The sequence below is a fragment of the Neopsephotus bourkii genome, unplaced genomic scaffold (assembly GCF_033783945.1).
Source record: "Neopsephotus bourkii isolate Nb327-2 ecotype Australia unplaced genomic scaffold, CSIRO-AGI_Nbou_v1 NB_1263, whole genome shotgun sequence".
NCBI lineage: Eukaryota > Metazoa > Chordata > Aves > Psittaciformes > Psittacidae > Neopsephotus > Neopsephotus bourkii.
Window position 1 is genome coordinate 34,440 of NW_026901748.1, and position 72,089 is coordinate 106,528.

At 37.1% G+C, this 72,089-nt stretch overlaps 1 protein-coding gene and 1 long non-coding RNA gene across 2 annotated transcripts; both read right to left on the minus strand.

Moving 5' to 3' along the window:
- Positions 1–1,570: 1,570 nt before the first annotated feature.
- On the minus strand, positions 1,571–48,683 carry NDUFS4 (NADH:ubiquinone oxidoreductase subunit S4). The gene is made up of 5 exons (XM_061364985.1): positions 48,527–48,683; positions 28,007–28,085; positions 10,108–10,280; positions 6,115–6,188; positions 1,571–1,779 (listed from the first exon to the last, which is right to left on the minus strand). The coding sequence occupies exons 1-5, from the start codon at positions 48,610–48,612 to the stop codon at positions 1,676–1,678; spliced, it is 516 nt and encodes a 171-aa protein (XP_061220969.1). The 5' UTR covers positions 48,613–48,683; the 3' UTR covers positions 1,571–1,675.
- On the minus strand, positions 13,585–15,508 carry LOC133218506 (uncharacterized). Its single transcript, XR_009727183.1, has 2 exons — positions 14,227–15,508; positions 13,585–14,193 (listed from the first exon to the last, which is right to left on the minus strand). It is a non-coding gene; the product is annotated as an uncharacterized LOC133218506 (long non-coding RNA).
- Positions 48,684–72,089: the final 23,406 nt, after the last annotated feature.

The window sequence follows — 72,089 nt, forward strand, 5'->3', positions numbered from 1 at the left end:
TAGATTAACATACAGCAATTTCATAATTAGGTGTCCAATGATAATGATAAGCATCAGTTTCCCTGGACTATATAATTTCAAAAACCAAGCTGTGCATCTGTTGCATTAGATATCCAAGCACTTTCAAATTTTAATGCTGACAATCTTATAAAGCTTGAAGACCCTTAATTTAAGTTCTTGTACTTGCAAAGGGAGAAAAAACCCAAACCAATGAATGGCTTTTCTTATTACTGTCTCCTTTGTAAGATCAGAATATTAAGCTTAGCTGGAATACAAAGACGCAGCAGATTCTGGATTGTTACAATTCCAGTTTGGTCACTTTGGCATTCTTGGAGGACTTTAGGCTTCACTGCACAATGCAGCATTCAAAACCCAATAGGAAGATGAAGTGGAGTAACAGTTTTTGTCTGTGATACAAAAATAGTGTCATCAACCAACTGGCTGATTACACTGAAAATGGGTCAAACCCGATGATTTCAACAAATGTTAGCCAGCATATAGGGCAGCTATATATATGTATGAAACAAGAGTATAATAAAATCTGAGCAACACAGGTAGTTTTATGCTTTCTTTCAGCTAGAATTAGTGCACAGCACTTACACTATTCTTTAGATCTATGTAGAGAGAGCTACTTTGGTAGCTGCTTCTTTTGTGACCGTTGAGATAAAACTCTTGGTTGCATACAGAAAAGGTGTATCCCCCCTCAGTTTGTAATAGATTTTACTGATCATGTGTCGGTATCTCTGTATGTTAAGTCAAAGCGAAAAATGAATAAATTAAAAGCCATAGATAGGTGACCAAGAATTCCAAACATGGTATTTTGCACAATTTGACAATCATTAATTGAGTTTAGGCTACTAACAGAGTTTAGGCTATATATTTGAGGTAAAGGCTGAGATGCTATCATCACACCTCGTTAGGCAACAGGAAACCTCAGTGCAGATAAACGTGTAACTAGCATTAAAAAACCAGAACTACAATTATATAATTAGTATATGCTGATGCTATGTGAGGCACTCGACACTTCTGACTTAGTCTGTGAATATTTAACTGTGTTGAGTTTCACTTCTGAAGAACATCACAGAGAAAACCTTACAATCTAAATATTTTGGACTAAATCTCACCCATATCCAACACAAACCCCAGTGTTATCTACTCCAGCCATGAATGCTTCCGGAATATTAATCTGGGCAGAGAGGAGGTTATAAAATACACACTTTTACGTAACAGTCCAAGTTATACTCAAATGTTAAGTTTTATAAATCATACCTTGTTCTTCAACTGACAAACACTTCTTGTATTGAAAAAAAAACCAACCAGGCTCTATTGAAAGAATTCATATATGCAAGGCTGGTAAGTTTAAAAAGACAGTGAATATAAAATTATCATCAAAGATCAACTATGATCTTTAAAGTTGCAGCTGATTTTAAACATTTCTTTTGCTAGATTCCTCATACAGCAATTTTTTGGAAGCATGAACACTCCAAATCTCCTCTATTTATAGGGAAGTTTGTAACAGGTTCAATTGGAGACATCAAAAACATTTTAAATAGACATCACAAGATGCATCTGTAGTTTAAAGGTCAAATTTATTAGGAGATTAAGAGATGTGTTATACATGGACTATAAATATAGCACAGCTGACTTCATTCACAGTCAGACAGCCAATGCCAACCTATTTTGTAGACACCCTTGTTCTTTTGTTCCAAGAAAAGTTTGCACCATAAGACTTGGATTTAGGTTTTGGAATCTTCTTCTCTTCAACGTCATAGCTCCAGCCTGGAGGTTACAAGGGAAATGGTGGGGGGAAACAAGAAACAAAGAGAATTCTGAATACTTTTAGCATACGATATATAGAAAATACAATGTAAACCTTCAAACTTCAATCTATTTCTCCATGTTGGCATTCACTAGTTTATTCCTTTCTATCTGGCAGCAGAGAATACTGAAATGCCATAGGTGTGACATATGCCCGTTCTCTCAGTTGATAAAGAGTTCAGCATACTACATAGCTCCATGTTCTTTACTCCTGCAAAAAACTTGAGTCATCAGTGAAAATCTCAAGAGGGAACACTGACTGTCCTGCCAGTTCATGGTTCCACAAGTCCATAGCATCATGGAAGCACTAAGGCTTGGTATATGCTTGGACAGGAAATGAAAATAAAGATAAGGAAACATAGAAAAAACACAGAATCACAGAATGGTTGGACTGGAAAGAACCTTAAGATCATCTAGTTTCAACCTCCCGCCATTGGCAGGGATGCCTCATACTAGACAATACTGCCTAAGGCTCTGTCCAACCTGGCCTTGAACACCGACAGGGATGAAGCATTTATCACTTCTTTGGGCAACCTGTGCCAGCACTGTACCACCCTCACCATAAGGCTGGGAGAGAATGGCCACCTTGGAAAGCTAGAGAAAATATAAGGGTGGGAGGACCAACGAAAGGAAAAGCAAAGAAAAAACTTCAGCATTAGAAAGGAGTTTAATACTTAACATTTTTAAAAGAACATGAAAGATTAGGAGTAAAAGGAAAGAGAATGAAGTGATAGAAGACAAGTAAATTATGTGATAGTTAAGCAAGAGAAATGCTAAAAAATGTCAGAAAAGAGGAGGTGGAGACATTAGTGTTTATGTAAATCAAAATGCAAATTGGTTGCAGCCTCCAGGTGCCTGGAAAGGTGCCAGGGCAGCACTCAGTATTCCAAAGTTTGGTCTCTTTAGCTGCAACATTTCACTCAAAGTTGAGATACTTGAGTTGAAGTTAGAAGTGGTTAAGTACGCAGTTTTAACTGGTACTGATAAAATGGTACTTTTCCTCCTCAGTTTTAAAACAAAAGCTTAAAAAGTCCTAAAAGGTTTAACTATATCTAAATTTTGACATTTAAAATGTTCACAGAAAATACTCAAGATACAGCTACACTTCAAAACATGTTTCGCAAGATACACAATTTTGTGTACTCACATGTCACACAAAAATTACCTTCATGTTTATTAGGCTGAACCAACATTAATTTACAAGTTAACTATTGTCCATAAAAAATAACTGGAACGGAGGTTTTACAAACATATTCTTTCCATCTGTGAGAGTACTGGCTTTTGCATCCTGTCCTGATTAAAAAATGTAAGCTTGAGTAAACAGCCAGAACTAGATCCAGTGACAGACTTTGGTTTTGCAACATTCAGTATTATAACACCTAACATTGAGGCATTTGGCTGCTGGAATGTAATCCACAGCATCAGGTTATTGCTTCATCTTTTTATATACTAGATCAAGAGGAGCTGAGTGCCTCCAAAAGAGATTTGCAACTGCCAGCACAATGACTTGGGCTGCAATACCTATCCAAAATACACAGTGTTAGTTACATCTAACTTTGGATTGCAAGAGGTCACCATATGTGATAGGTTTCAAACTCTGGAACAATTTACTTCTGTGAGGCACCTTAGCTTGTTCATGACAGACAGCAGAGGTCACTTTGATAAAAATATGACAATGGTGAGGGAGGTTACTGTTTCCAGAACCCTGCCATACAAACCAATTACAGAGAAAGCAAATTTCATCGTCTCTGGAAGAATACCCTCAACACCAGACTGAATGGCAAGTATTAAACCTCTCTATCCTTGCATGTTTTTAAAAACTGCCTTAGTGATACCAGACAGCACAGAAAAGAATTTAGGTTGACAGGCTAAACTCTTTATTTCACCCACTTACAGGGGTTTCCTCCTTGCCTCGACTTCAGGCCATCCTCAGTTGTTACATTCTGGACAGAGATCTCTTTCTTTACTGTATTCAGTGCTGTTAATCCAACATTTGAAAACACATGGGACAGGCAGAAAGACAGCTTGCTTAAGGTTCCTGAAATACTTAGGTAAGAAAGAATCTTGGGTTTCCCAATCATAGCAGAACCCCTGCAATACCTAGGATTTGCAGAAATTAAATTTTAGGTTCTCAAGGAACTCTGTAATGGAAAACTTGGTTCACATGGGAAGGACATCTCTGTGTTCCTAGACTTAAGACATTTCAGTAACACTTCAGTTTAGAAGTTCCATTGTAAATGTGTAGCTATGTTTCTCATTCCTTCTTGAAAGCAGAGCTAAATATTGAGAAACTGTATTTTCAGCTACATCTGATACTGAAGCTTTTACTACAGAAAATACTAGGCATATATCATACACATAAAACCAAGCCACCTTAAATAAAATAGAGTAACAAGCCTTAAGTTCAGTTGGCAGAACTCCTTTCTAGTTTTCCTGCTCAATGGAGATTCATACTAACTCAGTGAAGGCCTAGACTTTCTACACTGAACAAACCAAGTTATTTTACTTGAATCTTCATTTCAAAGGACAAAATATAACATGTCCACAGATATGACATGACTAGCTCATTCATATAGTGCTATATAGGCCAGGATTCAGTCTTTTTCCCCTTTTAGGCTGAATTTCTGAAGAAAAGTAAGGCAACACCAGATTCTTCCAAATGTCATATCTGTTCATAAAACATTATAAAACACTAGTAAAATGGCACATAATTGGTGCAATTTTGATATTATCATTTTATATTTATATTTATATCTATATCAATGCATATATGAAGATCCTATTAATTTCTAAAACTGAATACAATTTATTTTTCAATAAAATTAAGACTATAAAGTTAAAGATCCACTCAAGGAGGAATAGAGGAATTCAATTCTAGCCTTTATCAATAAAAAGTGTAAATACATTACACCTTAAATGGCTTAGCTTCTTGTTTGTATAAGTTAATGGACTTCCCCTGTTTTTCTGATGTACAACATAAGCCATCTAAGAACTTTAAGCAATTTGATCTGACCAGGAATCTACTGTCTAGCAGTTGCAAGCTGCAGACCACAGGGAAGACTTCTGAAGAAGCTTACATTCCATCTGCATTATTTCTGGCTTTAACTCAGTGAAATTAATCTTCCTCACATCCACAAGCATTAAACGTCAGTCCTAGGCCTTTAAGGAAAATTTAATTGATTAAAAAAAACCACCCCAAACAAAACCCCAAAAATGAAGAGAAAAATTCATACCATTACATAAAAGGACTGATGAATATGCAGAAGGCTGAAATTATGGATACTGCTTGTGGTACTATAATTCTGTGAGAAAATACAAGCCTAAATAACCAAATATGTTTACAGATAGAGTTCTTCTGATACATCATTAGCATTAAAGATATTAAGTAATTATACTGATTTTTCTACCACCTTTTTCTCAAATATGAACAACCATCAAGTGTTAAGTGTTTAGACTTTAGTAATGTACATGGGGAAAGTTACATATAATTTCTTCAATGTACAACTTCTGCAAGGGGGCATTGGAAGGGGAGGTTCTGATCTTCTCTTTCAGTTGAGACTGGACATTAGGAAAAGGTTCTTCACTGAGAGGGCGGTCAGTCCCTGAAACAGGCTCCCCAGGGAAGTGGTCGCAGCACCAACACTATTAGAGGTCAATAATTGTCTGGATGATGTTCCTAGTCATATGACTTAGTTTTAGGTAATCCAGCAAAGAGCAGTGAGAGTTGGACTTGATGGTCCTTACGGGTTCCTTCCAACCTGAGATATTCTATGATTCTATGATACAAGCAACATGGCCAAAAGTGAAGTCCAACATGCTTACTTGGTAGTCACCTAATTTTAATTTTTTCTAATTATTGCTCATTATTATTCACAAGGGTTCTGACAGTCTTTCCTTACCCAGAATTCAGATGTTCATATTAAGCTTTCAGACAGAAATCCCACTCCCATGTAGCAGGAATCCCTAGCATAGGATACTCTTAAAGTATTAATATTACTTTTTCGCCAAGAGCCGAGCAGGCTCAGTTCTCATTCAAATCACAGATACTGGCAAAAGCATTACAACAGTAATGCCAAGAAACTGGATCATTTTTCCAGAAAGTAGAAAGCCTAGGCTCAATGCCTTTAGCACCACAGGAAATATCCACCTCACCCTTTAGTTTTCCTCCTCCTCAAGTGGAGCACTGATGGTCTGCCAATATTGTGAAATAGAGGGAAGGTGCTTTATTCTTGACTCTTGCTTTTGTTAGACCAAGACTGTCTACAGAAAGATGAAACTGTCATACCCAATACGTACCATTTTTTTCAGCAAAAGCAATGGCATCTGCTTTAGTAGAGAAAGTAAGAACCATGTTGGATAAAGGATCAGCTCTGTAAGAAATCAAGATGAGAAATTTTAAGCACATCTGAAATACAAAATAATTATATCTGTATCTCAAAAGCTAGTCAAACACTCTATTACACTACTTTTTGTAATATACCACCTCACCAGCCATTCAGAATTTTTACTTGTTTCCAAGATTAACACACTCTGCAGAGTATTGTTTCAGTCTTTCAATCTGTTACTCTTCTCCCAGTTCCTTGCAGAAATTATTAGTGTATTATATTATTATATTAGTATTTTTAGTTTTTTATTAGACAAACATGTCTAACCACCTGCTAAGGCTATAGTAAGTGATCTGCAATAATCTTTTCATTTTAAAGCTGTCTCCTTTTGGACGACCAGGAGGCTTAAGTTAATGTTGAAGATTTCAAGGAGACCTGGAGACTGTAGAGCAGCTAAGGGAAGAACAGTCTTAAACAGAAAAGACCAGAATATCAAAGTGATCAGAGTAGGAATTAATCAGAGACTGAAAAGTACATAAAAAGCTTCAAGAGTTCAGCTTTGTCTGAGGTCACACAACCTCCACAGATCATTGCAGTACAGCAAGCACATCGAAGGCCACCACTGAAAATGAAGCTCAGAAATGAAAACTGCTAGCTAACTAAATACACAGTGGTCAGTTTTAGATGATTAGTTATTCCTCCACTGCATTACTGAAAGGAATCAAACAGCTTTGTGTGAAAAAAAGGAGAAAATCTCAGTTAAAAAACTAAACTGCCGTTTTGTTGCTATAAAGGCTCACTTTAAGAACAGTAACAAAGGATGAAAAAAAGGGGTTTCTAAAAATGAATTTACAAAATTTCAGACAAATAAAGATACTGGCTGTAGCAGCACAATGACTAGATAATGCTTCCTTGAGACGACACTGCATAGGAGTCTGAGGAACAACCGGGACAAGAAGACCAAATTGCAACAAACTATTGAGGGAGCTGCCTCTCCACTGTTCTCTCTTTGAAGCTAGAAGGGTAAATGAAAAGAAAAAGCAACCAAAGATACAATGAACTCTCTACAATAAAGGACAAAGCCTGTGACTGGCGAAGGGGGAGTGGAAGGGGGAATCTAGCTTCCAGCAAAGACAACAATGTAATTTTATCTGATGTACACATGGAAAAATGGAGTTTGCTGTATATCCAATATATTTCCCAATAAAAAAGAAAAAACAAAAAAGGATAAAGGCAGAAATTACACCTTCACAACCTACTAAGATGTCTCTCTTACAGACATTTACAGATCCTTCTTATAAATGTAGTGAGAACAATCAGAAACAAAGAATTACTCCATGATGCAATCACTGGAGAACCAAGTGAACCAAATATATTGCAATACTGTGACATCTTTTGCTTATCATTCTTCTCTTCCACGACTGGGGTTGGAAATACCTTCTCAATACCACTAAGACAACCATAGAATCATAGAATAGTTAGGGCTGGAAAGGACCTTAAGATCATCTGGTTCCAACCCCATTGCCACGGGCAGTGACACCTCAAATTAAACCATGTCACGCAAGGATCTGTCCAACCTGGCCTTGAACACCACCAGGGATGGAGCATTCACAACTTCCCTGGGCAACCTATTCCAGTGCCTCACCACCCTTACAGTAAAGAACTTCTTCCTTATATCAAATCTAAACGTCTCCTGTTTAAGTTTTCATCCGCTACAAAGAACAAAGTTTAAGTCTGAAGTGTACTGAGAGATGAATGCCTCTGCAGTACTGCAAGAGTGGCAAAAACTTTCCAGAACAGAGGCAGTTTGGAAATGAGTAATGTGCAGAAATTATTTGCTCTGTTTTCATGTGGGATCATCTCTCATCCAATCTAAATGCAGCTTTTTTTTTTTTTTTATTTCTTCCCATAAATGGGCTATCCATGTGTTTAAACTTGTGATAACCTGTGAGTGAACTGGAGCTCAGGATGGCCAGCATGATGTCCCAACAGTGTCAGCCATAGCAGTGCTGCAGGATTTCTTATGCATGCCCTAACTTTCTCAGTCACTACAAACTCAGATTCCCCATTTTGTTCTCTTATGAGATCTTTTACAATGAAAACCATGCATTTCCCCTGTTTCTTTGTTCACAGCTTTATAGTAAAAGGCGTGCTCAAGAACTGTCCATAGGCATTCCTGTACTGAAACTTCGACATTACAAAAAAAACACCCAACAAGCCAAACCAAAACCAAACTAACCACAGGTCCATTTTATTTAGATCTTCAACTGAATAATTTTCACTGGGAAAAAAATACATACAAGAAACAGCAAACTCAACAACAACAACAACAACAAAAAGCCAACAAGACTCTAAAATGACAGAAATACAGCAAAGACCTACAGGTAAATAAGTATATTGAGTTCAGAGGAAAAGAACTCTAATCCCTAGATTCTAAAGGGCTCTAATCCACTAATCCCATTACATTATTCAAAAGTAAATGGGAAAACTTCTAAATTAGAACTCTTCTTTGCAGAAATTAATTCTGAAAAGAAGAAACTCTTCTTAGGTGTTTCTGGATGTTGAATGAGAATTTGAAATTACCAGAATGTGCAGCACTAATAGCTTTTGTGAGAATTCCTTAAAAAAAAACTGAGCAAACTAGTTTACAAAACCCTTAACCTAGCAGTGTCAATTTTTAACACAGCACTTGCTTTTGGCCTACCTGGAGCTTGCTTACACAGGAAATATCCTTTTTCCACCCCAAAATAAAAACACATGCAGAGACAGAGTCATTCAAAACAGCTATTCATTTTTAAATTCCCGCAGTAAACTCACTCCAGGACAATTTAACATACAGGTAAGCCCTTAATACCATGGTTTATTTTCCTGGATGGTTTATTTAGCACAAATGGTTTTAACTGTTAGAAAGGTTAAAAGCCATTGTTTTGACTGAGATCATGCAAAATCCCACCCAGAAAGTAATTTGTCTGGGGAGGTTAAAGTCAGTTAAAAAGCAAAGCGGGATTAGAAGAAATGTTAAATTCAACCTGGACTAAAGCAGGTGTTACTGGCACCTGCTTCACTCTGATAATTTGTGCATGTGACTAGACACTTGGGGGGCACACAAGACAGGAGGCAAAGGTGCATTGCTGGTCAACAGTCTATCCCTTAATTAATCTAGGCCCTGTGAAACAACCTGGTCGTTATTTGCTAAATAGAGTAGTTGCCTGCAGTAATTGAGTCATCCAAGGCATACACGTATTAAATCACTGACATCCTCAAAAGAAGAATTTAAATATGCTTAAGACGAAATGGTGAAAAACTGCAGGACGTGCTTAAGATGAGGTCATTGTTATACACAGATTTTAAAATAGCCATTTTAACAGATTATTTTAGTAGAATTAGTATTTTAATTCATATTCAGTACTTTTTCTCATCTAATGATAGTTGAGCTTGGCTCCCCTAGTCCTTTGCAATACCAATACAATTGAGATGTTACAGGTGGTGAGCCTCCTCAACTTTACAGGAAACCAAGATAACAGGAAGACATGATTACATGATTTCAGAGTTAGTCTGAATTAGTATTTCTGGATACATTTATTTTATAAATAGATATTTAAAAAAAAAAAAGGTCTAGAAGCTTAACCAAATTTAGAAGATGCCAACTTTAAGCTGAGTAGCATTTACTGCTTAAGGTAACTAATAACTTCCTTTCCCTGATGCTGCCATACAGTAGCATCACCACGAATGTAATCCTTGAAATTATTAACATATTTTTCAAACTCTTCCAGATGATGTTATGAACTAAAATCTACATTCAAATGAAACACATCATTAATCATATGACTAACAAACCCAGTGACTTACACTGTTAAAACACAGTAGGTATATGGTAGAAAGGATATTTGAAACTTAAAATCTGCATGACTAGTTAAGAGCCAAATGCAGAAAAAAAGTATTTCCAAATTCAGTAACTACTCACGTAGATGCCCAGCCCATTAAAGGGTTCTCCCAGCGCTCCCTGTTATCAAATTCCATCTTCCACTTCTTCGTATTGTTAACACCTGCCTGCATTGCATTACGTGCCGGAACAAAAATGTGAACTTTCCTGGTTTTGATGTGCTCATCTGGAACACCAGTTAAAGCAGTGATATCCTGTGAAAAACACAGTGGAACTTGTTAAAAAAGGGTTCACATAAAAGGTTTGTAAAATAATATTGCTTATGTATTTTTACATAATTTCATGCTTTATTAAGCTACCAAAAAAAAAAAAAAAAAAAAGAAGCGAAAAAAAAGGCTGACAATATCGTACAAGTTCAGCTACATAAAAGTGAAGTTAATACACGCTGGGGCTTCTGTCATCCTGCTTTCCCTGGCTAAAGCAGGTTTTGCTTAGATTATTCACCTGAACCTGTTCATCTCCAGGCTACACAACTTGCTAGAGTCAAAGGACAGACAGGACATTCCCTCCCACCCTCTGACTCCAGCTGCAAAGTCAAGACTGCTCCAACCTGCACTAGCTAAAGAAAATCTGGCAATATATAAACTCTTCCTTCTCCCTTAAAGAAAACATTAAGTGCATGAAATATCAACAAATCCCAAATTTTTTACTTTACCATTAACAATCTAAACTTCATATAAACAGGTCTATTCACCAAACTCTTAGCGGGCCAACTATGTGCTGCACTGTAAGGGCTTTCACTTGGGCTTAAGTCTGTAGATAATTAAGAGGCACCAACATCCACACTGACATAAAAAACTATGCTTAGCATGAAGGAAGAGGCAACAGGTTATCTTTCACACAATATCCCCATAAAAGTGAAGAGCAGGTGCTAGAAATCAGTTTATCTCTCTGTTAGTGATTACATAAAATTAACCCCCCTCGTCATTTTTCAAGCTATGCATATCAGCTTTTGAGAGTCAATTCTTCTGATGTTCAAGAGAGGAACATCTGGTAGTGGCAACATTCTTCAGTATTTCTGTGAAGGACAATAGGATTCAGGAGATCTGAAACTTCAAAGAAAAAAAACACCAACCAACCCCAAACCAAAACGAAAACCACAGGCATTGTAACATTGTATACAGTCAGTAGTAGGATGCTCTACCAAGGTTTGGCTTGTGAGTCCTCAACAAATAAACCTAACAAAGATAAAAACTGAAGGATCGCAAAACCAGCTAAAAAATATTAACTCAGTTTAACAAAGAATAAGATAGGAAAAAAACCTCACAAGAATTACTGTGAAAAATTACCCTCAGCAGCATCTGATATAATCAAAGTGAACTTTCTCGCTAAAAACTAAACAGTAATTACATAAAATTAACCTGTCAGTTCACCCTAGGAAAGAGTGAAATCAAACATCAAATCCATCTCTAAGGATGCTAAACTACTCCTGTTCTTTTCACACTTAAAAGGCCAGTGGGAGCTCCTTGGTCTCCCTCCTTGCCTCCCCTCCCCTTCAGTCCTCTCTCCAGGAACAAATAGTAAACTGGTAGAAGTCCAAAAAAGTGCAGCAAAACTTTGGGCACACTGAACTCATCTCACCAGTACTGCCATGGCTTGAATTAGAAGGCAAACAAGTTTAAATAAAACTGTGGCTTTACATGTCTGTAGCTACTAACTTTATGGGATTTTGTTTTGTGGCAATCTTAAAAGCTCTTGGTGCTGTCACCAGATCATCTTTTGAAATTAGGCAAGTCTCATTTTTCATTTTACTTCAAAAAATAAGTTTTAGGAGGTCAGTCCCTCAAAACTACACAAGGGAGCAAGTTTAAAGCATTTGACTTGTATTTGCAATTAGAACAGCAGGGGAAACAAACAAGCACGCAAGCTAATTTTCCAACTTCTGACACTTCTACACAGACGACCAAAAGAAACTGTCAAAATATCTCAACAGTTCCATTATAAATGCTTTCATCAGGACCAAGTAATGTTTATTTTTAATATGAGTCTAGCAGTGATATGAAAAAGAACCACGACCAGTCACTGGAATGTTGCAACATGTATGTAAAACACCACCTGCCAGACTGGCATTTCTGAACTGAAGCTCAAATCACAGTGTTAGAAGGCAATAGCTTTAAGTTTTCTTACTTGAATTGTCAAAGTGCTTTGTTTAATGAAAAGATTTTTACCTGCAGTAGCTTGGTGGGGCTTCAATGTTTCAGCTTGCCTGTTACTAGGAATAGGCTACTGTATTAGCCTTTATTTCTGTATTTAACAAACATGCTTATTTAGAAAATGCAAGCACATTCACAAAATATTATTTTTCCCCTCTGAAATAATCTGCTACATGCAAAAATTCTAGGCTTGTTATCATCAAATGCCTCCAAATATGCAAGCTTCAAAATAGCTGAAAACTATTATTTTTTTTTTAGTATTATTATTCTCAGTAACTCGTATGTCCATTACGAATTTTATGCCTCATATTTAGAGGGGTTTTAACTGCTCCAGAATTAGCCAGAATTATTAAAAAAAGATATCATGTTAAATACCATTATGGACATACAGAGTTTCCTCTTTTGAAGTCTCCACATCAGAGAATCATAAAAATACTACACACCAGTAGATACAGAACACAATCTAAAGCCCAGTAAATACTGTACTTGTGAAGTAACTGTAGTAAAAAGAATGCTTAGAGTTGTTCATCTGGATGAAAATAAAAACAGAACTGCAGACAAACGGTAAGTCCCTTCAAACCATGTTTTTTCGGGCACTCAGTTGGCTCCAAATCAAAGTTATTTCACTAATAATATAGGATTCACCCCATAAAAATCTTTTCAATGTGAAAATTAAAACCTGCCTACTTTCCAAAACTAAAATATCTACATGGTATTGCTAGCTCTTCATACGTTGATTCATCATAGCTAAAGTTTCCGTGCCTTCTGGGAATATAGCAATCATTTATTGATATCTTCCCCATTTTGAGGCTGGCAATTGAACAGACAGTTTTTAGGACAATGAGTTTCTGGTTTCTGAAGCCCAAGTTGTCCTGACAAAATCACTGTTTTTGCCTGCTGTAGACATGTAAGATACTGTAGCATAGCTGAGCTGTTGCCAAAGATATGGAATAAAAAGGCTTGGCATCTATCACATACTTGACACCTAAAGAGCACAGAAGCTCTAAAATTCCTATTCCCTGTAGGCGCGCTCTTAGTCTAGACAAACTGATTTCTCACACTTTTAAAATGCATTACAACACTCTATTGTGATCATTTCATCCACACAGCTCCAGCTAGTGACAGAAGAACCTGTCCTTTAAGCGACATTTCAATGGGCTAAAGCTCCCGCTCTAAGATGCCATTAAAACAACATAATACTTGAAAAGAACTATGCTGCACTGGGTTGAACTCTTTACTGGGTCTTCAGTTCTTTGTTCTGAGTTCAAGTTCTCATTGAAAATACCTGTGAACCAACTTTCCAAAACAAAGATGTTTTTGACAGCTAGTTTCACATTACTATCTCTTTTAAGTGTTCCATACTGAATTTTGCAATATTAGCATATTAAAGTATTAGTGAGGTGTTCAGCATTCACAAGTCTAAATAATAAGGTGACATTATAAAAGGCTTGAGATTTGAACTGTATAGGTTTGCTTTACTAAAAATTAACAACCTGCTTCACATTTTTAACACAGCCTATCATCTAAAAGGTGCATTTTAACATTCCATTTTTCTTAATATACAGAGGGGAAGATTTAATAGCAGCCTATTGTTCTTATTTTTATTTTTAATTAAAATACCCTTTTGAAGCACTTTGGCTTTTCTTAGAATAAGCTGAGAGGGTCAAACCACTTTTTTTTTTTTTTTAATAGCAGAAATCACATTAAATTGCTTACAAAAGAAGAGGAGGTTTTGTCTTTACTATAACTTACACTATCTGAGAACACCTGTCATACTGGAAAGCCTTGTAAAACTGTTCTGGAAAGAGTAATATGATGCATGTGCTATCCAGCAGGGAAAAAACTGGTTCACAGAGGCCGTGTCAATGAAAGCATGACTTTTAAAGGAACCAAGAACTTCCTTCTTTAAGGACTCCACTAACAGCCCAAATTCCGAATGGGACAAGAAATGGAACTCAGGGGAAAGGACAAAGTAATGAACAGTAACTCTGTTAACTCAGGGGAAAGGACAAAGTAATGAAAGCATCTCTGAAAACTAGTGTTTTTCAATAGATTGGTCAGGTGTGCATAAAGGAGTCATGTTTCTCCTATGACATTTCTTTCCATGCATAGACTAAAACTGTATATAACCACTATCAACTATCTACTGTTAAGCACACACCCCCCCCTTTTTTTTAATAAAGGAAACAGGGAACAAGTAATGGGAAGTTGATGTCAAAACACAGAAAAACCTCCCAGCAAGCTTCCAGCAACCACCCAGGATTTAGAGTCTTGCTAGCCGCTCTCTTTTCAATACCAGAATTTCACACATTTCAATGACCATTATGACTTCAAAGAATCAAATTTTCATCATTGTCCGTCATCTGCCGGTTGATTTGTATAAAGGAGTTCTTCTGCATGCACTCCAGACAAAGGACTCCTTACTTTCGTGGCTATATATCAAGTTTAAAAGTTCTGTTTGTGACAGTTGTGTCTGTGGTAAATTAGGGTAACACTGAAGGAGTGCAGCTGCTCTGCAGGAACCTCCTTTTTGGCATCATTTCACTTAAATAAAAACTGAATAATTAGCCTCTGCCTTTATTAAACCGCAAAAATGCCACTGGCCTTAGTAATTACTTCCGGTTGCCCCACCTACTTAACCTCAATAGTTTACACTTGTTAGAAAGGAGGGAAAGCAGAAGTTTTCTGTACTTTATAGGAGTTTACAACAGCTTGCTCTCTTCCCCACCCCCAGCATGTTTTACCAGACTAAGTGCATAAAGTTTTGGTATAAATTCATGTTGCAATACACTTTCTTTAGGAGCTGTTATATCAAAGCACAGAACATCTTGCATAATACCCACAAAATAGCTGCTGTGAAAGTTGTTTTTTTACTTAGTGTGCTCAGCTGCTTAAGCTGTAACTCAGGATGAGAACATTTACACTTCTACACTTCAATACAGTATTTCTGAAACAAATCTAAGAGAACAGAACCTACTATGCAAATTTTGAGTGGAAAAATGGAGCAGAATGAACTAAACATGGTCAGGCAACATTTACCTAACAGCTACAGACATAACAAGGGGGAAAAACGCATATTTGCCCTTAGGAAAGTCTGTATCACACAGAATACCGTTTTCTTTTAGGCTTATAATAACTTTGCATTATCACAGTAATCTGTGAACAACATGGTGTTACCCATAATATGTTCCTCTTACCTAACCATCCTGCAGATCAATTAATGAAGTTGAGAAAAGGAGTAAAAGAACCATACTTTAAAGAGGAAGCAAACATTGTAAACAGGTTTCAGTAATAATAATGGCTGCATGAATGCATCTATTAAAAAAAAAATAAAAATCTTTCTTCATAGGCAGTTTTGTGGAAAACACTAAAGGAAAACCAGTCATGAATAAAAATATATAAAGTGGGTCTAACTGAAGCAGAAATGGAATCAACACAAGTCCATTATAATACTTTTTATACTAACTGGCATTATGCAAAGTAAGGCTCAGCATCCAAAACAGCACAACATTTGCAAATGTTGCTAGCCTCAGCAAACTTTATTCACCAGTTTGCATTTCACTGCTGAGGAGATATTACTTGTAACAGCCACGATGGCTAAGCATTCACTGCTCTCAGAAAACCTTGAGAACTTCCATGTCATCATGTCTTTTCCTTCCACACACACAAGTGGCTGGGTTTTTCTAATTACCTGTGAGGCACTTAAAAATACAATTTTCTACAGCATACAACTATCAAGCCTTCTTCAAGAACTTCACAATCCTCAGGTAAAAAAAAGTGCAAAAAAAACCAATTAGCTAAGACTACAGTAAAGTCTTTAAACCATAAACTTTTAAATAAAACGGAAGACAGTCTTAGTTTACCTGTATTTAGAAAAAGAATGATAACTGAACAATTGAAATAACCTGATTCCTCTCAGAATAGCTTACAGTTATGGCAATACTACTTCAATGCCATAAGGAACCATTTCTTAATTGAAAAAAAAACAACACCACACAAACCCCAAACAAACAAAACCAAACAAACAAACAAAAAACCAAACAAAAAAACAGGCAGAAAGTTTCAAAGGTTAAAGTAATAGCAGCTAGGGCTCACCTAGAATAGAAAGTTTTGTACTGAATCCTCTGATTAGTTCAATTTTGTATGTACTGTTAAATAAATATCATACTGTAGTTCACTTGTAGTTCAGTGACTGTATATTCTTTTAAACAAAATGGATTCACTCTGCAGTTCTATTTATGCTAAAATTCCTAGTGTAAGTCACAATAAGCAGATTGACTTGTAAAACTAAACATAATACTTAAAGAGTATCTTGGTGATTTATTCACTAAAGATAACTCTTTAACTTGCAGTCTATAAAATGTAGCTTTGATCACGGACATTCAACTAGCAGCTCAGGATGTTGTCTTCCATATCTTAAGTAAGAGCCAAAATCAAGGCTACTTTTTCACATTGGAAATAATTTGGGTGCTTTTTGTGTGTTTCCAATGCCACTTTAAGTCCTTACCTTTAACATTCATTAAACTTACCTGTATTTACAAAATAAATCATAAGCATATGAGTTAAATGAATTTTGTGCAGTTGCTGTTTTTTCAGGAATTCTGCCAGGAAGAAGAAAATTAACAGTTCTGACTATCCTTATGCTCATTTGTAAAGCTTACAAAGCTTCATTTAAATTAACCATTAGGAAATTTTCCAAACGAAGGGCACGCAGACTTCCCAAATACAAACACCACTTATTCATCATTTTCAGCCTTTGGGGGAGAAGGAGCCCAACCTGTCTTAAAAGTGTGTCTGGGCTGTTTTGTAGAAAGGTCTCTTACCAGTTCAGGCTGCAAAAGATCCAATGGAAGCAGGATGTTCAGAGCCTAGCAGTGAACTGAGACACTACTTACACATAAAGTAGTACAATTGCTGCTGTGAAGCAGGAATACCCTGGCCAATTCACACTTCAATCGGTGGACAGCCAGGTCTGAGTTGCTGAGTTCAAATTTAAATGTTAGCAAAGTCTAAAGACTTGATAACTCTGGTGAGATTTCCTAGGATTAATTCATAAGAGAGATTAGCACTACACTATATGAAACATTCATTGTGAATTCACTTTTAACTAGCTAACGATATCCCTGGCCAGCAGCTAGAGTAAGGAATACTATTTTTTTTCCTTTTTTTTTTTTCATTTCATTATTGTGCATTCTGGTGTTGTCTTCCTTTCACCTCCCAACTCCCTATTTCATAGTAGCTGTGAAACACCATTTAAGGGTTAAGATTTAAGAAATTATTTAGTCTTTATTTAAAAAAAAACATCAAAGGTGGGGTCAAAAAAAAAAGGCAAAAAGTACTGTTTTGAATACTAATTTCACAATACTAGCGTATGGTCTTCTACTAAGAACAATATTGAGAAATCCTGAGTTCATGTAAATCAATGCCTGCCTTCACTGTGATGCATGTATCTATTCTTTACAGGTCTTTTGTAAAGAAAGTGATTTCTTATAAAGAAAGATCTTTGCCACATAGTAACATGTGGTGTGAGGCATACGGGAGAAAACCAGAAGTAAATCCCCAATCAAGAAATGCAAATTTAGAGCAAAATCCCTGTTGGTACATGCTTTTTAGAAGACAAGTTGCATTTAAGAAACTACAAAGAAGCCAGACCTGTTAAAAGCTGTTCCTTACCCTAATGCAAGATGTAATGCTTCTATGTAATATGCATGGACTTTAAAAGTGGAAAGCAAGTGCTAAATAGTGTACATAATTTCCATACACAGCAGGTAGTGATGCAAGAAAAGAAGTGACACAGTTACCCTTGCTAAAAAGATGAACAATAGAGAACTGTTATGCAGTGTTAGCATACTGAAGGTCTATGCATCAGGGATGTTGCGGCTATTAACAGCTTAAATGTTAACTGTATTTTCTTAATTAGTGCATACAACTTTTAAGCCTTAAAAGTGTTTTAGAAGATTCTTTTCTGAAAGTAACACAGTCATTATTCCCTGGTGGGGATGCAAAGAGTTGATGAGGCTTCAACTGTTTCAACATCATCAATAAAATACACAGTATTAAGATACTGAACAAAACCAATTTCTTTTACATTTTTCTTTACTGTTAAAACGAAGCTTTCTATAATCTCTCTCTAAAAAACTGAACCATAACTAGAATATATTAGTGTTACTTCACAAAATGTTTTTAGCTTGTTCTATCTAGAAGTCTGTCCCTGTAATATGTGCTTTGGCCTTCATATGCTTGGCCTTTAAGGTTACTTACAGGACAGAAATCATGATCTTACACTAATGCAACAGAGAAGAACCCATCACCAAAAACTACAAACCAGAAGAGCAATAATAAACCACTAGTGCAAACTACAGTTTTACTCTTAAAAAAAAAAAAAAGCTTCTTCCTGGTTAAGATGCTACTCATCAGTGAAAACTTTAAAAGATGTAATCCATGATGATAATGCTGGCCTATACAGAAAAATACTGCTATGTATGTTAATGAATATATGTGCACACCTACAAAATGAATCCGTAAGAGAAAACTCTCCAATTATTCAGATGTTTGTAATCAGAAATACATACACCATAGTCTCAATTTTTTAAAATATTTGCCACAGAATTATAACAGCCTCAAAAAAAAAAAAAAAAACCAACTGTATTTGGTATGTCTTCACCATTTCGTAGAAATTATAAGCTTATAGCTCAGCTTCTATCATTTGTTAACTCAGCTTTCACACTAACAGGTAATAGGATAAAATTTATCTTCCGATCAAGTAAAGATTCTCTTCTCCACTAAACATAAGCCATTCCACAAGCTTTATGGAATGAACATAACAGCATACATTAAAAAGTTACATAAGAGTTTGAACAATTTTCCTAGAGTGGATGCTTCACAACCCAAGAACTAAACTGCTTATTAGAACTCTGGGTCTGCATATCAGATGCTCTCTCCATGGTTCATGTCCCAGATTAATATACAGGTTGATGTTTGCAATTTGAGAAAGTAGCCATGAAAGTAGTTCAAAGATGCCTCGTAAGGAAGACACCAAGGCCTAGAAATGCATCTGGTTTCATTTCATCATCGATCTTCTAAGTGGAAAGACATAGGACTGAAGAAGCACCAAGCTCTCTTGCATCATGACCAAGATGTTCAAGTAATTCCACAGCATTACTGGGCTTTCCAGACAAGGAATTTTTTTTTTTTCTGACTTGATAAAATAATTCAGCTAGAACTTCTTGACTAGAAACAGCTTTCCAGTCTGGATGTAGAACTTGGTTAGCTATGCTAAGATTTGTGTCTTAAATCTGTAACTTAGATATACTACAAAAATGCAGAAAGACACATTTGGCTGAACAGAAAAGCAAGCACTCTACAATGGATTTTTTTATTCATTATTCCAGACAGGACACGAAGAATTCATATCACCTATAAATATATTTCATAACAAGGGATACTAACTTAGGTGTCCCAGGAAAGGTTCAGATAATGTATTGTTTTATGAGAACATGAGAATACTTACTTTCCAGTCTTTAAAAAGCACAACTACTGAATAAACAGCTCCAAAAATAGTTACCTCTTACTCCTGTTGATTGCTACACTGTATTTTTTACTCCTTCTACCTGATTAGAAACATTGCTCACATATTTACACTTACAAAACCAAACAAGTATTTGCATGTTGAATAACCCTTTGGAAGCCAGACAAACTAAACATGGCACAATGATGCTGCTTTAATTTGTTCTGAGCAGCCATTGTAGCAAGCTCTTCGAAACAGTATTCTCTGATAGAAAATTAAATACTATGTGATTGGGGGGGGCCCCCCCCCCGACGGGACGACGGACACTGCCTGCATACGCTTCAAAGAAACATATTCTTTGACCCAGTGCTCCAGACTAAAGCCTTGAAATTTTTGCACAAGAATGCTGCACGAAGGAAGCCCAGACAAAAGAGACACTTGAGATGTTAGAAGGTTGTGTAACCCCAATCTCAGACACTCATTCCAATACCCAGCAAGATAGAACTACCATGCACCAAAAGAAAAGGCTCTCAGACAAAGAAATCCAAATCCTTTACCCGTTCCTAAAACCAAAATAAACTTACATGGGGATGAGACTGCAATTGCTCTCACTGATAAAACTGTGTATCATTTTATATGAGGTTCTGAGCTATTTGTAAAATGTGTAGTTTTCTAAACAAAACCAAAATTCACTCAAGCTAAAGCTTAGTAATAAAGCAATATTTATTGCTCTTAAAAGACAGCTGAAGGTGATGGCAACATCTTTTACTTGCACCATGAGAGCTGTAGAAAACTTCTTTATCATGAGGAGAAACTTGTCGCCTGCAGACACTCTTAAAGAAAGCTCGCTATCAGTACCCAGCCAACCCGGTTTTCTGAACAACTGCAAGCTTCATGAAACTACAACTGCTCACAAAAACAAGTTGTAGCAAGCAGCTACCTGACAAAATTATCCAAGACAGCTTTTCCATCCCCAGAGGAGTATTTCTTAGTCTTCACTGGGGAGTGCAGGGGGAAACCAAACCAAACCCCCCCCTCAAAATTCCCAACCTTTTAAACAGATTGTTTACAAATCAAATATCAGTGACCACAAAAAGTAAAGGCCTTTCTAATGCAACTGTACTCCTAGACATTTTTAATGAAGTAGATATTCATGTATTGTTACTTGTAAACAGACTTCTCTTTTGAATATTTCTCCTTGATTGACAGAATGCCTTTAATTTTGAAGCAATTTGAGAATGTCGTTTTAAACTTTAAACACCCTCTACACTCAACTGTCAAACATCACAAATGCAAACGACCAAATGCAAACCAAACAGTAAGTACTTCATATGAGGTTAAATGACAGGATAAGACATACAGTATTAAATAGTTTATAAACCACCAGCAAACAACTTTTATTTCAGCTTGAACTCCACGTACAACACAGTTCAAACAAGCTGGTCATCTGCTTACTTGACACAACTGTGATGGAGGAAAGCACCTCTCCAACACACAGACTTCATATACAAGGCCATTTTGGCCAAAGCTGAAAAGTGTTTCTTAAAACGTATCTGCAAAGTAAAGGGTTGAAAAAACACTTAACCTTATTTTACATTAATATGTTTTTTAATTGTTATTTAGTTTTCATTATTTTGAAGGAAAATACAAACTGCTGACCTAACTGGGGGAGGGAAGGAAGAAGAAATACAACCTTATATGTAAACCCCCTATATTTGAGGCTGTAGGGTAGAATGGGTAGAACTGTCTGAAGTGCCACACAGATTTCCATTCTGGCACGTTGTACCCTCTGAATATGACGACTCCCTGTCACAGAGCCATACATACAAAGCACAAAAAGATTTGTAAGTTACATTCCTTATCTGAAGAGGAATGCTGTCCTGAATTCTTTATCATAAGCACTTGAATAAATACTGCAGCTAGAGTAGCTTAAATGAAGAAAAGATTATTCTAAATTCTTTTATCCCATTTAGTTACTTAAGGAACAGCTTGAACTCACCCTCAAGGAATAACCCACAATGGGTTAACAGCATTCTGACAAACCAAAACACAGAACATCCACTATATCCTTATTATCTAACACAGTGGTAATGCTTGGAGAATTCTCGGCTGTACAGTAGTTTCAAGAAAAGGAAATCTAGTAAGCCTGCCTTTAATAAATGCATACTTTGCCAAGTGTTTCTCTTCACCAAGCTACAAAACCAGCTCCTATACAGTCTTCAAATGCGATGTCACACAGTCTCACATGTCATTTGTGTTTTGGTTTTCAGGGTAAAAGTGTATTATATAGTCTCAGTTTTTGGGAAAGGCTGCTAGCAATGATGACATTTAAAAAACCACGTTAAAACTTTATTTGTGATGTCCTTTGTTTCAGAGCACTGTAGACTATCAGAGAAAGACCTGAGGAAGTTTCATCATTCCAGGCTATTTTTCACTTGTTTGTGTATTTTATTTTGAGCTGCAGTATTATCACTGTTTATTATAGTAGAGTCCATGCTTCTCTAATCAAACAAAGATTATACAATTTCACTAATTTCTAAGCCTAGCCAAAGTTGGGATTTGGATAGTGAACAAATTATGACTCAATCCTGAAAACACCGTGTGATGTTTGCTAATAATGCAGTCATCTAGAAAAAATGGACTGGAATATTTCTGCAACCTTTTTGCTGGAGGTTCACATTCTGAGAATACAGATATACAGATATACACACTGAGAATACAAATATACAGAATACACACTGATACTCCTGAATTATCTAGTAGTAAATACAACAGACATTAATTGCCACTTTTGGACAGCCAAAAGGAAGCTGCTCAGGTACCAATCCCAATTTCACAAGATACAAGAATCACAGAATCATTTAGATTGGAAAAGACCTTTAAGATCATTGAGTCTAACCTAAGCACTTCCAAGTCCACTACTAAATCATGTTCCTAAGCATTATGTCTACACATCTTTCAAATACCTCCAGAGACAGTGACTTCCCTGGGCAGTCTGGTCCAATGCCTGACAACCTTTCCTGCGAAAAACTTCTTCCTACTATCCAGCCCATTTGCTCTTGTCCTACCACTTGTTACTTGGATGAAGACACCAACACCCACCTTGCTACAACCTCCTTACAGGTAGAGAGCAGAGGTCGCCCCTCAGCCTCCTTTTCGCCAGACTGAACACCCCCAGGTCCCTCAGCTGTTCCCCATCACACTTGTGCTCCAGACCCTTCACCAGCTCCGTTGCCCTTCTCTGGACCTGCTCCAGCACATCAGTGTCTCTCTTGTAGTGAGGGACCCAGAACTGAGCACAGGATTCGAGGTGCAGCCTCCCCAGTGTCCAGCACAGAGGGATGATCATTGCCCTGTCCCTGCTGGCCACACTATTACTGACACAGGTCAGGATGCTGTTGGCCTCTTGTCTGCCTGGGCACAATCTGGATTACACCCAGCTCCATCAATCAGCACCCCCAGGTCCTTTTCCACAGAGCAGCTTTCCAGCCACTCTGCCCCTAGCCTGTAGCACTGCATGGGGCTGTGGCTCAAGTGCAGGACCCAGCACCAAGCCTTGTTGGACCTCATGCAATTGACCTTGTGGCATCAATGCAGCGTGTCCAGATCCCTCTGCAGAAACTTCCTATCCTCCAGATCAGTGCTACTACCCAACTTTGTGTCATCTGCAAACATACTTACAGGGGGTTCACTTGATGTCCTCATCCAGGTCACTGATAAAGACATTAAACAGAACTGGACCAATACTGAGCCCTGGGGAAGACCACTTGTGACTGGCTGCCAACCGGATTTAACTCCATTCATAGAATTATAGAACCATAGAACAGGTAGGGTTGGAAAGCACCAGAACTCTTTGGGCCTGGCCATGCAGCCACGTTTTTACCCAGCAAATAGTGACACCCATGCAGGCCATAGGCTACCAGTTTCTCCAGGAGAATGGAAACGGTAACAAAGGCTTTACTACAGTTGAGATAAACAACATCCACAGCCTTTCTCACATCCACTCAGTTCACTTATTCTGCTTTGGCCTAGTCTGCTGCAGTATACAGTATTTATTCCTCCTCTTGAGCATCACCTGAAAAGTATGAGCTGCTCATCCTCAAAATGAGGTTCAGATCTCATGCACTCAGTTTGGTGTATGCAAGTTACCATTATTAAGTTATACAGAGCTTGTCTACAATCAAAAGGAAACTGGCCCTCTGCTGAATTTCAGTATAGGGACTTCTGAACCATTACTAAAAAAAAAAAAAAAGGGGGGGGTTAAATAACAGTAGAGACAAAACAGTTTCAGGACAGGTGCTAAAATGTCAATAGCATCTTTGTAGCTAGTCTGTCATGCCTGTAGTATGAGTCCATTAGGACATGTTCTCATAATACTGCAAAAACTACTTTAGTGCTATTTCAATTGCACTTGATAGCACTGCTCTTAAATGCGTAATTCTGTGTAGCAACTTATCCTATTTTATCTTGGCCTGATACGGAATAAAAACATCTGTGAGATGGCTGCAACTAATAGCTGATCCTTAACCACAGTTCCACAGTGTTTCTAGCATCTCCCCAGTGACCAAACCCTACAACTGCTCTTGCAATAATTTTTTCGTTGAGCTACATACAGCATATATATTATCAGGGGAATATTCTGCTTTAGAGATACAAAGGCTATTTTCTGGCAGTTATTTTAATTTTGAAATGTGCTACCATTTAACTACTACAAAAGCCCTTTTATTGGCAAATTCTTGGGGGTACCTTCCAACTGCAGACAGCAGCTTCCACAAAAGTGCATAGCCTGTAGGAACTGCAGGCTAGACACCCACAATGTAGTGTCACCACCAGTGACTGGGAAGCCTGCTTAAAGCAGACATGCTGAACCGGACAACTTTTAGCTACAACAAAAAAAAAACTGATGCAGCCTACTTAAAAAAAACTGAAACAAATTGCAGCCATTTAAAACAGTTCAAACCCCATTTTAGGCAAAACCACTAAAGCTTTATGTAATAACAATGGAAGATACATTATTCAACACACACAAACAGTTAAATAATTTGGAACATTACCTGAGGGAGATTTGCTGCCGACAACCTTTGTCCTTATAGCCCATATTTCCTAATCCAAGCAGAGTCTTGAGAGACTACTTTTCACACAGCTATTTGTCCAGACTCTTGGAATATGACCTAATTGGTGGCCAGAGATTCAAAATGTGATGCAAGAAGTACATTTCTGTTCAGCTTTGTTCATTTTGTGTGTTATTTTCTTAACTGTTTCTTAAAAGTTTTTCTATTCAATATTCACTGAAAACAGCTAGTAACTTAGGCAAAGATAATTTATTGCATGTGTTCTACAGAAGCTGAGCATTTAACTTCTTTTACACTTAAGATTTTCACTTTTTTCTAAAATGAAAAATGAATGTGGTCTAAACTACTGTATTTTCTATTGCTTCATTAGAACTCATTTTTCTGTTGTATTCAACACATGCTGGCCTGCAGCATGAAGGTGACCGACTACTGCTTAATAACTCATTGACAGGATGCTCTTCCCTCTTCTATTTCATTTGTGTTTTCCAAGACAAGGAACAATTTAGTACTCACAGAACCAAACTGGACTCCAGATAATTCAAAGGAATCCCTGTTAATCAAGTTCTAGCATACGCATGTACACATAGGACTATATGGTCAACAAAAACACTGGAAATGGACAGATTAATTTGACTAGAGTATACAGTTAAAAGTTTTCAAGAACCACAGTGGTAATCTACTAGCCTTGTACAGTACATCAATTTACAGAAGAGTTCAAATTCAAAATAAACTAAAAAGGGTAGCAAGGCAAACAAAAATAACTATATCCCATTTTCTGCCTGTTCTTGCTTCTTTTTTCTAACAGACACATAAAAATCATCAGGCTTTCCATTAAAAAAAAGTATAACAAAACCAACAAATCCATCAAAATATGATACAAAGATTTCTAACAGTAATGTGTATACATCTGGCAGTAACATGTGAGGAGGGGTCTTTTTAATTAAAAGCACCAACTTCCGGAATACAGTTTAATTAAAACTTGCATGGAAATAATAGTTCTACTATGCTTAGCAACATTATCTAAAATCCAGAAAATTCACATAATGTGTTAAGTTAGTTTTAATGGGTTGTAATTAATCCTACTTAAAATTAAGAAATACACTGCAATAACCTACAACAAATTAATACAGTACCCTACTTTTCCATGAAGTTTTAACAGGTGTCTAGAGAACTTCTTCTGACCCTGAAAGAGTTAACAGCCACACCAAATCCCTTTGTGAAGGTTTTCCATCATAATGCAGCAGAAATCTTTGTCCATTAGAACATTACGTCCAACAGAACATCAATTACTGGATATTTTACGGCATTATGGAAATTTGTCCCAAAACTTAATTAAATCTACAAATGAAAATTTTAAAATAATGTTCTAATTGCTTATGATTTTGTTTCAGGCTCTACAACAGTATTGAAAAAAAAAAATTGTGAATCTAGAATGTGCACCTACAACACAGTATTACAGGAAAATACTTTTCAGTCTGACATTTAACCTAATGCTTGAAAGGACTGAGGATAAAATAATCATTTAGATACATTATTTAATGTATCAAAATGAAACAAAATTATCCAGTTGCTGCTACTATGGGATGTCAAAAAAATACCAAAACCCCAACAACTATGACATGAGCATCTTCAACTTGATGAGAACATATAATGACATTAGAAACAACCACTTCAGTTACAATTACCTTACATTAACATTAAGAGAATAAATAGATGTATTTCAAATTAGTATCACTTTCACTCAACTGGAAGTATAAACACTCATAGCCACACAGGGTAATGAATAACCTTAACTTAGGATAATGCACATTTAAATACAAAATGGAAGATAGAAGAGTACTTATTCTGTAGGTATGTCTTTGCACTGTAGTGTCTTTCAGAACTATGTATCCATCACCTGAGGTCACAACTGGGAAATGTGATACTGTAAATTCAGGCATTACAAAACCTCTATTTAGATTTTTCTTTTTTTAATGTTAAAGAACAGCACTACAATAATCAAATACAATTCATAATTTATTTAGGAAAATGTAAGTCTATCGACTTGGTGAATCTTACTTACATAGTGATTCATGAACACCAGTACATGAGATAAAATTTCCTGAATCCAGAGTTACGCAACTAGGTTAGCAAGATGATTACATTTGCCAGAACAGAGTATTAATTTTTTCCCTAATTTTTGAACTCAAAATTATACTATTACTTTTTAAATTCAGAAAAAAACTTCACAAAAGAACTTATATTTTTTACCTATGAGTAGATTATTGCCACACTTATATTCCAAAGCATGAGAAAAAAAATGCCTTAAAGAGTTGTTGAAGTAGGTGTGCTTTTTACCAGTTAAATGAAAGCCATCTCAACTTGTAATTATCATTACAAATGTCCAATCTATAAATAAAAATTCCAAGTATTTCTTAAGTAGTTACTATAGCTTCAGGGATACAAGAAAGTACACACAATATGAAGTGTCTGGTACATACAATGGGAATGTTTCTTTCCTGAAGATTCAAAAGCGATATGAAAACCAAGCTTCTGCTGTGATGCATTCCCCCCAGAAGTCCTACAAAAATTATACTATTGAATAATGTAAACATAAGTGTCAGGTTGCATCTAGAGTAACAGACCACACATTATGGAAGAACTTACAAGAAAAGATTGCCAAATTTCTGATCTGCTACTGATTAGCAGAAGAATGTCATGCATTTGTTCCTAGCTGTAATCTAACCTTCATGCATATTCAAAAGCTAGAGTATATGTGCAAAGTAACAGTAATCTTGCATGATGCTTCTTTACACAGTTTCTGTAGTAATATGGGTCCTAATGAAGATAATGCCAGATAAGGTGGCAAATTCTGTGATTTCACCACAACGAAAATATACCCAGATTTCAAAAAGAATAAACCTGTTATAAAATACAGTTTATACTGGAGCTTCGCCATAATATAATAATAATAATAATAAACAAGGTAGTCATCATTTTATATGGCTTTACACTCTGAATGCCACGTTTCCTTCACATACTTATGCTTTACTAATGTTTCCCTTTCAAAAACGCATGAAGGATTGTTGCTTTGTAGTTCACATTTATACAGCTTTCCTAGAAGAACGCAGAATACCATAGTGAATGCCTGTTGTGCAGAAATAACCCTGAAGGCTGTATCATAGCAATATGCAGTAGAAAACCCTTACCAATTTTTCATCAACTGTGATGAGTTGCGTGTCTCGAGTTTGGTCCTGTGCCAGCCGCCATGTGGAAGTGCTCAGTGACCTGCAGTGCGAGACTTGAAGTTAAAAAATGATTCATGCAATGAGAAAATAGAGGCAGACAAATCTTACATAAACAAGTTACTTTAACAATATCCGTCTTGTAAAAAAAATTGAAGAGGGAGAGATGAGGGCACAAAAATCCTTTTTCTCCCCAATTAGTTCTGTCTGCTGAGTTTTTGGCAGGCTCCCACTCAGCAGTTCACAACAGGCTGCACTTTATGTCAGCCTACAGGCTCTCTGTCACAGAGAGACTGCCAGTGGCAAGGACTGTACTGCTCTATATGAATGTACAGTAGCTGGTTTGTCACGAATAGACAGAAAAATACAAGGCTGCTGCAAGTATTCTGGAACTCTGATCCTTAAAATGATGGCGAGAGAGGAAAAGAACCATAAATCCATTTGCCATGGTAAAACTTCAGTACTACACTTTAACAATGGAATATTAATAAATTTAAAACAAACCAACCAACCCAACAAAAAACAACAAAACAAACCCTAAGCAGATAATTACAATAGAATTTTCCTATTCTGAGTAGGCAAAGTTCACAATTGTTTTGCTTCATTTCTAAGTTGGTATGGGTCAGCTTATTTACACTGAAGAAATATGATTATCTTCTTGAATAAGTACAAAATCTGTAAGGTACGGATGGAAATATAGAACCCAATTCCACACCACTGAATTAAAAAGCAAAATTTGCTCTTAATTTGCATTATGTTACTGATGTCAGGATTAGGCCCTTTTAGTACAAATTATCATTTGGCAAAATAATGCAAGAGCAGGTGAAACAAGCCAAAACCACCAATTCTCCGAGCTAATAATGTGCTTCACGTTTAATTAAGGTCATTTTAAACAAACAAGGCACAAAAGAGAACATAGGCAACTGAACAGTAAGAGGGACTAAGCCACTTTTGTTTCAACTGCTCTTCAGATGATTACTTAAGTTGGGAAGCCAGATATGCTTACAAATACAAATGAATTTTAAGAATTTTGCCTATGGGATACTTAGAACCATATTTCTAGTAACTTAATGCTACTGGTAACGATTACCTAACCACATCTTTTAAAGCGAAATTCCAAGACTTTTCAGAAAATCTGCAATACTATGCAAACTAACTTTTCTCCACTTAAACTATAACTGTTAAACAATCAAGAGTGTGAAAGGTGTTTCAGGACCAGATAACCTGCACACAGTCATTCAAAACCTGTAAATTATAACAGCATACTTTCTATTGCATTCTACATGCATGGAAACACGGAAGACCTGACTGGGGAAATGGGTCTCCCCAACAAATGCATCTACTACATCTTCTAATCTCCAACCCCTCCCTAATTTTTGACAGCTCTGGTGAAAATGCATTTCAAGATATACGAACTTGACCATTTCACTAATCTAGCTGCACTGGAATTAACATCTTAACTAAACAAGCTTTATATTTTCAGACAATATTAGCATGGTAAAGTTTTTAGGAGGCAAAACCTACACTAGAAAGGAATTTGAATTTAGCCACAAGAATCTTATAAAACTACACAACTGGAACAAAGTTCAGTTCAGTGCTATTACAAATGTAGATTCCCACAAATCTATACTTCTAACACAGATTACACTCTACTAAATTACCCTCCATCTGCCAGTAGCAAATTCAAAAAATCTCCACTTCATGAAAAACAAACTCAAAGCACAAAGTTTATACAATCATCCAACTTTTTGACATGGACATCTATTCCTATTTAAAATGACAATATCTGTCTGGAAGGCTACTCTGACAAAGAAAATGAAGTTTTTAAGTTCAAGGGAGCACAAGAATTTCATAAACATCCAAATGATAACTCCTCACTCAGCTCAAAATCTCTGTCCCAGACAGCTTCTGGTTTGACACAGTTGTTTGTTGTTTTTTTTTAATTTGTACATGTAAAACAATACATCATAAAAACAGAATAGACAGATATTGCAGGATGCTACAAGAAATGGATCCTAAATGGTCCTCGTTCAAAAATGGACCAAGAGAGAATTATCCTAAAAACCTTCAGAGCAGCAGCATTACACTTGAGTTCCTGTGGTAAGTAGCTGAAGCTACAAAATTTCCGAACTTAAACAAGGCAAAAATATAGTGACAGGAAAATTAGTTCCCCCTCTCCCCCCGTAATTTTAATATCAAAAGTTATATTCTGCAGGTATTCTCGAACTTCATGTGATACAGCATTCACTACACTACTTAATATATGGCCAAAGAAGGACACTGGATTATGCAATCAAATTGGTCCTTTCTGGAGAGAAAATAATCTAAACTACGAATAAAGAATTACTCTAAATCTTTTTCTGTCTGATGAATATGTAAAGATTTGAGTATGCCAGAATTTAAACAATAATGCTGATCAGAATCCTACATTTTCTTGTAATATACATGCAACTCGGAACAAAATTTAGCACAGTTCAGTTTTAATTTGGTTGTTTGGGCGGGGGGGCTTGCATTCATCAGCTTTGAAAAGTGTAAAAGCCATTCCCTTCCAAAATGATTTCTCTTCATAAGGTAACCTATATTTGCAGGGAAAAAAAAAAAAAGAAAAAAAGAAAAAAGGAAAAGATTCTATACCATTGTAGTTAATAGGGAAGAGCAGAGTAAAATTCTAGGTGGGCAGAATCTCTCCCTGAGATGCCTCTATAATGCATACAAAGGGAGCTGATTTTTCTTTTTTTTTCTTTTTTCTTTTTTTCACAAGATGTCTCTGTCAACTGGGATAAATTGCAAGGTATCACACTTCACAGCTTTCATGATGTTTTAGCTCTTCTACTACAAAAGCAGGCAGGTGGTTTAATAAACCCAACTTTTGCTCCTATTAATCATTTTTCAAAGCCATTTCTCTTGACTACATCATTCTGGAAAAAAAAAAAAAACAACTGTTACTGGAATTTGCAACACATACATTTCTTAAATGTCCAGCCTTCTGTCCATCCCTGGTTGCAATGAATTGGCAAGAACATATTATCCTTAAGAACTTCCTATTTGAAAAGTGGCTGAAAACTGGCCTAGACTAGGAATGTGAACCTTAAACCCATGGAGGCCTTTCTATGTAAAAACACATAAACCACAAGTTTTGCTTTAGAGATGACAGGCTCTTGATATTTACGTTTGTTCCATCTCTCACAGATGAGTAACCTGGAGCTTAGAAACACCAGCAACTCTGAAACACCATGTGATCTGCAATACTACTATTTAGACGTTAATAAAAAGTGTTATTTCATTCCCAGAGTGCTTGTTTGATTTTCAACAGGTTTCACTGCAGGTTTATCCCTAATGTCAGGAACTTGACTGAGGAGATAACCAGGAAACACGCCTCGTTCACAGTCCCACAATGACAACTATCATTTCATTTCCGGTTCCCCTTAAAAACTGTACAAACTTTACAACATTCACTTTACCTTCAAAGTACATGAATATGCAATCTAAATCACTGAAGCAACCGTTCAATTTAAGCCTTTTATTCTGTCCCCAACAGTAAAGTAATTGTCACAAAATTCCCAATACATACGTGCCTCTGCCCATATCCGCCTTGACCTTTATACAGCTTTTGTGACAGAAAAACCTGCAGAAGTATAAAACATACATTCTCTGGTTCCATCTCAAAAGATTCTTTTCCTTTCTTCTACTACTGACTTCCAGAAAGGTAATCTGTTTTCTTGCTTTCTCTTTGTAAGCAATAGAATCCACATTATCCTGATTTGCCTCTTTTTGACTGCTTTTGCATTTGTTTTTTCTTCCTGTCAAAACATCTTGAGAGGAGGCCTTAAGAGCAGGAAATTCACTGATTTAAAATTACTGCACACAGAATACTTTAATAGTAACTAGACCAGCAATATAATTCTTAAGTTCAGAAACCATACAGACATTTTTAAATGTAACAGCTAGCAACAATAAACCCTACTATCTTCTAGGGTCATTACTGTCCCATTCAAAACACAGATCCGATAAAATTCCGTCACAGTTACGGAAATAAAGTGTGACGAGACTCCAAACTCACCACAGCTCTGTGGTGAATCTACCCATTTTTCTTACAGTGAGCTCCTTCGTGATGAGCAAACAAGTTTCTAAATGAAAAGCCTTTTAAAACAAAAACCCTTCAAAATTATGTAGACAAAAGTAAAACTATGGTTTAAAAATAAAATTCACCCTTTATGTCTCTTGTAATCTTGCAGACACTTTTCCACATTAATGTAATGCAATCTGCAGGTTCTTGGATTATAACCAACCCTTCACAAGGTCTTCTAGTCCACCAGAAGTTTTTCTTTCACTGAGGCACAGCTGTATGGCTGGTGAAGATGCCACACTTACCCTACAGGGACTCAAAACAGCTAAATTCTCCTCTTGCTGAAGTTTGGTTTTCTGGACCTCTTTCTTCAGATGCGTCTGGAATACACTCCTCCTCCCCAAGCATACTCCCTTTCTCAAACCCCTTAGTCATTCTCTTAATGGAAGATTCCTTCTTTGTTCTCTACATGTTATCCTGTCACACAAATACAGGGTTGTCTTTGTGATTCCCAAGTATGGATAACTTGCATGAATATACAGCAGCTCCTCTGGCTACAAAGACCAGCACTCAGACTATAATCTGGTTTACAGTTACGGAAGTGGTATTTTGTCCCCAGTCGGTACCATTGTGTTGGGCATTTAAATCCCTTAAACTTGATCTCTGTGATTCTGTATCATAATTTTCCTCTATTATCATTTAATAATTTCTATCATTTATTATGATTTCATTATACAAATTTCTGTTGTTCACTGAAAAGGTAACTGTGTATAATACAATTTTGTCTCTGCTATAAATATGACTGATTCTAGCTCATCTTCAGGATGGACTCTGCTTTAATATCTCCTTTATACCCTTTAATGATCTTTCTTGGTTTCAGTGTTCGGAATTTTAAAAAGTTGAAGGTTCCTTTTTCTGTCACAGTACAGAGTTGTTCAGAGAGGCATTACAGACCTGAACATAGCATCTACACTGGGTTCTGGCTACAGTCTGTTATTTTAGAGTCTCACAGTAAGTCTAAATGTCTTTCATATTGTGTAGAGAGGCAGAAGCAGAAATTTGGCAAAGACTACACTACATGGTCTTAAGGTCTTATTAAATACTTGTAAAAAACCTCTTACATTAGCTCAGTAATACAGAAGAAATCAGTGATGACTACTAGTGAAAATGTGTATTTGTAGAGTTGAAAAATTTGTACAGGTATCGCTTATCCCCGAAAAACAAATGCTGTGATCATCTAATGACATTTCTTCCATGGGAAATGTGTACTCCCCTTCCAACATCATCTGCTATTCCAGGAAAGTTACAAATGGGTTCCACATCTCTGCTACACAAATTAAGGGGTCCACTGAGAAGCCATTCTCCAGTCTTAACTACAATATTGACACTCGACCTTATCCCAGTGTAGGATAAGGACATTGCAAAGTTCCTTGTTGCAGTGTACATACTTATGTCTCCTCTTCCCTTCTTACATTAGCTGCCCCGCCTCTGCTGACATCATTAACCAATTCTATTAGGGAAACCAAACAGTGAAAAAAACAACAATGAAGTTTTTTCTGGTATCAGGACAAATAATATTAAGGCATCAAACTTGAACATTTATCTTGGCAGTTTTGGATATCAGTATTTAATCTCTAAAATTCAGCGTATTTGAACTTCTTGAATATCTGCTAAATAACCTATACTTCACCACTATATAGTTTTTAACTGCATGAACAGAAAAATAAATGGAAGTCTTACAAAAGAGATTGCCTGTCACAGAGCCTCTGGAAATGTCACGAGTAATCCCCCACAAGCCCAGTGGAAGATGAGAAGCAGCCATATTTACGAGGCACGAATTCGCCTTTCACAAAGAGCAAGGCTGTAACTGGGATCTTACACAACACCCAGATGCAAAAACTTGTGTTTACCTGATCTAATTCCATAGCTGAAATTTAATTCATTGCACACAAAAAAAGGCTCCTTAACCTCCTTATGCAACATATCTGACTGTTTGATCTATTAGCACCCCCTTTTGGTCAACTGTTGGAGATATGTTGAAGAAAACCAGGTATCACAGCCCAGGTAATCAGATCACAATATAGAGATGAACCCAAGTCTTGAAGAAAAACTCATGTACCTCATGAAAGATTAAGGCAGACATTAAGAACTTATGTCTTAATGGTGTTTTAAGTATTCTGATACTGAATGACCAGGGCACCAGCAGGTGTGAATAAATATATATATATATTTATATATATATATATATACGTGTAGAAGCCACGATGAACCATTCAATACACTGAACAGATAATCACTTAGAAAACCAACCTCTTTTAATATTATGGCATTTATCAGATGTAAGGTTTATAGCATACAGCCACCATAAAGACATTAAATTCTGAACTAAAAGCACATGAAAACACTGCCAGCTCAGAACTTCCACAGCATCTAACCTAGTCTCACACTGCAATTAAGCAGACAAGAAACAAACCAGTATTATGTTCTCACATAAAATACAGACATTAATGACTATCTGTTCTATGATGTCAAATACAGTACAGATCACAGTATTCAGCTCCAATATAATGCATTTTTATAAAGACAGCTTGTAAAGTTGAACTTGTTAAAAATTAACTTAAATAGAGTGGTATAATATTAAATTGGTTTTAGATTCACTATTGTAATTAAAGTTATAAAGACTTAACAGAATCAATGGTATTTTATTTTTACCAGGATACATTTACTACTATAATGCCAAACACTGCCTGTGGAGACCATGTAGCTCTATTTTGTAGTATGAATTGCACAAGTAACTTTTGAGTTTGGAGGAAAAGCAACTTCCCCATTCTCAGACAATAATGGCACATCATGATTTGTCTTTTTCCTACAAAATGATCTTAAATTATGAACACAGTAAACTGTTTGTCTGAATGGATGAAAGGAATACCAATTTATTTAATCTAAACCGTTGAAATTTCTGTACTAAGCAGCAAAAACCAAACAAAATTGAAACAGAAATACATAAACACTGCTGCTACTTGCTGAAAAGTTTATATGCAAAAAAATAGGTTTTTTTTTTTTCAGGTGTGTGTTTGGAAAACAGGGCAGGAACTGACTGTGCTTTTCTGCTAAGCAAATCTGTGATACAAAAAGAAGCAACGGTCATACAAATGTACTGAATAACCATGAAAATAATTTTAAGCATTTGACTTGTTGGCTTGTAACTTAGTGCACATCTTCAAAGCCAGATGTTAAACTTACCTGAAATTCAGAAATAGAATCATAGAATCATAGCATAGTTAGGGTTCGAAAGAACCTTAAGATCATCTAGTTCCAACCCCCCTGCCATGGGCAGGGACACCTCACACTAAACCATGTCATCCAAGGCTCTGTCCAGCCTGGCCTTGAACACTGACAGGGATGAAGCATTCACAGCTCCCTTGGGCAACCTATTCCAGTGCTTCACCACCCTCTCAGTAAAGAACTTCTCCCTTATATCTAACCTGAATTTCCTTGTTTAAGTTTGAATTCATTATCCCTTGTATTATCACTACAGTCCCTAATGAAGAGTCCCTCTCCGGCATCCTTGTAGGCCCCCTTCAGATACTGGAAGGCTGCTATGAGGTCCCAATGCAGCCTTCTCCAGGCTGAACAACCCCAGCTTTCTCAGCCTGTCTTCATACAGGAGGAGGTGCTTCAGGCCCTGATCATCCTCGAGGCCCTCCTCTAGACTTGCTCCAACAGCTCCATTAATTAGGTGGGTATGTGCATGGCACAAGCATGTACACAATAAAAATAGCTTGAGCTGAGGAACAGTTCAGACAAAAATTCACAGAGCTAGCTTGGATTCAAGTCAGCATGCAGGCAAGCGAGCATTGCACATCTCAAAACAGTTCTCTAAATGTCCCAGGCTCATACCTGGCTGTTCCTCCACGTGCTTGAACATAAACTCAGTCATTATTTGCAATTAAACTTCTGAGAAAAAGTCTCTTTTCAGTGCTTCTAGACCCCCATATGCACGAGTCAAAAAAGTATATCAGTCGTCTCTCCCAGATTACAGCAAACATACAAGAAACACTTCTGAGAGAGGGGCTTAACAGGTTAGGAATAAAATGACCCAAAATTATTTAAGTATTTTTGTAGGAGAAATCATAAAACTCATTGTGAAAGGAGATCTGGTATACTACTTTTACAGCAATAGAATACATGACTTATAAGCTGCCCAACTGCTGACATGTGACAGGAACTCTGAACTACTGCCTGTACAGATGCTGATCAGCAATTTTATTTCATGCTACAGTCCAAACCAGAAGACCTAGTATTAAGAAATTATCCACAGATCACAATATGAGAACAGCAGGTTCTCTGTGAACCAGTGGAAAACTCCTGTAGGCAAATCAGACAAAAGGCAAATAATATGAGAAATGCTGCATAGCCAATATAGACTATCAACTGAATTTTACATTATCTAGTTAGAAAGCCCAGTAAAGTTTAGAAAGAAGAGGCAAAAGTTATGTAGGCAGTAAAGACAAAATACACAGGTGACATATTTGCTCTGTTTGTGCTTTCTAAATGTCAGACTTCTCCCCACACATACACATTCAGCCATTCATACAACTAGACAATAACTAAAAACTATGCTCTCTTTATAGTAAGAACAACAAATGTCAAAGGGTTTAATTCCAAAACTGTGAGGAATGAAACTAATGTTCTACAACCCACCTCTGTCTTAGGGAAGTTCATGCATTTTGAACAAGAGCCTTTGAATAATGTAAAATTTAACAGAAAGGTTAGTAAAGATTCCTCTGTGTTTGCAAACTGGTTCATGGCATAGTACAGTCCTGTATTTCATTCTTATCCTCTCCTCTTGATTTAGTCTATTTGACTGTACTTACAGGGTTAGGTAATACTTATTCTAATAATATAAGTTAATAGGAAGGTCTGTAAACCACAGCATATAAACAAAGGTACTTCTTTGTTATTTAATGCACTCAGAAACATTGAACTGCAAACTACTAGAGTGCAAAAGAACCTTTTGAAGTGTTACTAGAAAACTGTATCTTGATTTATAATGGTTCACAGAATTCAGGGAAGCTGTTCAGCTAGTAAGCCTCACTTGTGGTGCAGCTATGAAAAAAATTTAAGAGCCATCTATTAATTTCTGTTTGTAGCATTTCATAGAAGCCACTTAAGAGACAGCCAAATGCCTCACAAATGGCATGTGAAGCAGGTCACTTTTCAGAACTATATGCTCTCAGCAGTATTTATAGATGAGAATGGGAAAATCTAACTAGTATTATTGTGTATGATTTCATTTCATCCTTCCTTTGTCAACTTTGCCTTATCTCAGCCTCCTTACTCTTCAATTTCCTTACTGACATCAAACTTCAGTCCTCTTTGAACTGTTGCTATTCCAGTAATCAGGTACCTTACCTACTCTCCATTATATCACACACACTCACCATTATATCATACCACAGTCCATTTCTTACTTCTTCTGCATATGCACATCATTTCTTTCCTGACAAATTTCCAACTTACTTTTAAGGCACCTGTGAGTTGAACAACTCCAGTGATATTTCAGTAAATCTTTGCTTGAGTTAATCGAGTTATATGCAGAGAACATACACCAATGTTGCCATCTTTCATGCAACAATATAATTTGAGTTTTCAAGTCAGACTGTGATCCACTATTAACAGTCTGAAGACAAACCCTGCCAGACCATGCAGTAGGACCTAAGGGTACCAACAGGTCTTAGTGACTGTGGCTCACCCAGAGTATTCACTGAACACCCCCCGGCTGCAGCCCTGGAGCTCCAGTTAAGCGCATTTCTGGGTCTTCAACCACTGCCTCATCAACATCATTAAATGCACCTGCCTCCAACCCTGCCTCTGGTTCCTGTGTCTGAGGCTGGCTAAACCCCTCACCCAAGCTGCAACATGACTCTAGTCCTGTTCAGACCCTGTTGTCTATATGGCCTTCAGACATGCTCTGCAGATTGTTCCTGAACCTGTCTCCAATTCCTCTTGCTCCTGGACTCCCCAGATGGACCCTGGAGCTTTCTCATGACTTTGCTATGTCTGGGACTGTTGATGGACCTTATTACCAGAAACCAGCTTTCCTCATCTATAGATGCTGTGGCTTAATCAGTGACGGACGGCACTGTCTCCGCTGGGATCACCCTCAGCACCCACGTTACCCCACCTTCAAGAGCAGCAGCCCTTGCTGCTCCCTGACCCTATACTAGTCATTAATTCCTATAAAATTAATTCTTTTCCCAGAGTATGCAGTATATCAACACTTAGACTCACTACTTTGCAACCAAAGCACAGGAGTTACTTTTATGTAGCCTCTATATAATGACAAATTTTAAATCTTACCTCTTTTAAAAAGATACTAACTACACAGGTGTTTTGTTGTGGGCACCAGTGTGATTAATTAGCTTCTACAATATTCATCTGTCTTTAGCTTAAAAGAAATGGTTACTGCAATGTAAGCAACCTATGCAAGTGTCTCCAACAGATGATGAAAAAAAATTATCACATCAAAACTGATATTCAAGTGCAAGTAACAATTAAATGGCACTAGTTTAGAGAAAAAAGAAAAAGTAAAAGTTCTTTCTTCTATAGTATACTCTATCAGCCTCTGCAGTCTTGTAAAAATTCTTTAAATTGATGATTTATATTTTAGTGTTACAAGAGTAATATAATGAAACTCCCAAGCTACTCAAATGAAGTCTACTTTAAAAGAAAGCTTGAGTGCCTTGTTATTCCAGTCCTGTTGTTCTTAATTTTCTTTCCATTTACCAGTATTAACGTAAACACATCTTATAAACATTTTTTGAGAACTCATCTTTGAGAAGAAAAATAACCTTGTCAGCTATCCTATTTGTGTGTTTGCTTGTACTCTTACTTACACACTGACTCCTCCACTAGTATTAATTCTTTCCTTTTGCTAGTCTCTTTTTATACTCTTGCAGTCTGAGCAGCTATCAGCTCTCTGAAAGGAGAACACTAGCCTTGCTATTGCCCACTCTTTTCTAAAGTGGGATAAACCCTTAAGGCAAAACTTGTGCTTCAAATTCATAGAATCACAGAATAGTTAGGGTTGGAAAGAACCTTAAGATCATCTAGTTCCAACCCCCCTGACAAGGGCAGGGACACCTCACACTAAACCATGTCATCCAAGGCTCTGTCCAACCTGGCCTTGAACACTGGCCAGGAATGGAGCATTCACAACTTCCCTGGGCAACCCATTCCAGTGCCTCACCACCCTCTCAGTAAAGAACTTCTTCCTTGTATCTAACCTGAACTTCTCCTGCTTCAGTCCACTACCCCTTGTTCTATCACTACAGTCCCTGATGAAGAGTTCCTCTCCGGCAGCCAAAATAATAATTAATTAATAATTAATACAATACAATAAATGCTAACCTTATTCTTCAATTCCAGTTCAGGCAACAGCATCCCAATTATTTGTCCCTTTCTCTGGTAGACACAATCAACACTGATATATGACAAAACATCACTGCTGCAGAATTTCCCTTCAGGTAACTTGAATAACACAGCAGAAACAAATACTCCTTGAAAACAGGACAGAATAGTCGAAGCTACCGCTTGAAGAGCTCTGTATTTTTTCCTTCATTTAAAATACAGTGGTTCTACTGAAAATGGTAAGCCATTTGTTTATTCTTATGCCTTTAAATAGCCACAAAATACTCCTCTGGTTTTAAAATTAAAGATGGTACTTCTGAACATTATTGACATCAGTTATAACATCCATTAAAATCTCTACTTAAAACTACTGATATATATAAAATAGATGAAAAATTAAACAGTTACCCTCTGCCACAAAATTTTGGTTTAGACCTTAATACACATGGTATCACTAACATTTAGTGAAAAATTACTTTGTTAGACTGAGAGCAAATGATGACATCAGAAGTATTTACATATAATATGTACATGAAACATAGGTCTTCAAGTATTTCATATAAAATACATCAAATCTGATATTTAAAAATTATGAAGAGAAGCTGTTCATGAAATCTTCCACATTAACACTTCAAGAATAAGCAGCTGCAAGAATTGTTTGCCCACACACATTCTCTAGCTGCCTACAGTCTGTCCAGTTCAATCAGAAGCTAACTTACTTCTTCAATATCAGACACAGGTCAAAGGAAGATTAAGCCAGACAGAAATTACTGCAGCTAGAAAGTGGCTTTTTAACAAAATGGTACCTAAACATACTGTTATACTGCCAGGAGGGAACAAGTGTACTTTAAGCTCAGAAATATGCCATTTGTTTCTTAGGAAATATGGAAATATGATTATAAAGATGGAAATGTTAACTGTTCAGCTTGCTTCCTGCTCGTTTAACAGTATCTTTTATCAAGAAACAATAAAGACCAGTTTGGAGGTATCCTCTGTAACACATTCAAAATTCAGTCCTTACACAAAAATTTAAAAAGCTGATAAAAACCCGCTCTATTGTCACGAGAACGAAAACATGTACATGGGTAAAATACGCAACACAATAAACTCTTAAGGATTATACAAATTTACTGAAACTGTTAGTATAAAATAAGATTTTTTAAACCTGTTTTTTTTTCTGAACTATCTGGGAGTAGTTTCAAGCTTTGCTGCTAACTGTGCAAGCCTCTCAGCATTTCAATCTCTTACAGCAGACAATTTCATCTATGACAGACAATTTGGCCAACAGCAGACAAATCAATACCTGCCTGCAAAATGGGATTATCTTTAATTTCTAGTTTTTCTCAACATAATAGAATTTAATTTCAGGCCCTATGGCAAAAACAACAACAAAAAATTAAAAAAAAAAAAAAAAAAAAAAAAAAAGCAAATAGACATGGCTTACTCTTAAAGAACCAACACTGCCAAATTTAGGAACAGGTATTTTCCTGCATCACAAAGAATCACATGCAACATAGGAACTAGGAACAAGACTGTATGTCAATCCCAGACAGAAATAGTCCCTATTTATGTCCAGAAATTTACCTTATCTAACTTCTGCCTAACTGTTTTCAAGCATGCTAGAAGTTCACAAGTGCCTTAAAATAAATAAATAAAAATTTGAAATAAACAGTCAGAAGGTTGGGGATGATGAGGCATTATTACCATACTATGTATGTAATTTGTCATACAATAAGTTATAACAGGACATCAGCAAAAATAACATTCAAAATTGAGAATGCAGACAAAAGTTAGAAATATGAAATATATTAACTGTAATTATTGTTTCCATCCTCACTATTCATCACCATGTGCTTAACAGGCATTTATTTTGTTCCAAAAAAAAAAATATCAGATACTAATTCTGCTTGTGTCTAGTTGTGACTGAAAGACCAAAGCAGCATGCTACTGAGGTGGTATCAAATTCTCAAGTTATTTGGGGTTTTGGAATTTAACTTTTGCTGCATCTCACTGGCACATTTTAATAGTGCCTGTTTTTGTGAAGAACAGCTTTGAAAGTTACAGTTCCTATCAGTCAGAATTACAACCCAATCCAACCATCTTCTGGGTTTTTCCAATCATATATAAATATTGCATCAAGTTGAGCTGTATAATGGCATAACAAGGTTAATTGAGTCATAATGCTCAAACCTACATTAAGTCAACATTAAGGTCATTTTTGTAATCAAAAAAGTAGTATTTTTCCACTAGGAGTTAAACCTGCTGAACAGTTTATATTAAACCACCACCACTAAAACAAATGCTATTATTTTGTTAACACAGATTTGAAACTCTATCTATTGACAGCTGGCATTCAAATTCTCCATGTATCCATATGGCATTTCATAATCTTTCTATTAATTCCTTTAGTTATTTGACCAAAAAAAAAGTGCTTGAAGTCACTGTAATAAGTTCTACAAATATATTCCTTTCAAACTTCAAGATACCAAATATTTGGCATTAGGAAATACCAACATGAAAGCCTTGGGAAAAAAAAAAAAAGTTTGGGGCTTTGTTTTGAAAACAAAGTGTCATTTTCAAAGCCAGTGTCAGAAACTATTTTAAACTGTTTAGTCCCTGAAGGAAAGTATTATGTCCTTCTGGTTTAGGATACCAGTGGCAACAAACTTCACCTCTACCTTTCAAGGATTTTTTGTTTGGACTGTTCAGCGTTTGGGGTTTTTTTGGTTTGTTAGGGTTTGGAGGTTTTATTCATATCGCCACTCCTCTTCAAATCTTAAAGGGGAGAGAAGATTATTAGGTTCTCAGATCAGTAAATTTAAGGGGAAAGTTATTCTGGCGTGTAACAATACTTGTTTTAAAGATATGCCTAATTTAGGTAAGTGACATGCAGCCTGAGCCCATGCTGACTAGCTGTCACAGAGCTGGTAAGAAGAGCTTTCAACTCTGTTCTAGTGCAGAAACAAGCACATCCCTTATATGCTAGTTATCTTTCAATACAAACATACTTTAAACATCTGCCTTCTTGTCTATTAAACCTTCTCTTCCTCGGCTAGACCAGTACTGAAAGTGACAGAATTTACCATGCGATTCACCAAAGCCACTTTCACCTCATAATAAAGATGCATATCTATGAGCAACACACCAGTCAGAATAAAGGACAGAAGCAAGGAGGACAGATAAGCAACTTTGAGATCATACACAAAGTACTTGATACAGGACTCAAGTCATCCTACTCACCAGAAACCTCCTCCTCTCCCTCAAACCATGTGAAGCTTTTGGGGAAAGAGGACCTTCCTTCTCAAGAGTCAGACACCAGATAGTCATCGAAGGACATGTGATTACAAAAAATAAACACCAGTGACGCTTTCAGTCACAGTGAATATACAGGATTTGGCTACTAGATCCTCTCTTATCCACACAATTATTATTTGAACAGTGTGGACTGAGTCAACGGGAGTAGGTTTTAAATGAATTAAATGCTTAGATATATGGAACATCTACTTTTCCCAAAATACTGGATTAGGCTATCTGCAGGATCAGACAAATACTCACTGCTGCCTGGAGTCTTGTTTTTTAAGATTAAGCCATTAACTGTACAAGTTCCAGTGCTTTTAATCTTTCTCTCCCCTCACTATGTCCATTTGACTCTTCACATCTTTCACCTTGAGTCTGCTCCAAACCTCCACATTACCACAATCTTGAGACCAAAAATCTCCCTGCAGTTTCATTCTGCATTTCAGTTTACAGTTGGACTGCTGTGTTGCAAGAGTCTGACGCACAAGACTTTCTTTGATATATATTAAAAACAAAACTGATATTCAAGATAAAACTGTAAAACTCAAGTTCAATATATATTTTAAAGGCCCTTTTTCCTCTATAAATAATTAAAATAATTATTTGTATGAATACCACTTACACAGCAAAGGGCAAGACCTCAAAAAAATTCTTCCCCTGCTCTTACCTTCAAATTTTATTTTGAGTACTGTTTGCAGATGCAGGTAGCCACTGGAATTAATTTTGTCAAAATTAAATGCTGCAGTACTGGGTTGGGTTTTTTTTTATTCATGAAAACCAAAGCTTACAAAGTGTCTGAACCTGACAACATCCCACATACACTATCCCACACAGTGTTTGAGAGTAAGTAGCAGACACACATGAAATAGTAAGTAATACAACTGCTGCAACATGCTGCTTGTTCAAAACCTGAGAAAACTGGCTAGCCCTTAATAGAGCTTCTATTAACTAGATGCAGCCAGAGCTTTGTATAGCTCTCTAGTCTGCCCAGATCTAGATCTGGAAAGTCTACTAAACCCTGTTTTAATATATGTCTTAGTATGAACATGCACTAAAAAAGCCAACATTATTTTGAAGAAAAAGGGAAGAAAAAAAAAAACAAAACCAAAGAAACAAAATCCAAACACATAACACAAGCTAGCTCAGCAACAAAGAAAAACAAAACCCAAAAAAAACCCGAACTCCTGAAAGAGTCAACCCTCCACCCCCCCCAAAAAACAGCCTTTTTTTGAAAATTAATAAACATTTTCTTTATTATTCATGAAAGTGCAAGAGAGAAAACACGTTTCTTCTATATAAGTCCTAGGTTTCCCACAAAAATAGCTTTCCCCTCTTTCTACTGAGGACCCTCGCATAATAGCTGAAGAGTAAGATCTAAATGGTATCCCATCTGAATGAGGAATGGTCTCCTCATTCTCTTGAGCCTATAGCATGAGCTGAGTAACAGGCTTTCTACTAGACAAAAATATTTGCTTTCATAACCTCAGTTCATTTATGAACTAGCAAAACACTTGCTATCATGCTCAGTCTTTACAACAGAATTACAAGAAGAAGGTAATATATTTTGAAGAACCATAATCTATCACTGAAAAGTGAAAGAACATTCTATTAGCACAAAATGTAGGGACTGTTTGGCCAGGTATTACACTTGCACACATAAAATACTTTGCTTCTGCAACAGAAGTTAGTATCTTCGTGTCCTGACTGCAACAGCTTGTGAAATAAAGGGACTCTGAAATAATAAACAGTTTTGGAGCAGACAGCTGATCCCAGTTAAGTAGAAATTAGTTTGAAGTTTTCTTTTCCCAGTTCACCCTTATTTTCTAATGCAAGGAGACACTGCAATCTTTCCTAACAGAGACATTTAAAAATCCCTCTTCTGCTTTCCTCCAATTCAAAAGAAATGTAATTATATTACTTAAGTCATACCACTTCATCAAATTTTGGCTGCAGATAACTCAGATGTAAAACTTTAAGTCATTTGGTAAGACAGACAAACAAGGTACAACTTTCCTCCTGAAGAGGTCAAACTCAGAAGAGAATGTTCCATATAATTTCAAGTTACTGAAACCCAGACACACTTTACAGTGTGAAAGCTTCAAAACTGTGATCCAAGCCAAGGAGGCATTTCTACTTTCTGCATCAGGTCTAGCTATCTGCTGATGTTCTATTAGGCTCACCGCCAGAGTAATGATGGAATCAGTAACTACTGCTTCAGTGATTTAAACTAGGCACATAAAACTTCATGAAGTTATGAGGAATGTTGCTGCATGGTTTCTTAACTTCAGACCAAACAATTCTTTGTTGTGTTACCAGTAACCAGTTCAGAATAATCAAGCAGCTTGGGGTTGTATATTTTGAAGTGCTTAAACATGTACTGATAATTCCAATCTTTGCACTGGGGGATGTCATAATATTGGTAAGTGCCAAACATAAATCATGGTAATCAGAATAGAACCTTTCTTGTGACTATTGGAAAATGATCTTGAGACTTGTTTTCAAAATTAGAGGGCAGCCATATTATTCTATAATTAAAATTCTGAAAAATGTAGAACTATCAGAATTTTCACATGCAAGTACCTGCAAAAACACCACAAATAAAACTACTCCTTGAAGGTTTAAACTTTAATCCTACAGTGTTCAACCAATAAGCTATAATACTCCCATAATGAAATTCTGCAAGTAACATGAAACTGTAATTTACCAAGTTGCATCAAACTTGACCAAAACTTACTACAAAACTCAGTAAATAAAAGCCTAGTGCTGAAGTGATGAAAGAATCATAGAGATCAACTAGGTTGGAAAAGACCTTTAAGATCACCGAGTTAAACCTTTGCCCCAGGACTGCCAAGTCCACCACAAAACCATGTCACGAAGGGCATCAACTACACATTTTCTGAACACTTACAGGGACAGTGGTTCCACCACTCCTCTGGGCAGTCTGTTATAATGCCTGACCACCATTTTGGTAAAGAAATATTTTATAATATCCAATATAAACCTCCCCTGGCTCTGCTTGAGGCTGTTACCTCTTGTCCTATCACTTATTACAGTATTAGCTTTTATTGTTAGCAATTCTAACACCTATATTTACTTTAAGACATACATCTAGCAAACTGATATAGTACATTCTTTCTACGGATTGAAAAATACACCAATTACTCCAATAATACATTAGACAGACAAAGACTTTAAATACACTCTGAATTTGATGTAACAAAGCTATCTGTACCAAACGGTATCTGTTAAAATACTTTTCTGAAAGAAAACCAGTACTGCAGGATCTGCATACCCAATTGCAAGATAACTTGCAAACCACTAGATTCTTAAACAAATAGGTTTTTTGATAGTAGCTAATCATTATAACCAGAAAATAAGCTTAAGTGGTTTGTATTATAAGACCATTCACAAATCCATGAGGTAGGGAAGCTCCTTTATCCCTTTTTAGAAAATGAGATGTGAGATACTAAAGCTAGATACTGCCAAGCTTTGAGGAATGTACCTGTGTACTTAAATTTATTATATTGGAGACATCTAGATTTCTGGTAAAACAGAAATGGTATATAAGGAAGTTATCCACAAAGGAAAACAAACCAAACTGCTGCTTTCAAGAAGCAATCGAAAGTATAGAAGCAAAAGACACACCTTCTCCCATGCAACTCTATCTACATTTATTACCACACTGTAAACTGCAGGAAGACAGCTTGAATTTAAAATTTAGAACCCTGGATATTTCTTTGTCACTACATAACTTGAGTCTCCCTTCCAAGCAGGGAGACCACAGGGGCTGCTTAACAGTATTTCTTGTATAAAACCAAAACTGAGAATGGGGAAGATATAACTTTCAGTGCCTGCTTCACCAAGGAAGTAATGAATTACTTTAAAGAAACTATGCAATGAATGCCAACCTTAACTATTCCTTCATGTTGCCAAAACTATCTTACTCTGAAACATCTCCTCCTTGTTCCACGAAAATGTTATTCTCGCTCTTCCAACATACAATGATTGTGATGATGTGTAAAACTTTAAATAAGAAAAACTCCTAGTGCTCTTCCCTGCATCTTCTCTGGGAAACCTGAAGAATTATGATCAGGCTACTCTCCTATGGGATTTGAAGCGTAAGTTCCAGATCCCTTCAGGCAAAGATCTTCAACCTCCCTCTCAGTGAAAATATTAAGAGACACTGATTCTTCTGTCTCCCTCTGTGGCAAGGAAGGAATCTAAGCCACTATTTCAAAAAAGAAATTTCTTGGAAAAAATGCCAACTTAAAGACTCCCTACATCACATATCCATGCTGTTCATTCCCACCTCTGCTACATCCTGCTGTTTGTTCCGGAATAACTACTTAAAAGGTAGTGTTTAAAACAAATAAATTTATTTTTAACCTGAATCAGTTGTCTTATCCAATCTATGACTTGGCACAGGCAACAGTTGTGTCAAGACTAGAGAGGACTAAAAGAAGTGCAGAAACAAGCAGTCAAACAGAATCATGGTTTGGTTTGGAAGGCACCATAAAGACCATCTAGTACCAACACTCTTTCCACAGGCAGACACCTTCCACATCAACACTAAGTTTCTTCATTAGCATAGAGGAATTTCTAAATTCATATTCCCAAATTCCAAAGCATTTTTATGGCAGAGGATTAACCTTCAGCACTGTCAAGCAGGTGCCAATTTTAAAAGGGAGGAAGCAGCAGTAACCAATGTAACAGAGCATAAAAAGTGGGAGAAATAGTATGGCCATAGTCCTTCTTTTTGTTTATTATGTGTATATACAGCTTTCTCTCTGTGTTTATATATGTGCATATATGTATATGTGTATATAAGTATAAAGACCCCACAATTTTTTAGAAGTTTTTTGACCTAACTTATATGCCTATATGTAAAGATATAAGTAGAATGGAAAAACAAATCTTCCAAATAATAGCTAATGGCATTAAACCATATTTTGAATCCTGACTAGAGGGGAGTCCTACAAAAACTTATGTCCTGTGACATGCACAGAAGTAAACACATGCACATATCTTCAGCAGGAGGTTGGGTCACATACTGGACTTTCAACACAGGTCTCTGCATTAAAGACACAAACAGCAAAGTGCCACCAAAAATTATAAAGTGATACCCAGCATTATTTCGAGGAATCAGTGAGAGCTGCTACGTACCCTCTGGGAAAAAAAAACAAACAAACAAACAAACAAAAAACACACAAAAAAAACCCAAACGGATCTTGGGGAGGGGAGAGAGAAGAAAAACTACGTGATACAGAATAGGGCAAAAGGGTAAAAATTCCTGGGAAAACCGTGCTAGCGATGCTTGCAGCCATCGCCCTCTCTGGTTCCGTACAGCGAGATAAACGCTGCCAGCTACGCCGGGCACAAAAAGGCTCCTCTGCCGCTTCGACCAGTTCTCGACCTCCGGGAAGGACGCCGGGCGGGCGGTCACAGCGAGGAAGACAGCAAGAACAGACGCAGACGAGCACGCTCAGCCCGGGAGGAAGGCCCCAGCCCGGCGCCCACAGGACACCCGGGCGACCCCGCTCGCGACGAGAGCCCTACGTGGCCCTCCCGGCCCAGCGCCCGAGGCGACCGCGGCGAAGCCCTAGGCCCGGGTCGGCCTCCTCGGGAGGGCAGCCGCTCGCCCCGGGCCGCCGCCAGCGGGCCCATGGCAGCAGCGGTGCTGCCGGCGGAGTGCCCGCGATGCCCGTTACCTGGCCGGCGACAGGCGGAGAGCGGCGACCCCGCTCCTCACGACAAAGTGCCTCAGTGCCGCTGACATTGAGAGAGCCGCCGCCATGACGGTCGCCGCAGCCGCTGGGAGACGGCAGCGTAGCAGGGCCAAACCTCCTCCGCCCAGACAGGAAACGCGAAGAGGAGGGCGGAAAGAGGGAGGAGTAGAGGAGGGGGACAAGTTGTGAGGGGGAGAGGGCTGGGGAAGGGATGAAGCGAGAGAATGGAGGGTTGCTGCTAGTCCACAGCTGGCACTGCGGAAGGTCAAGCCTTATGCGGAGCCCTGTGGAGGGGCCAGGCATGTGTTCAGAAACATTTTCTGGCAGCTTCGGGCCTGACGCCATCTTCTCGGTGGGGGGGATGAGTCCCTGGGAGGAAAGGCACCGGGCAGTGAGCTGCCTCCACCTGGCAGGGTGGCTGGACTGGTCGGTGTGTGTCTCTCTCCCGGTTGGACTGGCAAGGCAGGGAGGGCTTGGTGGCTTCCAAGCCTTGGAGCCCCTCCAGCTTGGGCACAACATTTATGGTGTTGGTATTTTTGGCGCTGTTCTTTCCCATTGTTTCACAGACACAATGGTGCACTCTAGTCAAAGACATCAATTCTTTGATACATCTCGCACTTGTTTTTTAACATACTACTTAGTTGCACTGTCTAAAGTGGATCCATATTCTTGGTTCACTAGTAAGATAAGACTAACATACTGTGGTACTTTCAGGAGGTCTGTTTTATTTTTAAACCAATTCCAACTTCATTTGAGCAAGGAAGACAGGCCCTGTGCTCTCAAAGGGAATTGAATAATAGTACCGGGAACACAATAGTTCTATACACTATATACACTATGCACTATAGTTCCCTGGAAGCACTATAGGTCTGTGATCATGCTGAAAGAAGGCACGTAACTATAAATTAAGAGTTAAATACGATAATCGGTGGCAAAACCTACAATGACATCATTTCCAGAAATGTCTGGTACAATAGCACGGTGTTACAGTAGAATCTGTAATATTGTGAAAGACTGAAAAGCTTTTGGTTCGGGGGGGGGGGGGGGGAAAGACTGCATTCTTAAGACTATTCTGACTATTTTTATATTAAAAATCTGTCGACATTTTGTAAAAAGCTTAACTAAAGTTTCAGCTTCAATTTTGCTGAAAAATTGAAAAAATGCTTAGAAGTTTGTAAACAGAAAAGTGATGAAATTCCTATTGGTGATGTGGGTTTTGACTGTTCCTGCATTGCTCCAGATGCCAGCCAAGAACACTTGATTTTGACAGCACAGTTTGACAGGGTCAGACACAAAAATTCTACACAAGCAAGTAAATTCATCAGTTTCCTGCCCCAAATAAAGAAAGGTGGAAGAAGAATAATTCTAATGAAAAGTTAAACTTTGAATGAATGTCTTCTGGGGTTATCAAATAAACAGAGCACTAATTTCCAAGGGAACAAACAAACAACACCCTTGTATTATATAATCCTAATTAACTGTCAAACGTAGAGCAATTATTTGAATTAAGCAAAGGTTGCAAAATACTTTCTGTTGTAAATCATTGTAGTAGAACTTTCCACTCTCAAATACTTAATCTTCTATGCTTTCTTTCTGTCAAATATTTCTGAATTGTGTAGAAATGAAAATGAATGCTGTTGCTCAAAACAGCAACAATGCTGCAGAAAGAAAAGGCGTAAAAATTTTCTGGGCAGCATAATACAGAGACACAGTAAGGACAGTGATCTAAAAATTTGGTGGGTTTAGGAGTATTTGAACTTAATTTTTCAATTGTCAGTGAATATGTTCAAAGTTAGATGCAGTAAGGCAGACAGCAGGAGTAATTTTGTAGCAAAGATGAAAGAGCTTATATTGGGAGGTCATATCCTTCCTTAAATGCAGGTGGAGAATACCCCAACTTTTGAACTTGCCAGTTTTTCTTTGGGGATTTTGAGAGAAAGATGAAACACTGTTTCCCAAAGTTGTTTTGTTTTGGGCTTTGTTTTCAAAATATATCAGTTATCAGCCTAATAATGCACCAAACATGCAGATAGACATAATGAGAATATCTGCATCTCAAGAAATTAATGAACTTTTCTCTCTTTTCCAAAATATTTTTCCAGTGCATGTGTGCTGGTAAGTTAGAGGAGGCATTCACACCAAGTCAGATTTACTTCAGCTAATCTAAACTCATCCCTTTTTTGTATTGCTTCACGTAGGAAACATCTTCTGTCAGTTCTGGAAGTAGAGAAAGATTTTACAGCTGTTCAAAGGACCAGTGGTTTGGTGAGGCCACTTGTCCTTGAGGACTCTATTGTAAACTGAGGCAATTTTTTTGGGTCTGTTGACTTTGCATCAGCTCGCAGATCATCATAGCTCAGCCAAAGACTTTTGGGGTAAGTCCAGCTTTGTGTCTGGTGTTTTCTTTCCCTGTTAGAGATGGAGTCGGTGGTTTGGGCAGCACGTGAAAGCTCCTGTGTTTCACATAGCCCAGTTCTTTGAACTCTTGCTCTCTCTGCTACCTCTTCTTTGGGTGGGGGAAGGACAGAGGTAGGTAGCACATGGCAGCTGGAATTTGAAGCTGCCACCTTATTAACTGAATCTGTCAAAGGAGGGTGCCAAATTCAGGAAGGGCCTTTGGCAGCTCAAGAGACATGACCTATGCTAGATCACAGCAACTGATGGGCTTGAGCATTTGCGCAAGTGAATGTGCTGCTAATTGCTAGCACAGTCCCTGGAATCGTTTTGGCCCTGGCCAATTAGCACCATCTCAAACAGTGTCTGAGCACAGCCCGGGAACTAGCCTGGGCCTGGGCCTGGGCCTGTTCCTAATAAGTCGTGTGGATGAGGCCATTCTGGGTTTTGGATTGTTCTTTTGGAGCAGAGGAGAAGAAGAGAAAGCTCCATGGATGTGAGCTGTGCCACGTAAGCTGAGCTGCATCAGGGGTACGAAAGGGTCCTTGGACTGTTTATTTACTAATATAAATGTTACCATAGCATTTGTTGCTGAAGTATTGTTGTATAGTAGTTGCAAACACATGAGAGACTATTTCAAGACAAGTAACCATAGCTCTCTAGAGACAGCATGTGTGGCAATTCTAAGTACACAGTTTACCATGAAATTAATATGCACCAACAGTCCACTTGCAGTCTGGTGCCTGAGAAAGGGAGAGATACAAATTTTTCTGGCTACCACTACTCCCCCAGGTTTAGAACTAGACCTGTAAAATACTCCTACATAGGTTTAATGATTACTGTTTTACCTGATTGGCTTAAATTTGTGCAAATGTATTCACATATAATGCAACACCTTCTTAAATAACTATTCTATGATTCTATGATTCTATGTCTTAGGTTAAACTAATGACTTTTTGTGTGAATAGTCTTAGAAAACGAAGTGTTAAATGCTGTATTCCCCCGAATAATTCAATACATCAATTTTTGAGATGGCTGCAGAAGTATCATTCTAAGTCCATACTTTCATGAAGGCTTTTAACTTTTCATTCATAATTCCGACTGCAAGCTGGTCTTCTGTCACTGATATACTGTGAAACACTGTCCCTCAAGACTGGAAGAGTTCATGTGCCAGCACTTATTGTGCTGTACAGTATGCTCACAGTTCCTATTGTCTCACTCTATGAGAAAGCTTATTAGCTTAACTATGCAGAGTTAGAGTCATATTTTTTCTTCACATATGTAAGCTGCACACATTGTGAGAATTGGAGAGGAAAATTTAACCTTTTACTTTTTTCCTGAAAGACTGAAGAGTTGCACAGCTTTATTCCACGCCCAAATCAGCTCTAGTACAAATAACTGCAGTCTCAAATAAACCACAGCTAGCTCTTAAAAGCAGAATTCAAGAACTATTCCTTAATGTATTGTTGCTTTGAATTGGTTTGCTTTCTTCTGGGTGGCATAGAGGAACTATGTAGGAAACAATAACATCAGTCTCAATGATCTCAACAGTCTAATGTGGCAAAGAACTGGTGGAAAAAGGGCACAACATACAAGAAAACTGATTATACTGGCTATAGCAGCATGTATTCCCAGTTCCATTTTGTTTGTCGGTTGTATTGCTTTTACATACAGAAGCTGTTATTTCAGTATTGGATAGCTTTCAGATTCTGACCCTTCAGACATCTCAGCATGGCAGCTTAACATACTCTAAGTAATTCATGTTAATTAACTTGTGGGAGTGGAAGTTAGTTTTTAAAATACTGATGTTTAGTGTGAATGTTTTAATTGAAAAATTTTGTCTTTGTAAGGATTTACTCTGTAAGAAGGGACTCTTTGTGCTTTGTTCTGTCCAAAATAAATTCTTTTGCAGATGAAATACCAGCTGCAGTTGTGCTTCCAGGTTTTCTGAGTATTTGCAGTTAAGACAAAGATTATTCCTCTTATATAGTCGTTTGCAAACTTTATCATGCTTTAAGTGTCAGGATAAATTTAATGGGAGAATTTGTCCCAAATGTCAGTTTCTGCATTTAAAGATGAGTTAGCATAAGAACATGATGTTTTGGGATTTTAGTATTTATTTACATTCTCTATATGGCAGCCAGGTTGGTAAGGAAGCTGACAATATTCTCAAAGTCTGTTTGATTGCATATGAAATTTAAAGTGTAGTTGGAGCTGTCTGGATTTAATTCCCCCCCCCCCCCCCCTTGGTATGGGGGAATAAAATATCTCAGCTCATACAGGAGAAAAAAATTAAAACCAGGCAGAGCCAGCCCCATTGTAAGCTTCACATGCAATCAAACGGCCTCGCAGGGAAACTCTCCTTCCTGGCTGCACTGCTGCCACTGGTGAACCACAATTAAAAAAAAAAAAAAAAAAGAACCAAAAACAAAAAACCACTTTTTATACTCCCTGCTTTCAAGCTAGACATTGACATGTGAACCAAAATCTTCTTTTTAACTATTGCCCGGGAGGCCACCAAAGAATCCCAGCTGACCCCCTGCCATCAGAGTGAGTGATGGTCGGCTGCTGGTGTTGCAGCTCACTTCCCCCAGGCTGCCACCCTGAGAGATCCCACCATCCACCGTCGGTGTGAGTGACATTAGCCCACTGGGCTTTGAAAACACTTTTCAGGTCGGTCATCGAGGAGAGATAGCTTCCTTCACACACACCATCAGGGTGAGTGACGTCAGGCCACTGGGGTTTAAAATACAGACCCTCAGGCTTGCTAAGCTGACACTGCTGAGAAAACTGCTTTTATTGTTTTACATCAGCAGGGACCTCTTTGTCTTTTTTTGCATTGTTTACTTAGAAGCCAGCCTCCCCCTTCCCGACTCCCACCCCAGACAATTATTAACATCTGTAGGGTAATTTCTACTTATTCTTTTTTTTCTCTCTCTCTTTTTTTTCTTTTTTTTTTTCTTTCTTTTTTTCTTTTTTTTTTTTTTTTTTTTAACTGGAGGTAAAGCAGATTTTACTCTTTGAATTTTTATAGCCATCTGCTTTCTCGTATGATTTTTGAAAGATCCTGGGTGTGCCTGGGTATTTGTTAGTGGGAGAGTCTTAGAATAATAAAAGGAAAGAAAGCAGTTCTCAGAGATTCTGGTCCTTTTAGCTTTCCAGGTCAGATACTCTTTGATCGATAATGCTAATGATAGTCATTCTTCCTTCTTAGCTTTTTCTGAGGTTCCTGAAAAATTAAGGCTTCAAGAAATGTTTCTCTTCAGTCTTGACAGAGTATGACTCTGTCTGGTGCTCATGCTGCAAAAATTAAAAGGCTCCTTTCCAGGCAACCATTATAGAAATCTATACCTGACATTTTGGATGGATTTGGAACCCTAAATTCAGATGATGAAATTTTAGAAGCTTTGTGAAATAATGCATAAGATTTAGGATAAAAAAGCTTGAACCAATTAGTATGGAGTAAAAAGCTTTAGAATTGTCATCCTATAATATTGCTGAAAACACTGTATCATACAGTATTAACTAGTGCAGTAGAAGTACCATTTCTGTGAACTCTACTTCCCTTTCATTCAAAATTAGGAAATGTTTCTTGATGTATTATGGAAAACTAGTGATTTTTATTTTTTTAAATACTTAAGGAATTCTAATTACTTATGAAAACTGCAAACATAGGTAAGCTAAACTAAATACATGCATTTAAGATTTTGGGAAAATAAATTCTGAGAAAGATTACTTGGTTAATTGTTAATGTATTTAAACATTTAGAATAGTATTGAAACTAACATTTTTTTGTCTGATTTGCAACTTTTTTTCTTTGCTCTGTGCAATGTGAAGCTCTTCTCTCACTGATCTGATCTTCATTTGGATGCATAAACTCATTTTGGATTCAGATTTCACAAGAGGTACTGTGCAGAGTACCATTGCTCTTTAAGAGAAATTTGACTGCTCAAAATAGTTTCTCACTTCTTGTTTAGCCTGTTTTTTTGAATGGCATCAACTATAGCTAGATATTGAATGGCAACAGTTTCATTGAAGGAAGAGGCTTTTTAATCTTCTTGAGAGTTTAGCAAGAAATTATTGAAAATATGTAGTAAACATGTATTTTGATGTAGCAACTGGGCTGTCCAGTGAAACATATTTGAAAAGAATTTGCTTTAGCCTTATAAAAACTGAAATATAAACCAGAAATATATTAACAGTGCAATACTAGATCAGACTGAAGTCCTTTTATGTTACTATGAAAGTAGCCCATAGTAGTTACCATTAGGAGATGCTTCTGAGGACACTGAAGAAAGAATGACAGTCTTCCAAACTGAAGTTCTCACCCTAAGTAAACCTTAAACTCTCGGTTTAAACCTCCAGGTTTTTCCTACTCAAAGTTCTTTTAAGGATACGATTTTAATGAGCTTGAGAATATTATGTAATATTAAACACCAGAAGCCAGTTATGTATTCTGTGGGGTTCTTTTAATTATTATCCTAAGTTTTGAATAAGCCCAACCTCACTTTAGTATAAATGAGACTTCGAAGGCCAACTGTTTGGTTTTGTCTGAAACTGAAGCAAGAACTGGACCCAAGACTTTTGCAGTTCAGAAGCACAAACGAGATTGGGAATCTGACTGCTGTGCCATAACATTTGCAAGAGGCTTTAATAAGCGCTTTTGCTTTTTTCTCCTGGCTGTAGCAATCTGTACGCGATTTGCAGTTGTGCTCCTGTTTCTTGGCCAAACAGAAAAAACCACTACTTTTAGCGCTTTTTGTGCTGTTTGCTGGGGTTCATGTGTTGCTCTGACAACACTGGTGTGCAGGCTTTCATGCTAGCAACACACCCCAAGCAGCTTGCATGTCTACTGTGATCTAGGAAAGGGCAGTGTGTGCAGTGCTGTGCGGTTTTGGGATTCCCCTGACATGGAAATCCCCAGGTCTCCATCTGTTCAAAAGTCTGACCTTGTGTAGGATGGATTCATTTGTCACAGGCTAGCATTGCAAAACCTGTCTGTTCAGAAATAAGAAGTTGTATCCAAATGTAATGATTCTGTCCAAAAAAAAAAAAAAAAAAAAAAGCTTCCTCCAGACATTTGGGCCTTTCTGGTTTATTCAGTTTGCATATTCAAATTATCCTACAGAGCCATGAGCATTATTTTGGATCTTTGTGTAAAATGAAAATTAAGTTTTCTCTTAAGTGCACAGCTTGAGAGTCTAAGATTCACAAGAGCTGCCAAAAAGTCTGCAGTATCTGTGACTGGCCATATAGAACTGAAAGATGGATATCCCTATAGCAACTGGAATCTAAAATCAAGAGATTGTAAAAAGGAAGGTAACAACCCATTTGGGTTATGCTTGCTTTGGCTCTGACTCCTTTGGATAAGGAGCTACAAGTTCTGTATGTCTGCCTTATGCACTGGCATGCTGGATCTGGAAGAGACCACACATGTATTTCTGCACCTTCTGTATTTGGATGGAAGACATTAAAATCTTATACTGAAATGAAGCATGTTGTACAGTACTTCAAATTGTGATCGTGACCATCCCTGTGTTAACTGCAACAGGAATGTTGGTTTTGGTGACATAGTTATTTTCTACAAAAGGGATTGTGATGCCAAGAAAATAATACCATTTCTATAAAGCAACTGTTGGAATTCCTAGGGACTAATGATTCAGTTTCCATGGAAGTAAATCACTGAAATATATATTGTCAGAATATTTTCTAAGTTGAATATTTACTGAGTATCCAGGCAAAAAAAAAAAAAAAAATAAAAAAAAATGCACAAACCAAACCAAACCTCAGGAAAAAAAAAAAAAAAAAACGCACAAGAAAGAAACCCCAAGAACCACCCCCAACACACACCCCCAATACCAAAAAACAAACCTGAAACAAAACTAAGTCATTTAAAAGAGAAGATGCTGAAGCGTGTGCTGGTTTTACTCAATACACTGGTGAAGGAACACTATGCCCTCCTCAAAATAACCCCAAGTCAGGTTATGTGCTGTAGGAATGCATATTTTTTAATAAGATGCTTGGCAATAGCAGCTTTAGCCTGCCCACGACATCTTTCCCAGAATGTGCTGTTGGTTTGTTTTGTTTTTTTTTAATTAAGGCACCTGACTGCTTATTGACAGTAATTCTCTTTTTTTCTTTTTTTTTTCTTTAAATGGCTTTCTATGATTTTTTTTTAACTGGTTAAATCACAGTGAGACCAGTGAGGCACATTATTTTTCTGCTTGCTAAAATACTATAGCCTGTATTAAACCAATCACAAAAATGAAGTTCTGAAAAAGTTTATCTGCTTATCTGTGCTTTTTAGTATGGTTTTGTTCTAAAGGCCTGGGCTCTGCTTTGTCATTAGTAGCGTACGCAGTAGATTACAAGATTATCATTCTGGTAGTCATGTGATTCCTATTGCATACCATAATTTGTCTTGACAATTTTAAAAATTGCTATAAACTAGTAATTTTACTCTGCTTGCATGGTCTAACTAAATAAGCTTAGGACTACAAATGCCACAAGATTACTGCTTACAATAAACAGTTCTGGGTTTAATTTTGGACAGTGTAGCATGATGTGTTACCGAGTCAAACATTAGGACCTTAAAATTGGGGAAGTTGTAGGTCTGTTTCAACATCTGGGGAGAAGGGGATGGTTCTGCCCTGTGCCACTAAAAGGCTTAGCATATTAGTATGCTTGCCACTATCAGCCATTCAGCTGCCAGACAGTGTCATACTGACAAACAGATGACTTACATCCAACAGGAAAGTAGCACAGTAAGTGATATTAATTGTCAAATGAAAACGAACTATTACTTTGCAATAAACAATTTAAATTTAAATTATTATGTAAACATATGATTAAAATATAATTATAATAGAAAATAGTTTATACAGTCCTCTTCTAATTTGGGGTCACTTTTTATTCAATTTTCTGTGACATTTTCTTTATTAAATTGTTCTTTGTCTAGCTGCATATTAGATTTAGTTTTCACCAAAAGTAATTGTATTGCAACACAACAAAAAACTCCCAGAAATAAATTAATATTTCATCTGAAACAGAAACTCCTAGATGGGTCTTTTCCACCCAGTTCAGTATTCCTTGTGAGTTTAATTTTAGCTAATACAAATACTAAAGATATTAATACTTATGCCATTCGACTCCAATATTAATATGTCAGGATTAAATTAGGAGGATCTAGCGCATCCATGCATTGTGAAAGCAATGCTCTTTCATACAAAAAAAATGTGTGATCATTACTTGTTCTCTTCCTGCTCTTCTGTGAAAAGTTAAGCATTTGCTAGATTAATTGTCATGTGAAATTACCTCATCTTGGTCCTTTTCTAATTTTATCTATATATTTATTATCCCTCTCCTTACCTCTCTTCTCACATTTGTTCCGACCTCTAAGCCTTACATTAGAAATCACCTTTCTTTGAGTCATTTAAAATAAAAAAAAAAAAAAAACTCATTTTGGAGAGATTATCTCATTCCATGAAGAAAGCAGAAACAACTTCATTATGAGAGAAACTTCATCAAAGAGGCTCGCAATCCCTGTTGTGTCTGTGTATTCTTCTTATCGATTTGGAAAATATCTTTTAAAAAAACCTTCTCCTTGACTACTTTTCTCTTATATTTTCCATTTCATACCCTTGGAAGTGCAGTGGAAAAACAGAAAACTAAACTGTAATTTAAATTACATTCTCTCACCCCTCATTTCATAAGCAGGTCAAATGCTAATATAGCTGTCATATTTCTTTCCTTGTACTTTATTCACCATGTGAGACTTTGGAGACCCTTCCTCATTCTCATTTTCTGTTTTCCTCATAAGAAGGTGAAGGATAATATTACAAGAGAGCATTAAATTCCCTGTACACATGTACATGTCAGTGGTCACAGAAATTGTGACTAAAATGACGGGCACAACAAGTATTTTTCAAGGTCTTTTGTTATTTTAGATTTAGGTTGCAAAGTGTATTTCCCAGGCTGTCATTCGAGGATGAGACAGTCTGACAGCATAAATGTTCTTTTAGATTTTGAGAACATTGGCTTTGTAGCAGCATTGACTTAAGATTTTTCAGAACTTTTGCAGTGTTCCTAACAATCCACATGAAAACATAAAGACTAATTTTAAAACAGTATTTTTCCTGCTCATATCTTCTACCCATGTTTCCATATGTTTTCATTTTAATGCCCATGAGCCCATATTTCTAGTCTTGTTTGCTCCCTTTTACTGGAACTTACTGGAGGAAAGTGCTATAGGAAAAGTGTTATAGAACAAGTGCTACCCTGTATATAGGGTTTTCCTTTTTGTAGAAGAGGACAGCTATTTGAAAAGAGAGCACAAGATTAAATAAAAGGGTGCATTTATGAACAAAATGGGCATAATGATCAGGGGTTTCTACTGAATCTTTGTGGTCTAAAGAGGATCACTGGCATTGTGAATGAGAAGGCTGTAAGAAAAAAAAATCATAAATTAGTAAGTTTCTGGAAGCTTAAATTTCCTATTAATCCCTCATGTCTCTTTCTAATTCTGATGAATCTTAGAAATGGAAAATAGTTTATATATATATATTCACAAAGATTAATTTTTGTTAAGGTATTTAACAACTGTATAAGTGGCATCTGACTAGTTCAGACAATTTAAAGGGCACTCTTTAGCCTCCTATTTAGATATTTGATGTATTTCTAATTTATATTACCTGACTAGAAATGCATATTCAAAACCATATGCATTTTGAGCACATTTTAACCTGAAATACTTTATAAGGTCTCCTTATAGGTATTTTAAACCCAGCTCTACTTCTCACATTCGTGTCATGTGGAGTCCTGCATGCATTCAGTGGAAATATTAATGGCCCCAAAGAAATTTGGAACAAATTTGTAATATATGTTTTTGAATTGAAGCCTCAAATTCCAATGAACTGAAAAAAAACCCCCTAACAAATAACTAGGAAACAACTGCAAAAAAGTGCAACTTTCAGAAGAAGCTTTAAGAAAACCTTATCACATTTTTCTTCTTGGGTAAAAACAAATGCAAAGTTTGAAATACCCTCTTTAATCACAAGAATGTTGACATTTCCACTTCAGAACAACTAGAATTATATAGTATTTTATATATAGCATTTTATATAAAAATGTAAAATTTATTATGGTAAATTTTCCCTTTTGTTAATCTTTCTGTCTTTAAGAACATAGACAACAGGGTTGAAACTTGTTTTTTCATGTTCCTGAATTTCAGTTTCTGGGAATATTTCTTAAAAAATATCCAAATTATGAAGTCCATACACAACATTCACAATTTCTGTAGTTACATAATGGACAGTGTTTGATTTGACAATTGGAAAATTATATATTCAGAAAAAAACCCAGATTATTCAACATGGATATTAAACTTTGTTCAGTTGCTACTGTTTTGCTACAAAATGAAAGGGAATATCAGGAATGCTTATATGAATTACTTTGAACTTTGCCTTGGATAATGATCTTTTTGATTTTCTTCATCACCAGAGCCTTCAGATTTCCCTGCAAAGTCAAAAATCTGTGGTTTCTGTCCTGTATTTTTGTTATGGTTTGATTGTTGTCTCATCAAGTTCAAATTTTTCCATCACAACTTGGATTTCTGTATTGAGATTCTTCTGTTGAATGCTTAAGGGATTTTGCAGTGATAGCATGAAGAACTGGAACAAGAAAATAAATTTTAACAGAAAAATTGTTGAATGCAGATTATTGTGCTCCTAAGTCACATTTGTAGAAATGGGATAAAGTAAATTGATAAAGTTATCTCTTACTAATCTGAACTAATTTTTCCCCGTTTTTCCTTCTGAAAACTGTTCAAGAGCATCATTGCTCTTTCTATCATGTCTTGGAACATTTAAGGAGCGCTCTGGTCTGATACTCCATTTCTCAGGACTACTCTGATCATCTCCTTTTCCCTCTTTTTGGCCATGTTTTTACCTGCCTCACCATTCTTCCAGTAATCCCCACATTCTTCTAGCATAACTAAGGATTTCCTTTATGATGTCATAACACATTTTTTTGCTGATGCCCAAGTGGATTATCTATTGCATTTCCTTTGTCTGAAAATATGTTATCTGATCAAAGAATGTCAGCATCTGACCACACAATGTCGGTATGACAAAATTTATGTCTAGCATTTTACCCATCTCTTCTTGGCTTCTTTCCACCCCCCCCCCCTTTAATTCTTGCCTTCTTTCCACCCCACCCCTCCCCCCCCTTTAATTCTTGCCTTCTGCTATGAACTTTTCCACATTCTTGGGATCATTCTAGCAAGCCCATAGCTGTTTGTATCACTTTCCTGTCTCTTCTCAAATACATACGCAATGCTGTGTATTCTCTGATCAGAGGGTGTCACTATAACTGATAATCTTACCTATACAGCAGCCTCATGGAACCTGAAGCTTTTTCTATGAGGTCTTTAAGAACTAAGAAGTACAAACCAAAGATTTTCCAGAATGTCATTCACTTCTGCTTTTTGCTATGTCAATCAGCTGAAATACATAAAACAGAAACTAAACTTTGCTTTCTAATGGAAAAAGACACTGTTCAGCATTGACATGTCTGCAATTGTAAATATCAGTGAAAGTTTAAACATTTTCAGGCAAAAATAAGCTCCAAACTCAGACTTCCTAGGGAATGTTTTTATTGGAAGTTGATTATAGCCTAGTACAATTTTATTCTTGTTTTGTGTTATTCATTCCCTTTTTGACAACTCACCAAGTCATGCTTTTTCCTGGCATAGGTCATCCTCCTTTTTATAGCAAAAGTAGGTGGAGAGGAGTCAGCAAAAAGAAATCAGAAAAGGTCCTTTATATTTCCTTTATATTGCGATGTTTATATGTCATTCTACCAAAATATTTGGAGAATGGATATATTTCTTTGCAGCATCGTAGGCACCTGATGTCCTTATCACCAGTTCCAACAGGTTTCAAGAATTAGAGTGCAGTTACCATGTGGCCTGCCCAAAGATAACTTGAAGACCTCTTTCAGATTTAATGACTTGTTTCCCAGCAGCTAAAACCCCATAGCTTTATGTATTAATTTGTAGGCTTGTTGTAGTAATCTTTCAGAACTTCCATCTTTTTCATCTTATTTTTTTGTAGAGAAAAAAAAACAGCATTTTTTTTAAATATGGGTGATATTTTTTCTTATTTAAAGAGGATAATTTCTAAGGACAGATGTGACTTCCATGGTAAAGGACTTCTTGACTTTATCTTTTATGGGTGTACAAGCATTGTGGATGCCTTGATGGAAATAAACATGATGACATGAAAGACAACTGGCCCACAAATCCTCATGTCAATAGAAAAATAGGACAGTCTCTTCTTCCTCCATGCGTGGACCAAGTAAGTTAGAGCAAGACTTTATTATCAGATGATAGCAAAATAATTTGATGATAGATGTCTTTAGTTGCAGTTAGGTCTGATGGATTAGTTAATGAATATTAGCAAATCTTACTGCTAAAATTAGCCTCAGAAATGCAACAGTCAGTATTTTGTAGTTTTCTTGTGCCTTTCTTACTGCTTATCTTTATGCTGCTGGAGCCTGGATTTCACTTTTACCAAGGCTGATTGCCCATTTTCTTTGCAGTCAGAATTTAACCTAAAATCATCAAAGTGCAGCTGGCCATTTGAGACCCTCCAACAGTTCTACCCAAGACAGAAAGCTTCTCCAATGGAAAAGTTAGAGAACAGCTCATCTTATTACAAGGGGAAAAAAAAAAAAGTGGATCTTCTGAAGAACACCAAACATTGCACGCACGAAAGGAGTACAGCTTCTCACTAGTGGAGGAGCAATACCACACCGAGCTCCTGCACTAACCTGGATGCTAAAACAAGGTGCACTTTTCTCCGGCTGGCATTGCAGTGAAGGCTCAGAGCTCTGGTTTCATTGCTTTCTTTTTTGCTTGGAGTTCTCCTCCTCCCCCCTCGGTGGATCAACCAATACCTACTAAGTCTATAAACTCCTAATGGAGACAAGGCAATTATCCTACTGCTCTGAAGAATGAAGGTAATAGCACTGATTCTGTGTTGTTACTTTTGGAAAACTAGTGCTTTCTCTCTAGTGGGATGCTAAAAGCAAGTACCTTTTAATACCTGCTGTAAAATCAATTTTCTGGAATAAAAACGAGGCACATAAGCATCTGTGATTTAACTCCTCCTACTAGCTTTCTAAGACTAGTAGTTCATCTCACTATTTTAATATAATTTATTGTTGTGCATTCTTCCCTTTTTTCTGTCTTTTAGTGATGTATTTTGGTATTTGCTTTAACCTTGTGAAAATTTCTGTGATCATTTCTAAAACAGAGCTTCATGATTTATTTTTGTTTAGTAGGTCAGATGACTTGTTCTCATACAGACAGATCAGTGACATACAAGAAAGGAAATGTGAATTATCTGCCCACATCCCATAGTTTAGATAGCATCTCAGACAGAGCTATGCACCTGGGATATTCCTAGTGATACCAGGAACCCACAAGGTGTGTCCAATAGCACTTCATTCCTTCTCATTCTTTGCTTCAATCTGCCTAGCTATCTTTGTGCAGACAGCAGCTCTTTAATTTAAGCATGAAAGAAATTATTCTGAGCAGTTTTTTACTGAGTGTCTCCTCTCTTGAAGTAACATGTTGATACCACGTACCATTGAGACTGTATTATGTAGTTCATTACTCAGAATATCAAGACAGAATTGCCTAATAACAGAAGCATAAGACAAGTTGATTTGCATAGCTCAGTTGAACTTCAGAGTTTGCATTTCTGAGCAGGAGAAAACGCCAAGATTCCATAAGGCAACTACTTATTCCAAATCTGGCATTTCTCCTATTCAGAAACACAGATTGTGAAGTTCACTCGAGTTACTCAAATCAATAGATTTTTTCCTGAGTATTTTAATAATAAGAATGTTTTCTGTTATTAGTGTTTTACTTGCACACTCTTTGCATATTAAGATACTAATTGTGTATATTCATTAACCTGCTCTCTCTCTTTTCTGATTCTCCAAGTAAAATCACTGTTAAACAGGAGTGCGGAACATAGACAGGTTGGTACATGTGTGCCTTTGTGAGAATTAAGATGAGTATCATGCACAGCTCATTCGTGGCTTTGTCTTATGTCATTCCATCACTTGCAAGTTATACAAGCAATTCCTAAACCATATAAATAAGGGGTTCCACACATACAGCATGTCAGTCTGACTGGAAGGCTGTGTCTGTATTAGTGAATAAAATGGTCTAGGGACTATTTTTTGGTCCTGAAGCTAACTGAGATGGCAAGTCCTGTGTCCACAGGGTAGGTCTTTTGCCCTTCTGACTGTATTAACTGTATTCTTCTTGGGGAGGATCGTTGGCCTATGCAAATCCCTAAAATGCAGCCTTGAATTGCAGGAGAGTGGTAGTTGGCCTGAGCCAAAACTATGCCAGGAACCTTGACAATTTCATGCTACACTTGCACACCCATGCTATGGCCCTGCTGAGCTCATCAGTGCAGTGTTACCAGAAGATTTCATTGTATCCCTGTCTGCCTTAGGATACAATTCAGGTTCTCTTTCTAGCTCAGTAACGGAAGCCCAGCCCAGGTCTCTATAGCAAACCCCGTGGCTTAGGTCTGCTTGCCTTTGTGGAAGGGCAAAAAACTCTCTTTCCTCAGCTGAAGTTTATTTACTGAAGCAATGCTTCTTTCTAACCTGGGGAGAAAGGGAAAAAAATGCATGTTACAATGGGCCTGTCTAACCTTCCTCATGAAAATAAGAAACAGTTATTACACTCCCTCTACACTGATGAACCACCATCACCCATGGAGGATTTAAACGAAGATATCATCTGTGATCTGCAGTTTCTTTGAAATCCAAGGAAGCTTTGAGGAGTCTGTGTACATGACAGTGCACCAATCTACCCAAGACAGATAGCACATTAAGTGATTGTATTTGCAAGTAATGACATAATTTGGTTTGGATATCCAAATAGTGTGTGCAAGCATTTTCCCATGAGTTGCTGAAAAACTGAATTTAAATATTCTGCTTTTCATTAGAAAATACAAAGATTTCACAATGACAGACATATTCAACTCCTCTTCTGTGGATCAGCTATGTCAAAGTTTTGTTTTGGTTTTGTTTTGTTGTTTTTTTTTTTTAATTTATTAGCATCATCAGAGCAGAGTGAGAACATAGGGTCTGGGCTTGATACATGCAGTTGAATATTTTGCAAGACTATAATAAAAGCTTATTTGATATGTTCTTATATGATTTGCTACTGTAGTGAAAAACATAGCTATTAAAACTTTATAAGCAGCTGTGGCTACTTGCTCCTGTGAAAAAGCAAATCCCAAATGTCAACTTGGTTTATGTGGTTCTTCAGAAAATAATGTATTCAAGTCTGGTCTATACTTAATAAGTTTTACTGACATGATTATGTTTGCTAGCAGTGCATTTTTTTGATTGTGCTTCACACTGCCCTACCACAAATCATAGAATCATAGAATGGTTTGTGTTGGAAGGAGTCCCATGGGCAGGGATGCTGGCACTCTTGCTGAAGATATGGCTCTTACTTCACTGACCAGAAGGAGGATATACCTTTAAAACATGCTTGAGCTAGAATTACCATTTCTAGATGAGGAGAATGATTGCCCTATGAGGGACTAATAAAAAGAGACATTCTTAAGTGCAGACAAGGCTTCAGTTTCATAGACACAGAGCAGTTCTGAATAAATAAAGTCCTTTATGTTTGGCAGTCAGCCTTGCTGACTGTTACGACTTTATCATGATTTCAGTGTTTTTTGTTTTCTTTCTTAAAATCATCAAGTTCTTATATAACGTGAATACTTAGAAGTCTGTACTTCATATTAGGTTTATTTCAAGCATTTGTAGTTGTAGAGAAAAAGTTTGAAAATGCTCTTACAATCCCCACTGCTAACACAGCAAATAGGAGGATCTGGAATGTGCAGTATGTTATAATATTGTGAGGTTTAAACCAAGTTCCTTCTTTCTGAGACTTCCCCTTTTTATCGTTTTGATAATAATTTCTATAAATTTCATTTGCCTGAGCTGAGTTGAAATGTGTTGGATCGCATGCTGAAATGTTCAGGCAAAAATGCATAAGATGTACTTTTTAATAGGATTGCATACATTAGAAAAGTATGTTTTTTCAGATTCAGGGGCTTCTGTTCAAAATGGTGGCTGTTTTATTTTTGGAAATATATTACAGTAGGTACACTTATCTTTCCTAGATGTGTTTGATGAACTTTCCAAAATGAGTAGATTTTCAACAAATTTCAGAAGCACAAGATATCCTGTTATTTTGTTAAAGTAAACAGTGACCAGGAGCCTCCTCTGATGTAGTATCAAGAAGGAGCTTTTTGCCTGTATGTGACTGTACACATCTGTTAATTCAGAGATCTAAATGTGAAATCCAGCACTCAGGGACACCAGGTGGATATCTGATACTCTCTGAGGAATTTGGGGTTCATAAACCATTGTATAGATTATTCACAGCCATGCATTATTTTCCCTGCTTGTGACAGAAAAAATATGGGTGAAAAATTTGCATCAATAATTAATCCTGGTATAAATCAATACAAGTTACTAATAAATGAGAAACAGAGACATGTCACTGTCAAAAATCAGTTGTTAATGCCCCTGCCTACATATCACAAATGTTTTAATACTAACTACAAAGTATTTCTCTAAGTAAAAGTCAGGAATATTCTCCAGCTCTAATGTGAAAGCTGCAGTCATAGCACAGTATAATTTGAGACTGGAATAAATGTGCGTAGAGCATGAGAAATATGGAGGTACAACTCTTCATGTCTACTTTTCATGACTATTCAGAGGAGCTTACGTGATTGAGAACCTAAGGCCTCAATTCACTTGTCCACGCACAGGGATCTTGTTCCATTTAAAACCCATTGGGGTATCACAAGCTTCATAGTGGGGCTATTAGGACACAGGAGCTATGGAAGAACTGTCTCCTTTGGCAACAGCAGCTGGAGAGAAACAAGCATAACCTAGGGTGCCTGAAGTGGCCCTAGATAAGCATGTACTGCCAACTGAACCTTAAACCTTTGAAGTCCAGGTTGAATTCAAGCTTAGGAACTGTTCTTGAAGATGGTATCTGTGCCATTTCTTGTAAACAGCGCAAAAGACAGTCTTCTCTTCACAGTGGCTATCCCTTCTATTCAGTATGATTGTTCAACATGCAACTCTTTCCTTAACCAAACATTCTTTGCCCAAAGATCATGCATGTGGTGAGGGACAACCTGATGACACTGAAAAATTGGGCAAAAATCGTAAACATGGCTCCATCCCACAATGATGTCCTGGTGGTAAGATCACCCTCCTGAAACTGCAGGGTTGGGTGTGATTTCTTCAGGCCAAGGGTTGTCAGTGAAGTGTTCTCATCAGTAGACTTCAGCTACCAATGGGTATTTTAAATAAAATGGTGGATGTCTCTTCAATACATGATGCGCCTGATCTTTTCAAGATGTAATACTCACAATTCTGAACTTAATTCTCAGATTTCTGTTTATGTACCTGAGACCTTTAGTTGAATCTGGCAGTAAATCAGTCAGAAATGAGACTTAATTCTCTGAGAAATATAGGCACTATTAAAAACTTTATCCTTCAGCAGAGATTGAACTCAGCATCCATGCAGGGGTCCCACCTAGTAGCACAACATCAGTGCTTCCCAAAGTTTTCCCTTAGCAACCCTACTTCCAGGGTCACAACCCCACTTTCATTTTCACTTCCAGGCTTGCGGGCCCCAAGTGGGGTCATGACCCTAACTTGGGAATTGCTCCATAACACATTGAAAAAATTAACATACCAGCCAGTAAATATATCATCAAAACAAACCCATCCAGTCTACCCAAGACCATGCAGTCTGCTATCCCTAGAGGCCTTACCTATTAAACATGGGATTACAAAACCATGTATCTACTTGCAAGCTCACATACTGTTTGGGTATGCGTTACCATTGTCTTGTAGTCTTCCTTTGTGTGATTTAGCTAGAAGTTTGGTGTTGACAAATATGTGCTAACACTTTCAAAAATATGACCCTCTTTTTCTTGCTTATTCATATGTTGGAGGTGCTGCTTAGATTTATTATTTGCACATAATAGAGTTCACAGTTATTGTGTGTCAGAAACAAGATCTGGAAAGTCTGCTGTTCCCACAGCTGGAGCAACACATACACATCTGCTAAAAATGCAGTGTAAATTGTATTGTCCTTAGCAATTAATCACTTACACTGTATTCTACCAACTCTCTTCCTCCTTAACTCCTACTGGTCTTTACCCTCTTCTCCCTTTTTCTTCCTCCACTGTCTTCTGCTCTCTTTTTCTTTTGTGTCTCCCACTTAATATTTTAGCATCTTCTCCAGAAGTGTAGAGTTTGGAAATGGAAGTGCTGTTGCAACAGTTCATAGTTCTCTTGCAGGACATTCTACCACTAAATCTCAAAGAACTTTGCACAGGTTATGAAAGCATACAAGTTATAAAATCTTAATAACTTCATTTTACAGTAGGAAGATTATAACACTGTTCTGGTAAGGGCTGTTACTCTCAGTCACCAAAAAGTCAGTGGCAGCGAAAAAGATGAATCTTCGGTTTCATGTGTCCCATGGTGGACTCTAAGCATCATGGTTAGTTAGCACAAGATATACCAGTAGATGGCACTTTAGCGTTCATAGCATTGCTGATATATCTGAGGGTCTGACAAAAATGGGTTTCTTGTGTGCATTTCTTCACACACGACTTTAAGCATAATTTTATTTCCCTTTGGTCCTCTGCTGTTTTCTTAGGATCTTTACTCTGCCCTTCCCTTTTTTCATTTTCCTTGCTGTGACGCTTTTCTGTTGCTTCTCCGTTTTCCATATGCTATGTCTCATTTTGAAAAGAAAGTGGGGGGTGGAACCAGAGGAGGAAAAAAAAAAAAAAATAAAAAAAATTTGTACAAAGTGGAATCCCTCACAGATATTCTGCAGAAAAGAGTGATCTACATCTTGATTAACTCATTACTGAGGAGAACTGGGGTGGGGGTGAGCAGGAGCAGTAAGATATGCTCCCAAATGTTCTTAAGGTCCTAAGTTTGTATCTGAATGTGTGGCTGCAAAAGCGCACTGTAGTGACCTACCTGCATGTACAGATAAAATGGTATTAATACCAAGAAAAGACCATGCTAAGCCTCGCCATGTACTTTTTGCAGTGTGAGATAAATGGCTGTTTACTAACTTGCAGTGTATGTGTGAAACACATCCGAACAAAGACATTGCATGCCCTCAAGTCTGTATTTTACAATACCTTTCCTGTACACAGGCTGCAGCTAACACTTCAGATTCTGACCTTTCTTTCAGATAGGAAATGAGGGTTTTGATCGGGCTTCTGCTGTGGGCTCTGGCTGGATTTCGCCCTGTCAGTGCATGTGGTGCTGCTTGCTAGGTTGCTGACAGTGGCAAGTGACTTTCAATTAAGGCTGAAGTTCCATCAAAGCCGGGAGAATGCCAGGGAGATTAATAAACGAATTGTCACAGCTTCCAGGCATGCTGGGTTGGGAAGTGCAACTCTTGAGTTTGTGGGCTGTGTAAATTTGGAGCTCGAGTCTGTAATCTTTATAGAGATAGACTCAGTGCCTTTTTTCTTTCCCATAAAATGAGTAATTTATTTCTATAAAGTTCAAGTCCAGATGTGGAAATGCTCAATATTTGCATATCTTTTATGCCAAGCATTTTAGGCTTTTTACAGTTTTGGTGGAGTCACCAATTGAAACAAGGATTGGAATTGCTCTGCCTAAGCCATCTGTATGTGGGAAAAGATTATGGAAAACATCCCTGCAGGGCTCTTTTTTGTTGCTCTAATGGGCATTCCCATTATTTTTCCAAGTGTCTTGCCTTGGGTTTTTTTCCTGTAATCCTTGCTGTCTTGACCAGTCTAGCTGGTACTAGTTATTGTATCTTTGATAATTGTTGTCAGTCTGAAAAAAAAATAAATAAAAATCTGAACAATACAATAGTTTTAAACTGCATTTTAACTGCTTCACATTTTCATCTTATTTACTTGTTTTGACTTAAAAATACAGACAGAAACTTTTGTTCATTTGCTTGCATGTTCTCCAATACACATTCTACTTGGCACAGAATGAATATTCTAGTGATCAGATACTGCATTCCTTGAACAGCAAAAGTTTTTACTAAAATCAGTGGGAAAATAGTGTTAATGGGAAGTTTTAGATCACTTCAGAATCAGGGAAGGAAAAGACATACTAGAGAAGGAACATTTTATATTCCTGCTGACAATTGCATCCAACAGCGCTGGTGATATGATTGTTCCTTCAATGTTTCTTGAGGGGATTGTTCTTTTTTAACTGGACATTCCTTTCTGATTTTGGAGACTTTCTTAAAAGTGGGTAGACATATCTCCTCATAGGATCAAAGGATAATGCAGCTTATTAGGGATGTCAGGATCTGCTGTATTGTCCTTATGGAGAAAAAATGTTTCCCTTATACCTAGAGTGAACTTCTAGTGTTTCAAATTCTGCCTCTTGTCTCTTGTCCTGCTACCATGCACTGCTACAAAGACCCTGTCTCCATCTATACGATGATCTTCTTGTAGGTAGGAAAGGCAGCTCTGAGGTGCCCCCAGAGCCTTCTCTTCTTCAGGCAGAATAAACTGTCCCTTCAAGCTCTTCTTGCAAGTTAGGTGCTGCAGCTCCTAAGACTCAGCTGGGCTTGCTTGTCATCAGTGCCGCCTTTTTCTACATTGTCCAAGGACTTGTGTAACTACCTATCTGGCTTATCTACATGTCTTGCCCTATGACCTCTTTTAGCAATGCTTCTAATTCAGAAATCAAATGGTAGCATGTTTTAGGATCTTCTAAATGTTTTCTGACAACAGCCACCTACCAACATCGTCCTTGTAGATCCAAGTACCCCTTGAAACACCAAGTGACTGAAACTTAAAAGGTAGAGTATATAACATGAAACTCAGCAAAAAAATCGACTGGTACACTGCTATCTGAGTGAGACCATTCCAAATTGCTAATAGGTCTTGGGAAATGTATTACAACTGTTCTTATGTAAAATTGCATTATTGTATATAGCCATGCTACACAAGAATGATTAAAAAAAAAAAAATGTGCTGCTTTTGCTGTGAACCTCTAACACACTATGAAAAAATAGTTCCAATATTTATTTTTTAAATTTTTTAGAAGTCTTTTAAAATCAGGTGACTAAAATTTAGTTCTTGAATGTGAGTGCTGCAGTTTCATTTTGAGGAGTTCTGAGTAGCTGTAGACCTCACTGAAGCACTGGAAATTTCTGATGCTATTACTGAGTGGCACTGGTGGAAATCTGGGGGCATTACACATTCGGATCTACGCTATATCACATAAATTCCATTATCTTGTAGTATCTGGGAGGTCTGATTAACTGTTGTCAAAGTCCAGAGTTCCTACTCAATTTTCTGACATGTTAGTGCTTTTCAATCCCATGGCGAAGGTGAACAAATCCACTTAAAGATTATAAGATCAAAAGAACATACCTGTAGGTTACAGGAAAATGAGCCAAATGTAGTTTTAACTCCAAATCAGTCTCTGAGCTGAACATCATGGCTCACACCTTGTTTTCATGTCGCATTTCTCCACTGTGTGATAATTTCATTTCCCACATTCTTTAGGAATAATGAATGAATGTGAATTATACAGATGATCCCAAACAAATGTCAGCAAAATCCAGCCAGAAGGGTCCATTATGTATTTATATCTAATGGAAAAAAAAAAATAAAAAAAAATAGTGAACTTGTGCATACTGTTTTTCATATAGTACCTGCAAAATTCATGCTGCCATAATGGGTCAGGCAGGCTTTGGAATTATACAAATATCAAACAAAAAAATGTAATTTCCCTATCTTCAGGGAGTTATGAATTTAAAATTTGATACCTTGTGAACCCCTTGGTCTATGTACAAATTTTATGCTTCACCAGAAAGCATGGAATCCTAGTTCTTCAAAGGGATAAGATACAGATGTTTCTGTGCTGATGATTCATTGTATAGTAAAATGTCACTGCCTAGAGAACAGCACTGCATACTGAAATTTAATTTCACCTGATTCCCATTTGGAGGGAAAGAAGGAAACATTTTTATGTTTATATATATATATAT

Excerpts from the sequence above, each read along its gene's own strand:
- NDUFS4 (XM_061364985.1), bottom strand. The coding sequence starts at position 48,612 with ATGGCGGCGGCTCTCTCAATGTCAGCGGCACTGAGGCACTTTGTCGTG. Across the intron at positions 28,086-48,526 it reads CTCCGCCTGTCGCCGGCCAG|GTCACTGAGCACTTCCACAT; the intron begins GTAACGGGCATC and ends CTCGCACTGCAG. Across the intron at positions 6,189-10,107 it reads TTAATGGGCTGGGCATCTAC|AGCTGATCCTTTATCCAACA; the intron begins GTGAGTAGTTAC and ends GATTTCTTACAG.